This window comes from Ipomoea nil, unplaced genomic scaffold, assembly GCF_001879475.1.
Source record: "Ipomoea nil cultivar Tokyo-kokei standard unplaced genomic scaffold, Asagao_1.1 scaffold2818, whole genome shotgun sequence".
Lineage (NCBI taxonomy): Eukaryota > Viridiplantae > Streptophyta > Magnoliopsida > Solanales > Convolvulaceae > Ipomoea > Ipomoea nil.
Genome location: NW_017619246.1, coordinates 221,082 through 282,029, shown reverse-complemented (window position 1 = coordinate 282,029; position 60,948 = coordinate 221,082). Strand labels below are relative to the sequence as shown.

At 34.7% G+C, this 60,948-nt stretch overlaps 2 protein-coding genes and 2 long non-coding RNA genes across 6 annotated transcripts; 2 read left to right on the top strand and 2 right to left on the bottom strand.

Moving 5' to 3' along the window:
* Positions 1-3,588: 3,588 nt before the first annotated feature.
* LOC109158395 lies at positions 3,589-4,055 on the top strand. The gene is made up of 2 exons (XM_019306304.1): positions 3,589-3,754; positions 3,901-4,055. The coding sequence occupies exons 1-2, from the start codon at positions 3,589-3,591 to the stop codon at positions 4,053-4,055; spliced, it is 321 nt and encodes a 106-aa protein (XP_019161849.1).
* An 8,781-nt stretch (positions 4,056-12,836) lies between these two features.
* LOC109158442 lies at positions 12,837-14,596 on the top strand. The gene is made up of 3 exons (XR_002050387.1): positions 12,837-13,091; positions 14,303-14,350; positions 14,514-14,596. It is a non-coding gene; the product is annotated as an uncharacterized LOC109158442 (long non-coding RNA).
* A 15,846-nt stretch (positions 14,597-30,442) lies between these two features.
* Positions 30,443-33,908, bottom strand: LOC109158377. Its single transcript, XR_002050366.1, has 5 exons — positions 32,686-33,908; positions 32,297-32,482; positions 31,229-32,017; positions 30,992-31,147; positions 30,443-30,815 (listed from the first exon to the last, which is right to left on the bottom strand). It is a non-coding gene; the product is annotated as an uncharacterized LOC109158377 (long non-coding RNA).
* A 5,746-nt stretch (positions 33,909-39,654) lies between these two features.
* On the bottom strand, positions 39,655-41,802 carry LOC109158376 (F-box/FBD/LRR-repeat protein At1g13570-like). 3 transcript variants are annotated; one of them, XM_019306294.1, is made up of 5 exons: positions 41,575-41,802; positions 41,326-41,423; positions 40,479-41,242; positions 40,231-40,386; positions 39,655-40,075 (listed from the first exon to the last, which is right to left on the bottom strand). In XM_019306294.1, the coding sequence occupies exons 3-5, from the start codon at positions 41,229-41,231 to the stop codon at positions 39,740-39,742; spliced, it is 1,245 nt and encodes a 414-aa protein (XP_019161839.1). In that variant the 5' UTR covers positions 41,232-41,242; positions 41,326-41,423; positions 41,575-41,802; the 3' UTR covers positions 39,655-39,739. The 3 variants fall into 3 exon arrangements, with proteins under 3 accessions (XP_019161839.1, XP_019161840.1, XP_019161838.1); XM_019306295.1 differs by lacking the exon at positions 41,326-41,423 and having other exon boundaries at positions 40,479-40,570; positions 41,005-41,242; XM_019306293.1 differs by lacking the exon at positions 41,326-41,423.
* Positions 41,803-60,948: the final 19,146 nt, after the last annotated feature.

Genomic DNA, 60,948 nt, shown 5'->3' with positions numbered 1-60,948 from the left:
ACACATCAACTCTTAACATAATACACAAAAATTTCCTGATTCGGATGTACATAATTGTATAAAAAAGTGTACATAATTGTATAAAAAATATACATAACTGTATGAACAAATATACATAATTGTATGAACAAATATACATAATCACAGCAGTTTCCTACCGCGCCTCCCAAAACACACGTCGTTTTGGGAGGCGCGCGGCGCACAGTGCTACGCGCGCCGTAGTTTAGGGTATAACGATTGTGAGTAGATGGCGAGAGCGTTAGCCGTGGATAGTTTAGATCCCCTGGACAGTATAGTTAGTGTTTTGGCCTGTGTGCCACATATGTTGAACATATTAGATTGATAGTTTTAGTTTTTGCCTGTGCGTTCACGTTGGAGTGGACGTGGCGTAACACTCCTTGGTTTTCCCGGTTTTATGATTAGACTTCCGCTGTGTTTATGTTTTATGCTATCTTTTGGTTAGTTTTCCTTGCAAATTTAAGCTTTAATTTGGCATGAAAATCGGAGGTGTTACAACCCAAGTTGTCATACCAAAGAGTAGGAGGCAACCCCGGACGCAAACCAAGCTCGGTCAACAAAGAGACCAACCAGGTAACCTCTCCAGACATGTCAGTAAGTGCCTTATACACAGCCTCCGTGGACGAACGCGCAACAGTGCGCTGCTTCCAACAAGTCCAAGAAATTATATTACAACCAAGAAAAATCACAAAACCACTCGTAGACTTTCTATCAACCGGATCACCAACCCAATCCGAGTCAGAGAACGCATGAACAACAACTAAAGATGGCTTACGAATACGCAAACCATAATGAAGAGTGCCATTAACGTACCACAAGACACGTTTGAGCGTAGCCCAGTACTCAGTCGTCGGAGAGTGCATGTCCTGACACAAACTGTTCACTGCATAAGACAAGTCCGGGCACGTAACTGTAAGTTACTACAAAGCCCCTGCAAGACTCCGGTACCGCGTCGGATCCTCATAAGGAACGACGGAATCAGTGGACGGCTGAGATAGAGACACCGGAGTCTCCAAAGGTTTGCAATCCACCATACCTGCACGATTCAAGATGTCACGCATATACCTCTGCTGAGAAAGAAGCAATCTGACATGCTAAGGAATCGTCTCAATTCCAAGAAACAAAGACGGATCCCCCATGTCACGGATCTTGAATTCAGTGGCTAAATCCATGAGAAGACTCGCAACACGAGATGAGTCAAATCCGATAACCAAAATGTCATCAACATACACCAATAAGTACAAATGAACAGAATCATAGGGGTGTAAATGAACAAAGAGACATCAGTTTCGGACGGTGTAAAACCAACCGAGACTAAGAAGGAATGAAGGCGATCGAACCAAGCCCGAGGGGCCTGCTTCAGCCCATACAGCGACTCTGCAACAAACACGCATGATCAGGGCTGGACTTGTCCTCATAACCTGGAGGTTGCTTCATATAAATTGTCTCTGCCAGATTACCGTTCAGGAAGGCATTATGCACGTCCAATTGCCTGATGGTCCCACCACGAGAGACAGCTAGAGGCAAAAGCAGCTGAACCGTGGTAGGCTTCACAACCAGACTGAAGGTCTCGAAAAAGTCTTGTCCAGCCACCTGATTAAAGTCCTTAGCAACCAACCGAGCTTTATGCCGCTCGACCGTGCCATCTGCCTTCCGTTTGATCCGGAACACCCACTTGCAACCTACAATATTCATATTCGGAGTGCGGCTAACCAAACGCCAAGTGTCATTCCGAAGTAGCGCATTGAACTCCAAGTCCATGGCCTCTAGCCATTCCAGATACCGAACTGCTTGGGAATAGCATCTTGGTTCAGAAACCGCCACCAAGGCAACATGTTGAGTCGGACCCTGGCTGCGGGTGGCCATCACATGCGTGAACCTAGGCATCAGTGGACCTAGGCATCATACGAACACCGCCAACACCGGAAACAGACGAGTCCTCACACACCGTGGACCTAGGCATCACACGAACACCGCCAACACCGCACGGTGACACAGGAGCTAAATTGGAAGGCTGCACAGGCACATAAGAAGCAAACGGATAAACAGTTTCATCAAACCGCACATGGCGGCAAACGAAAACCTTGTTACTAACAGGATCCAAACAATGATAGCCATGAAAAGAAGGCGGATAGCCAAGAAGCACACAATGAGAAGATTGAAACTGTAATTTATTACGATTGTACGGACGCAATAACGGATAGCACAAACACCCAAAAACACGTAAGAAAGAATAAGAAGGACTAGAATGATGTAGCCGAAAGTGAGGGCTATCATTGTTCAACCCACGAGTGGACATTTTATTAATAAGATATACTGCAGTCTCAAACGCATAATTCCAAAAACGCTGGGGAACAGAGGCATGAGCCAGCAAGGCCAAACCGATTTCAACAACATGACGGTGCCTACATTCTAGCCGACCGTTTTGCTCATGGGTGTAGGCACATGACTGCCTATGATTAATTCCCATGGAGGAGAACGTGTTATGTAAACGTTTGTACTCTCCCCCTAAATCAGATTGTATAGAAATAATATTTTGATTAAACTAGCGCTTTACAAGTGACCGAAACTGATCAAAGATGGCATACACATCGACTTTGGCACGCATAGGATAGAACCATACAAAACGAGTGTAGTTATCGACAAACAAAACAAAGTAACGAAATCCATTTACAGAAAGAAAAGGCGCTGGGCCCCAAATATCAGTATAAACAAGTTCTAAAACACGAGAAGTTCTAGTTTCAAAAGGGGAAAACGAGAAGGTTTCCCCAACATACAAGCACGACAAGAGACTAAATTATCACTTTAACTAGAAACAATAGAACACGAATTTAAGATTTGCCGCAGAACACGAGGATGCGGATGACCCAGCCGACCATGCCAAACAGAAGAAGAGACTCGAGTAGCCACTAGCGCAGCAGGACTCTGACGAGACACAAGCCAAGAATAGAGACCACCCGAAGCTTGTCCTTTATATAGGACCTCCCTGGTTGAAAGATCCTTCATAAAGAAACAGTTAGGGTGAAACTCAAAAAACACACGATTATCCTTAGCAAAATGCTGAACAGACAAAAGAGACGCAGATAACCCTGGAACATAAAGCACATCAGACAAATTAAAACATTTCTTAGAAGAGGCTACCGAAGCGAAACCAGTACTAACAATAGGTAAACGCTTACCATCGCCAACACGAAGAGTGTCAGGCCCAGAATAAGAGGCGGTAGAAGTCATCAAGGACGGGTCCGGCGTGGCGTGATTCGAAGCACCAGTGTTGGGAAACCACTGCTGAGTGTCATGAGAACCCGCACCATCAATCGAATAGGCAACATGAGCTGATACTTGACTACCTCACTGATGGCAAGGGTGGATATAAAGCGTCGAGCTCCTCGCTTCATCTACTATAAAGAGGCGTTGTATCGTCGTTCATTCGAGGGAGTCTTTCTCAGATGTCTAGGGTAAGATGAAGTTTTACAAGCTATGCAAGAAGCTCATTCTGGGGTTTGCGGTGCACATCAATCCGGTCCCAAGTTACATTTCCATATTAAGCGAATGGGCTATTATTGGCCTACAATGGTAAAGGATTGCAGAGACTATGCTCGAAGGTGTCAAGCTTGTCAATATCATGCAAACTTTATCCATCAGCCACCAAAACCTCTATACCCAACAGTTGCATCTTGGCCATTTGATGCATGGGGACTTGATGTAGTTGGCCTAATTACACCAAGTCATCTGCAAGGCATGCATATATACTAGCTGCCACCGACTACTTTTCAAAATGGGCTGAAGCCGTGGCATTGAAGGAGGTGTAGAAAGAAATTGTTGCAGACTTTCTCCGTATCCACATCATCTATCGATTTGGTATCTCGCGATATATCTTAACAGATAACGGGAAGCCCTTTGACAACAAGTTGATGGACAAGATCTGCAAGCTTTTTGACTTTAAGCAGCGAAACTCATCAGCTTACTATGCAGCTGCGAATGGGCTTGTTGAAGCTTTTAACAAGACCCTATGCAATTTGCTGAAGAAAGTTGTGTAACACCCTGTGTTACGAATCCTAAAACCAACTGATTAATTAATTAATTAATAACCCAGGAGAAAGAATAAATTATAATGATTAATTAGGGAAAAAGGCCACCATAGCCCATGGGCCCAAATATATAAACCCAACCCCTAACCCCAATAGGATTAAACTCTAAATAAACCCTTGGATCTATAAATAGGGAACTTAGGGAGCACCTAGAACCCCCACACGCCTAGACGCCCCCACCACACCAGGAGAGCTCCAAGAATTCCCTTAGAAGAAATCAAGAAAGCAAGAAAGCTTAAAGAAAGATCCTTCATAGCCAAGGAATTAATTAAGGCTAAGAGGTAACCCATGTCTCAACAAAACCTATTTTCATAGCTATGATTTCCCCCTTAGGGTTTCCCCCCATATGATTGTAAATGGCGAATTACTATGATTATTATTGATGTTGATTTAATGATTCCATGGGGAATCTTGATAATCTTGATATTTGGAGTTTCTTGATAATTGTGATGTTCTTGTTGATTAATTGGGATTCTTGATGATTACGTGTTGTTCTTGATGATTATGATGTTCTTGATGATTAATTGGTATCCTTGATGATTATGTGTTGTTCCTACCGAATCTTGCAATTAGAAGACGAATCGTATTCTTGTTGATATAAAAGTGATTAGAACCCTAGGTTGTACCGTATGCTTTGATTCTTGGATTATCGGGTGGGAAATCGCATGTTTGGGTGTTGATTATGTTTAGAAAAGCATGATAGGCCATGTGCCGTTCGTTTCCCGTATTTGATCCGTTAATTGTCTACTTGTTGTTGTTAATTGCGTTGTAAAGTGTCTAAGCATGGTTTCGGGTTCCACAACGGTCCCCGGGGCGAAAAGTGATGAAAAGAGTCAGTGGGGGGTAGGTGGGGGTAGGGGACCCGCCACCTACCCGCGGCATTCTCGGGCAGCTCCGGCAGCGGGCAGCCGGCGGGCGGGCACCCGCTGCCCGGAACAGTGGCAGCCGGCGGGTGGACCCCCACCCACTGGCTACCCGCTGGAAATTACACTACCTCGGGCTCTCGGTTTCCCCGATCCCAGTGGTGTCCCAACGGACCCCGTTTGTCGTGCCTATGTCTAGTTTGATGTTTCGGGTACCGTTCGTAGGTTTATGAGTCTGTTATATTGCATGCTAGATGAATTGGTATCCCGTTGACCTAGGTGAAGGAAGTATGAACCCCTTAGGACTATTCTTAGTATGTGATGGATCACGCATAGGTTGTTATACGCTTTATCCCCCTTCCCAATGTGTAACGTGGGTTGCATGTGCTTGCTATGTGTTATGTGTGTGTGCTACCCCAATTCGGTTGCGATCGGATTGGTTATCTTGAGCTGCGGTTCAGAAGCTGGCTGCGGTCAGATTGGTATTCCTGGCTGCGGTCAGATGACATTCTCTTGGGCTGCGGTCCACCGTTAGGTTGCGATCAAACGTTTCTATACGAGCTGCGGTTCGTCCTTTATCCTGGCTGTGGTCAGATGACACTCTCTTGGGCTGCGGTCCACTGTTTGGTTGCGATCAAACATTATGATGAGCTGCGGTTCATCGGTCGGTTGCGATCGACCTCCCCGTGTTGCGATACGGGGCATGGTGCTGCGGGGCTGTGTCAGAGCTATATGCGCTGACCCTCATGTGGGCATGCGATCGGTCCCGTGGCGCCAACAATGTGCGCTATGTGTGTGATATGGACGAATTGTGACTATGAGTGCCTTGGGGGATGTGACTATGGGATTTATATTGGGGATTGTCATGCTGGGTTATGATTACCATTTATGCTTTGCCTTATCTGCCTTATCTGTTGTGAACTGCATATGCTCGTTATAACTGTTGATTGTGTCTGACATTACCTGTCGAGTCATTCCCGGTTTTAAAAGCTAGAATTCGTAGGATATATCTTCATGCTCATAATGGTTTTCGTATATCTATATATATCTCTATATGTATTGTATTTCAACGCGTTGGAGTGGGTTACCAGCATCTCTCGCTGAACAGATATATTTGGCTTTCAGGCACAGAAGAATAAGTCACTGGAGCACGCTAGAACTCGGAACGTAGAAGTAGATAGTTCCCTTCTCGGCCTGCGTGCCATATTATGCATTTACATTATTGAGGATATTAGTTAGTTAGCCTGTGCACCTGGGTTCTCCAGCTCAGGTGTGGCATAGCACCCCGTACACTTGTATTATGTTTTGGGATTTAATGAGATAATACCCTTATTTTATAAGTTTTAAATGTCTTGAAAATCTGGGGTGTTACAAGTTGTCTCAAAATCGAAAAGGGACTGGCATGACAGAATGGAAGAAGCTTTGTGGGCGTATAGAACCACATATAGCACACCTACTCAAAACATTCCATACTCTTTGGTGTATGGTGTAGAAGCGATCCTGCCTTTAGAGCGCCAAATACCTTCCATAAGGTTGGCTATACAAGAGGGCCTTACTGATGAAGAAAATGCTAAGCTACGCTTGGCTAAGTTAGAAGCCTTGGATGAAAAACGTCTACAAGCGCAACAAAGCTTTGAGTGCTATCAAGCTCGTATGTCTAGAGCTTTTAACAAAAGGGTAAGGACCCGTTCCTTTCAAATTGGGGACAAAGTCATAGCTGTTCGTAGGCCCATCATTGTCACAAGAAAAACTGGCCACAAGTTCACTTCAAGGTGGGATGGTCCCTACGTGATTTTAGAAGTTCACACCGGCGGGGCTTATAAGCTAATTAGTGAAGATGGTTTGAAGATCAGTCCGATTAATGGAAGGTTCCTAAAGCTTTACCACCCTTAAACTTGGGGAGTCAGCACAAGTCGCGAAAATATGATGAACGACTCCGGTCCACCAAAATGCAGCACGTGGTTAAACTACTAATGCATCTCGCTTTGTCTATGGGTGGGCCCAAATCATAGACGCTCCTGGCCCGCATGAGTCTAAATGTTGAACGGCTCTACTCAAAAAAAAATTATTTGAACTACGTTTGACTTGATCTCCTTCATAGGAGTACTATACGTAGGCAGCTTAGAATCAAATTATCTAAGTTCAGTCATAACAAAAACAAATCCAATTCATGTTGCAAGAGTGGTTTATCAAGACAATCATTCGACAAGTCAAAGCAAAGATGTACGAGTAATTGCTAAAAGTCAAGCACAAAAATGAGAAGCATTCCGTTATCAAGAGTTGAGAAAAGAAACAAAAGGAGTCTTGCTACCAAAAAGAGAAACTGAAAGAAAAAGAGCATCAGTCAACAAAAAGCCTAAAGCTAAGCATACCGTCTTTGCAGGCTTCTAAGCCTCTCTTCGCCTCCTTTAGTCTCATCACATCCTCTGGCGTTAATACAGGCAGTTCCTTAATGCGGGTGACCTCTGCCTCAGCCCCCGAAATGGTAGTATTAGCGTTGCCCAGGCTGCTTGTAATTTTGGCAATCGCGGTGTCGCAAATCCTCCAAGACTCCTTGACATGAGTCGAAAGTGTCGCAAATCCTACAAGACTCCTTGACATGAGTCAAAACTGTCGCATATCCTCCAAGACTCCTTGACATGAGTCGAAACTGTCGAAACTGACTCATAGTGGCCTCCAAGAGGGCATGAGGCATACTGAGTGCGACCTCAGTCCCTTCGTGGTATCCCTTGATGAAATTGAACTCACTCTTAAGGCAAAGTGTCAATTTCCCTAAAGTCGGGAGCATATCTGAATATTCCAGATGCCGTGACCCAAATTGCAGAGCCCATGTTTTGCCTCAGTCCCTTCGTGGTTTCTGGAAGGGATTCTTGGTGTGACATGTTGTCTTTTCCAGTCTCATTGCTCGACACTATGAGTTTTGTCTTGTCAGATTCCACCACCATTATTGAAAATGAATGGTTCTTGATATATGAAGTCGCATTAACAATCAAGGGGCAAGTCCAAAAATGTCAACAAGGGGAAACGTTTTGAGGATTGGGCTCAAAGAAAATTGCCATGAAGGCGTTAAGAAAATTCTCATGTCACAATATGTGCACAAGGCAACCCATATAATGTACATTATACGTATACACATACCACGTACATATATTACATATTATATGCGTGTGTAGTGTGTACATATATCATATGGTAAAACCAATATACACACAATATATGCAACAAGGATATTATATATATAAATTATGCTACATGGTGTGCGTACATGTTATATATATTTATATGATACGCACAACACAAATAAAAGTGCACTACATATATATATATATATATATATATATATATATATATATATATATATATATACACACACAGCATGCCTACACCACATGCAACCAAATCACACACACACACACACACACACACACACACACACACACACATATATATATATATATATATATATATATATATATATATATATATATATATATATATATATATATATATATGTACATCCATGCAAAAGCAACTGTATTAAAACACATATTATAGAGTAATACTACATGTACTCCCACTTTTTACTCCATTTTGTACTCCATGCTAAAATGTCGTTATTTGGTTGATTTAAATAAAAAAGTGAGCCACTGTTTTTCTTCCTTCACTTGAATTTATTGGTACACGTGACAGGAGTTTATACTCCATAAGAGTACATATATCATTTTCCTTATATATATACACCCACGTGGCAATGGGGAAGTAAGAAAACAAAAAAGACTACACATGTTGCATATATACTGACACACGCATAGCACACATGGGAAAGTGAGACGGCACCTGGCTCTATGTAGTCTCTCCTTGATTTCATTTCAATTCTGATTAGAGCAGAAACAACGCAGCATTTCTTTCCGATGTTTTGGTGTTTCCACTGACGGACTCCCATAGCGGTCTTCTTCTCCATCGATGAACATAGCTACGATGCGCTGGAGCATGTGTCCGGCAACGTGTCAGCAGCTCTCTGTCCCCAGTGGTGGTGGCCGGCGGCGTGAACCCAGGAAATCAGTTCTTAGAAAGCTCCGATCCAATGTTTGTGACAATAGCAACGCCTGGAGTGATTCCATCTTCCCCGTCGATGAACCGACGGTAACTCGCCGGAGCTCGTCGATGACAGCAATGTGCCGGAGCACGCGCTCGGTGACATCCAACCTTGTGACAGCAGACGTCCAATGCGATACGAGATCACCAGCGTGATTCCGTTTCCTTCATTGCCGAGTGCAATAAGAATGGAGGGGCGCCGGAGCAACACCCTGCGGCGACCATAAGGCGATGGCGGCAACGCGCCGGAGTGCATGCCCAATGACATGAAGCTAAAACATGGTGGAAAGCATTTTGAAAAATCAATTCTTGAATAGTTCCGACCCATGTTTGTGAAGATGGCGAGTCTAAGCAGCGATACGATGAGAAACAGTCGGGGCTTTGTGTCATTTTTCCTGCAAAACTAAAAGGCAAATACGTATGCATGAATATGGCGTAAGTTAAAGTGGAAAATTACCTGTAGCTTGCTCTCCTCTCGGCTGGTCGAGTATTCAGAAGAATGAATACAGGCTATTTATAGAGGTACACATACAGTGTCTGAGTTTGAGTGAGAGATTACCCTTGAAACATTCGCATTCAGTTTAGGGTAGTAATCTGATCATATTTGGAAGAGATATTTTTTTCGCATGTTAAGGATATCTTCACGAACGACCCTGGTGGCATGGGAACAGATTATACAGTGGAAGGCTGTAGTTTTATTGGATTAAGAAATGGAAAAAGAATGGTGATTTGGATCATTGATGAAATGGTAGAAAAATTGGGCCTTTGATGTGGCACTATGGACTCCGAATGTTGGATTGTCAAATATGGACTTTTGTACTTAAAATGACATTTATTGGATTGCTATCTATAAATATGACCACTCTTGGACTACTACGGTTAATCTCGAGACTACCTTCTCTCTGCATTTAGGGCACGTCAAGCAAGTCTCGAAGGGGCAATTTGTAAGCATTGAAAAATTTAAATGATATTGTCGGACCGTGGTGGATAATTGATTGCTAAATTAATTACTTTAATTAGGCTAATTGGACTAATATTTATTTAATTGGGTTAATTAAATGGCACATTGAATAATTAATTAGTTTAATTACTTAATTAAATGTAATTGAATATTAGATTGTTCGGCCCAAGTTGGTGGAATATTTAATTGAGACGGACCAGGCTGCAAGGGTGAATTGGGTTGCCTAATTAGCGGGTTTGACTTGGTCTTGGCCCATCAAAATTATATGTGGATTACATAATTTTGAGGAAATTGGATTATTTGATATTATTTGAAATTTAATGAAACGATGAACCTGGACGCAATGGTGTCCCGATACGTTCCTTAATTTAATTAAAATAATTAAATTAAATTAGGAATTAAGAGTTGGTTGGAGATTTTTCCTCACCCTCACCACTATAAATAGTGGTTTCATTTTCAAAGATTGAGCTCTGGAAATCTGGATAACGAAGCTCTGTCGAAATCTCGCCAGGATATCATCTGGACACCGGAAGCCCTTCTTTGAAGATCAAGCTGCATATTAGCCCTTCATTGAGGAACAAGCTACTAACTCCGGAGGCCCTTCAGCAAGGAGCTACTTCCCGTTCAGCATACTCCCGAACTCGGCATAGTTCCAGTTCGGTATACTCTCGAACTCGGCATACTTCCAGTTCGGTATACTCCCGAACTCGGCATACTTCCAGTTCAGCATACTCTGAACTCGGCACACTTCCAATTCAGCATATTTCGAATTCGGCACAGTTCTAATAGGCATACTTCTAGTAGAGAATCAGAGGACTTCTCATATACAGAGATTGTACCCCTTCTTGATTGATACATACTACTTGTAACCGATATACTTTGAATTCTAAATATATATATACAATTCGAGTTTTTCGCGTTTACAAACTTAAACCTTAATGTACATAAATAGCTAAACTGAATGTATATCATATTTATTTTCATTTACTCTATAGTAGGTTCGTAATGTTTCTTCTATATGTTTATAAGAACAAGACCTAATTTAATGTACATAAATAGTATACTACAAATGCTTCATGTTTAATAGCATTTGTTTTGTAATATGTTCATAATATTTGTTCTATATGTACATAAACTTAAATCTTAATGTACATAAACGCTAAACGAAATGTATATTATATGTGTTTCTGTTCACTCTATAGTAGGTTCATAATATTCCATTTATTTGTTCATAAAAACAAAGCTTACTGTACATAAACATTACTCTAAAATAATGACTTTACGTACCTATAGATTTCTACTTTTCAAAAAATTTAAAATATAAATCAATATATGTGTCATTTAAAATATCTCAATTCGAACTTTGTTAATGATATATTGTTTATGCATTAAGATGAGAGAAGGGAATTCAAAATCAATTCAGTTAACCAAGAGATTACAAGATAGAGCCCTATATAAAAGCTACCACTAATCTCTCCTATACTATAGACTAGAATTAACAAACTAATCTAAAGCCACAGGAATATAAACCAATAATAATATAATGACTAACACTCCCCCACAAGCACAAGGTAGGAGAGAGACAACATTGAGCTTGCCTCGAAGATTTTGAAAATGCGCCGTAGGAAGAGGTTTGGGGAAGATATCCGCAAGCTGCTCCTTCGTAGAGACAAAATTGACAATGAAGTCCCCGGATGCAACCTTGTCCCGGACAAAGTGGTATTCGATTTCCACATGTTTCGTGCGAGCATGAAAAACAGGATTCGCCGCTAGGTAGGTGGCCCCGAGATTGTCACACCAGAGAGTAGCCGGCTTACCAGAGTGCAACCCTAATTCTTGAAGCAACGAGACAATCCAAGTGACCTCTGCGTAGACATCAGCAAGCCCTTTGTACTCGGCCTCTGTGGATGACCTAGCGACCGTGCGCTGCTTGCGAGATAACCACGATACTAAGTTTCCTCCGAGGAATACTGCATAACCGCTAGTGGATTTCCGATCAATCGGACAGCCGGCCCAGTCAGAATCAGAAAAAGCATGTAGCTCAATGGATGACGAAGGCGTGATCCGTAGCCCGTAGTCCTGAGTGCCCTTGACATACCGGAGAACCCGCTTCACTGAGGCCCAATTATCCTCGGTAGGTGAGTGCATGAATTGGCACAACTTGTTGACGGAGTAAGATAGATATGGCCTAGTGATAGTTAAATACTAAAGAGCGCCGGCTATGCGACGGTACTGTGTGGGGTTCTCAAATGGCTCGAGTGTCAGTGTAACCACACTACAAGAAAAATCGCGAATTGCGACGGAAAATCGCGACGGATATTAATCCGTTGCAAAAACGCGACGGATATTGCGACCGAATTGCTTCCGTTGCAAATTTGCGACGGAAAGGGCGACGGAATTTAATTACGTCGTGAATCTTGGCGCAAAGGAAACATAAAACCCGCGAAATATTGGCGGTAAAATATTCAAGACCGAATTTGCAACGAAATTTAGTTACGTCGTTTATTTTGCGACGGAAAAGGCGACCAATTTGCTTTCCGTCGCGAAATAGCGACCGAAAGTGCGACGGACTTTCGCGCGTTGTGAAAAGAAATAGTTGTTGGTGTATTGAATAAATATTGCGACGGAATTAGCGACCGAATTTATTCCGTCGCAATATTTCTGTTGTAATTTTATTTCTTCTACGTATAAACGGTGTCGTTTTTAAAATCAAATTAAAATTAAAATTAAAATTATAATCAAATCAAATACAATAAAATTTAAAACCCAAACCCTAAGAGAATGCTAGCCTAAGTTTCACATCGATGCAGCCTAAAGAGAATGCTGCTCTAAGTTTCAAGTCGACTCGCCCTCGCCCTCGCCCTTGCAGAACGCAATAGAGCGTCGTCGCTGTCGCAGCAGACGCCATCGCCGTCGCAGCAGACGCCGTCGCTATCACAGTAGAACTCCGTCACCGTTTCAAGTCGACGCAACCATCGCCCTCGCCCTCGCAGAACGCAACAGAGCGCCGCCACACCAGACACCGTCGCCGTCGCCGTCTATGACTGCCTCCTCCATCTGTGACAGGTATTTATATCTCTGTTTAATTACTACACAGAAGTAATTCCTCCTCCGTCTGTGACTGTTCTCTCGCCCACGGTTTAATTACTACACAGAAGTAAAATATAATTAGACAGAGAGTAATAAATTCAGTATAATTAGAGCCGAGGCTATCCTAAACAAAGACTCCATTTTCAGTCACCTCTAATTATTTTAGCTTTGAGGACTTTAGATTTGGCTTAGCTTTTTGTCTAGACAATAGGGGATCGATCAGTATTTTATAGCAGTTTCTATGGGATGCCTTTGTTTTTCTCTAGTGAATGGACTTTGGTCTATTTAAATGCATGATATTATTGAAGATGTTATGGATTTGGATGACAATAGAGTAGGGAATGTAATGCACAAGACATTTTGAGTGGTGATATGATTGAAGAATACACATCTTGATTGAAGTTCTAATCATTTAACTGATTCTTTTGGCTCTCTTTAGGTGAAAATCTTATAACCTTTTTGAATTCTGAAGTTACCAGCTTTAAACTATTCACAGAAACCATTTATCTTGGTGTTGATTAAATTTAGCAAACCATTTACATTATTAGAAATAGCTATAAGTGACTGTAAGTTTTAAAGCTGGATGTATGATTACAAGTATTTCTTTTTCAGATTTTCTTTTGTCATGCTTTAGGTGTTTAAGTTGTGTTCATTTATCTGTGATAACTAAGAAACATAGCACATGGAATTAGTCTCACATAGATCACAAATTCACAACCAAACTAATAATTATATTATTGCCTCCTCCCTCTTAAACAATTTCAGTTCCCAGATTTTTAGCAGTAACTATAATACCTGTATGTATGTATGTACTATATATGTGTTTGTCGAAAATTGAAGTTGTGAATAGTGGCAGCTTTAGTTAGACTTGACCCACTGTCTGTTTTATCAAATCATCTTTTAGTCTTTTACTAAATGCCCCTATTAAGGTATTAGATTTGAAGTACTTCTAAAAGATTCTGTGTAGTAATTAAAAGTGTAAATGGATGAAAATAAAAACTCACTTTATGTAGATAGGCCAGCATTGAAGATTTCACAAAATAAATAGAGATAATATGGACATGACATTAGGAGGAGTTGCAACTAGGGGATTGATGAGTAAAATAGGGAGCTTTCTTGATTCCATTTTCCTTATATTATATATTACTTTGAAAATCATGATAATATATGTGAATGTAAATATATAGGAAATGAGTATTTGGATGTCTGCTGTGAAAAGGAAGGGATCAATGAAGGTAAGCTGTCTGCAATTTCTTTTATTTAATTTGTTTTCTGATTGTATCTATAGTGTTTCTTTAATAGTTTATCATAGAGATGGAATGTAGTAACTGTACTGGATTCTTAGGTTTCTTTAGTGCTTGTTTTGATAATTTTCTGCATCTTTGTTCTACATTGCAGAGAGCCAGAGAATATGTAGTTGAAAGCATTCATTTTTGTGGTCCCTATTTGTTTATTGGTATTTTTTTAAAGATAATAGCAATGCAATGACAACTTCTTAAGTGTGATGATGCTTCTTCTGTAGTATAATTTTCAGAATTGGATCGATGGAAATGTGAGTATGGAGTAAAATAATGGAGAAAGAAAGGAGGGAAAAGGAAAGGAAAGAAAACAACAAAGGCATGTGGAGTTGTGGGGGTGAATAAGAGTTTAGTACTTACTGTGAATTTTTATAATAACATTTACAGGGCGTTTGGTTGGAGGGATTTTAAATTCCCTTCCCACTTAATTCCCATCTAATTTCCAAGACCATTAAATTCCGTAGTTTGGTTAGAGGGAATTGCAATTTCATGGAATTGCAATTCCCCCATTTTCATGGAATTAAAATTCCATGTCCCCCTGGTATTTTAATTCCTGGGAAAAAAAGATAGTGATGAGTCAAAATTACCCCTTCCTTTTTTAACCTAAAATTAATGTCTAACAACAATAATGAACATTTTTGACTTTATACTACTTATTCCCTTTCATTTCCCATGTATACCAAACATTGGAATTGAAATTCCTAGTAATTCTATTCCTGTCAACCAAACACTGGAATTTAAATTCTCACTTTATCCCCAGTAATTCAATTCCCATGGAATTACAATTCCTTTCCCACATAATTCCCTCCCTCCAACCAAACGCCCTGTTAGTTCTATCCATGATAAGCACAGGCTGGTGTGGAAATTAAAGAAGATGGTGAAGATGAATGTAGTTTGGAAATTAAAGAATATGGTGAATGATGGATAATACACTAGGCCTGGGCCACATGGACTGGCCCAAGAAAGCAACTGGATTAAGGAAGCCCAAGAAGGATACCCAGTACGGAACAACTCGGGAGTTCGCTAAGGATTGAGCTTATTATTTCCAATATAATCAGAATTGGACTCATTATTTCTTATATATTAGAATTAGGTTTTATTATTCACAATGTAACTAAAACTCCCAATATGAGGCAGTCTAGAATTCATATTCCTTATAGGGCTCTAGGCCCAAAATATGTATAAATAGACCCCTCACATAGAGGAGAAGGGGACAACTTTCATGTTTTAACCTATACAATGCCTTCTTTAATTTGTAGACTTGATCACCAACGTCTTTTACCTCAAAACTGGGTGGTTGTTCGACGTAAACTTCTTCTTCAAGTAAGCCATTAAGAAATGCGCTCTTTACGTCCATTTGATATACGATGAAATTCTTGTGCGCTGCGTATGCTAGGAATATCCGGATTGCTTCAAGTCGTGCGACAGGGGCGAATGTCTCATCAAAATCAATGCCTTCTTCTTGTGAATACCCCTTCGCAACTAATCTTGCTTTATTCCTAACAATGATGCCGTCTTCGTTTGCTTTGTTCCTAAAGACTCATTTAGTGCCAATTACATTTTGGTGCGTTGGTCTTGGAACAAGTTTCCATACGTCGTTGCGCTTGAATTGATCTAATTCCTGTTGCATGGCATCTATCCAACTTGGATCGGCTAATGCTTCGTCAATTTCCTTTGGCTCCAGTTGTGATAGGAAGCATGAGAACATTGCATCTTGTTGTTGGTTCCTAGTAGATGATCGCGTCTTTACTCCGTCACTTGGATTTCCAATGACTAAGTCATGTGTGTGACTTCTTAGCCATTTTCGATTTGGTTGGAAACTTGTTGGATTCTCAGTGTTTCCTTCTTGTTGGAATACTTGTGATTCCACTTGTTGTGAATTGTTGACGGGTGCATCTTCGGGTTCATCTACTGGAGTTCCTTCTTCTTGAATTCTAGGTGCAATTTCGGTTGTAGGTGTGCGTGATATTTCGGGTGTCACATTGGATATTGCCTCAATTTGGTGAGTACCCATATCACTTGATTCTTCTACTTCCTGCAACACATTATCTTCCAACATATCGTTAGAAATAATTAAATCACGATTACCTTCACTATCTTTGCCATTTTTGTCGTGATTTTCATCGAACACAACGTGAATCGATTCTTCTACCACCATGGTTGATTTGTTGAATATTCTATACGCCTTGCTGGTGGATGAATATCCTAAGAATATTCTTTCGTTCGCACGTTCGTCAAAAGTCTTTAAATAGGACTTTCCATTAACAAGTACAAAACATTTACACCCAAATGTATGAAAATACGTGAGGTTGGGTTTCCTCCATTTTCATAATTTGTATGGTGTTTTGTTATATGACTTGTGGATTAGACTTCGATTTTGAGTATAGCACGCCGTATTGATAGCTTCTGCCCAAAATCTCTTTGGTAGTTCGGCGGCTGATATCATGACACGTCCAGTTTCTTTGAGTGTCCTGTTTCTTCTTTCAGCTACTCCATTTTGTTGCGGCGTTCGTGCGGCAGATAGTTGGTGTAGAATCCCTTGTGAATTGCAATAGGATTGAATCACGCCATTCACAAATTCGGTTCCTCGATCGGTTCGAATTGTTGCAATGTTCATATCTTTTTGGACTTGTAATTGCTTTAGCAGCTCCGGCAACTTTGATTCAACTTCACTCTTTTTCTTTATGAATATTGTCCATGTGTACCTAGAAAAATCGTCAACAACAACCAAAGTATATTTCTTACCACTTATACTTACTGGGTCTACTGGACCAAATAAATCCATGTGCAGTAGACTTAAGGGTCTTGATGTTGACTCTTGAGCTTTGGCTTTGAATGATGTTTTGATTTGTTTTTCTTTCTGGCATGCGTCACATACTTGATCTTTCTTGAACACAATATTGGGTAGTCCTTCCACTAACTTCTTTTTGGCAAGCTTGTTGATGGTTTTGAAATTCAAATGATTTAGCCTTCTGTGCCATTCCCAACTAGCTTCATTCGAATTATTTGCCATCAAGCATACAAAATCTTTTGTTGTACTCCAATCTACAACATACATGTTTTTCTTTCTTGATCCGGCGAGTACAACTTCTCTCGTGGATTCGTCTTTGACTTGGCACTTGCCTTTGTAGAATTCTACGAGATATCCTTTGTTGTAAAATTGACTTGTACTAAACAAGTTAAATTTTAATCCTTCGACATAAGATACGTCATCAATTCGTAAACCATTTTTCACAATTGCGCCGGTTCCTTTTGTCATTCCATATCGATCGTTTCCACCGAAAACTACTTTTGGTCCTTCGATACTTTTGAACTCAACTAGACTAGCTTTATTGCCGGTCATATGTCGAGAGCAACCGCTATCGAAATACCAAACTTCCTCTTCGTCGGTTTCGCGCGCCATATAGCATTCCTCATGTTCGGATGTTTTGCCCACTAGACATAATAGCGCCGTATCTTCTTGTGATGAATCACTCTCGTCACTAGATGATTCTTCAGATTCACTTGCTTCTAACGGATCGCTTATTAGTGCCTTCCGTTTGTCCTTTTTGAATTTCTTCTCTTTCGACTTGTACTCAACCTATGGAGAGTTAGAAGTACTCGAATTTTTGTTCACCTTGGGATGTGGACATTCGGCCATAAAATGTCCAGGCTTTCTACAATTGTAACACACATTTGTGTTATCTTCGACTGGTTCCCTTCTTGATCTTCTATTCTCCCGAAAAGAATTTCGTTGTGGTGATCCTTTATTCTTTCGCATGAACTTCCAGAATTTTCTAACAAATAGAGAAAATTGTTCGTCAGATAAAAAATCATTATTTACGACTGACCTTGATGTAGACGGTTGATCGGCCATTAGTGCGGATGTTCGTTCATCGCGTTCTTCTTCAACTCGTGTCTTCATTTCGAACTCATACGCCTTAAGATCACTAAAGAGTTTATCCGTAGATAATGTCCTTAGATCTCTATGATCGCGCATTGCGGTCACCTTCATATCCCAATTTGTAGGTAGTCCACGTAACACTTTGAGCGATATTTCTTTCTGGGTAATGGTCTTTCCCAGATCCGTGATTTCTCCAAGTATTTTGATCAATCGAGCTTCCATGTCGGTGATGCTTTCGTTCGGTAGCATTTTGAAATCTTCGAACCTCTTAATGGCAATGGTTAGTTTGTTATCTTTTTCTTGCTCATCGTCTTCACCGATACCGATAAGTGTATCCCATATTTCTTTTGTTGTGGTGCACTTTCGAATTTTTGGAAAGATGGTGTCATTGACCGCTTTGAACAAAATGTCCTTGGCAATATTGTCCAAGTTATTTCGCCCTCTATCTTCGCTTGTCCACTCCATTTTTGGCTTTGGAACATATTGTGGAGCATTTGGATCTCGTGGAGTAGCGGTGTTAACTTCCATAATTTGGATAGGACCATTTGTGATGACTTCCCACATTTCGTCATTTAAATCAAATTTGTTAAGTGAGAAAAGCAAATTTTGAGCGAGAATCAAATCTCTCTTCATCTTGAAGATTTTGAGATCTGTCTAGCAGTCAAAATTGACTCAAATAGACAACCGCTCTGATACAACTTGTTGGTCCCGAAAGGGTGGCGAGAAGTCTAGAGGGGGGGTGAATAGACTTCTCTAACTTTTCAAACTTCTTTTGCAAACAACACTTTGGTAACTTCAACTCTAAGTAACAAGCATAAACAAGTATAACAACTTAGAGTGTGCACAGCGGAAATGTAACGGCAAAGTGTTATGCTTTAATTGTGTCGTGCTCAAAGAGAGATTTTATACATGCATCACGTTAGAAACACTTGATATAGATGTAGGATGATGTATATAAAATTTCACATGCATGCAAACGAGGGAACTATCAAACCCAGACAGATAAAGATACGCAATAAACCGTAACGAGTTAGTTCACAGATAATATAAGCATGCACGAAATATATATGAGCAGTAAGTAAATAGAGAGAGAGATTTATAGTGGTTCAGAGGTGGCGTAATCACTATTCTACGATCACCCAGATACAATAGTGAATAAGTGCCCAACGACACTTCTTCGAGTGCTTCGCACAAAGCTACACTCCACCAAGGTTTTTCGCAAGCTCCTCTTGTTACTCCGCCTTCCCGAGTACTTCGCACCAAGTTGTACTCCTACACCACGAGAACTACGCACAAAGTTACGCTCTCACCGGGTTTCACAAGCTCCCCTTGTTACTCTACCCTTTACAACCGAGTGCTACGCACAAAGCTACACTCCAACTGGGTTTTTCACTCTCTCCAGTTACTCTACCCCTTTTCTACACTCAGTAGAAGATTTACAATGAAATACAAAGATTTTTTTTTTCTCAGACTTGAATTCTATCGTTTATAGCTCAATATACCACTTGATGATTGTAGAATTTGTTTTTTTAAATCCGTTCTTGCCTTCAAGTCTGCTTGGGCATTTTATAGCCAATGAAAGCTATTTGCGCGTTGATCAACTTTCGATCTTGATCGTCCATTTTGAATTGTAGTTGATCAAATAATTTTGTCAACTTGGTCTGCAAAGTCATTTCGCCGTCTGTTAGAAGATTTGAATAAATTTGCCGTTGCTCCTCTTTAATCTGACAAAGCTTTTCCTTAGAATGGGTAGCCTGCAAATTTGAATTTCTCTGGCATGACTTTTGTTGAATTATTGATATGATGTGCCAAGTTGGTCAAATAATTTATCTGCTGATTCTTGCTTGAGTATTAAAAAGATTTCCTTCGTATATCAGCTTCTTCTTCTCCTTCGACTTCTTCTGCAGAAACAGAGCTTCAAAAGAATGTTTTTGTCTAATTCTATCATGATGTCATGTCCCAATAGTGTATCATGTTTCACCTTGCATCATGACTATATATCATGTTCCACCTTGTATCATGGACTATATATATCATGTTCCATTTCATATCATGAGCTAGCTACCATGTTCCACCTTGTATAATGGACCAGATATCACGTTCCATTTTATATCATGAGCTAGCTATTTTGTTTTTATAAAATTGCTTCGAGTGAGAGTTGAACTATAGACCATTTGGTTTGCTTGGCAAGGTTTCTTCCATCTCAACTGGGTAACCAATTGATATAATTCAAGACTTAAATTCTTTTGTCTTGTCTCTTCCACGTGTTCTCCACTGGCTATACCACATTGTGACGTCATCACCCGATAGTAGTGACATCATCATCCGATAATTTTAACTATCATGATATAAAATTGTTCTTTCATGATAGTATTATTGCTACTTCACGATAGCAATTCATCTTTACACCAAAATTGGTTCCAATAGGAATCGAACTGTGGATCATCTCCCATTAAGCACGCTTCAACAAGTCTTTTACCATCTCGTCCATCTCAACCTTTGGTGACTTGATGCTTCACAAATGTGTTAAGCTATGATCCCGCTTTCATTTATTCTTCCTTCAAACTGCTTTCACGTAGACTTCATGTAGGCTTCATGGCAGTGGTGCACTATACTTTGTGAACCAGAACTGACTCAAATAAAATAAAATTGGGGTCTACAAAATACATTTGGCTCATCAAAACTTATACAATATATTCCTAACATAAATAAATCATAACCCCTAACAAAACAAAAGTGAAAAATCACGCCCCCCCCCCCCCCCCTAAGGGCCGGAAAACCAGCTAACCCCCGTGCCAAAACCAAACAACTACCCCGCCGGAAAACCATACCACACCAAATAAAAAAGATAATAATAAAATAATAATAAAATGGATAAAAAAAATTTACCTCGCACCCCATCAGAGGACGAAGACTCTCATCGGAGGAGTGAGAGACGTATCGGAGAAGAGGGATTCGAGAATCAAAAATCAGAGGACAAAGGCTCTCATCGGAGGAGTGAGAGATGTAGACGCGACTGGAGAATAGGAATTCGAGAATCAAAAAGACTCTACACCTTCCAATAAAAAGTAGGAAATAAATAAGGTAACATAATAAATATAATGTCAAAGGACTAGAACACACCTGCCTATTTTCAAACTCAGCTCACACGCATTAAAAATGCAAAGCAATCTGAAACGTTGAAATTTCAAAATAAAGGACCGGAATCTAATCTCACGATATCACCTGAATGGAGTGGTTTCATTGGATCCAATATATATATATATATATATATATATATATATATATATATATAGGGTTGCATTCACATGTAAACACCCTTAAAATACAAACATGTGGACATATACCGTGCACACACCTAAATGCGGGTGTGCACATATCTGTGGACGACAGTGCACAAATCCGTGGACGACAGTGCACACATCCAATATAGTATGCATGTGTGAATCCACAATATTGGGGCCAGCGTGCACACACAGTGCACATAGGCGGGCAGCACACAAAATCATAAAAACTAATCACAACCTTAGATACCCAAAATCCAACGATCTAGAAATGTCCACACGTTTGTATTTTAAGCCCTGTTTTTACATTAATGTAATTCTATATATATATATATATATATATATATATATATATATATATATATATATATTGAATTCTTCTCAACCACTCATTTGTTGAGATAACCAAGACTTTCTTGTCAGAGAAGAAGGGCGTCTTCGTCTGGACCGTTGTTGTTTTTTTTTAAATATAATTTTGTTATTTAAAATTATTTAGTAAAATAAAAAATTATTATTTTAATATGATAACTAACGTGAAGGTTATCATATTAAAATAATAATTTTTTATTTTACTAAATAATTTTAAATAACAAAATTATATTTAAAAAAAAAAAAAACAACAACGGTCCAGACGAAGACGCCCTTCTTCTCTGACAAGAAAGTCTTGGTTATCTCAACAAATGAGTGGTTGAGAAGAATTCAATATATATATATATATATATATATATATATATATATATATATATATATATATATATATATATATATATATATCAGAGAAGAAGGGCGTCTTCGTCTGGGCCGTTGTTGTTGTTTTTTTTTAATATAATTTTGTTATTTAAAATTATTTAGTAAAATAAAAAATTATTATTTTAATATGATAACCTTCACGTTAGCAAATTAAAAGGTAAACAGGTCACTTTTGATTAAATTGCATCATTTTGCATTGTTCAGGGACCCAATTGCATATTTTTTAAATTCAATGGTCTAATCGCGTTTTCGTATGTAATTCGATGGTGTAAGTGTACAAATTTAGTACACATTAAAGTCTTTGTTGGCTAATTTATTTAGTTTTAATTTAATTAGATTTAAGTTAGGTAAAAACTCTTTGGACCACTTCTTATCATATATAGTATGTTTTTGAATGGATATCATTTATTGCATGTTTAAAGAAAGGGAAGTCAACAGTGCACATAATGTGTGGCTTTCAAATAAAATGTGTGACTGAGGTTCGTTGAAGACTTTGGGATGCTAACTATGTGGATCAAGGTGATGGGTTATTTATTACTATAAAAGGAAGTCATCTTATTGTGAAAAGTTACTGAATTCGGAAGTGCTATATTGAGAGAAAGGGCATTCTACACAAAGCTTTTATATTAATCTCTTTTATTATATTATTTCTTGAGGATTTAAATCTGAGCTGCACAGTCAGTACCTGAGACAGCTGAAACTTCGCTTGAAGATTGTTATGGCATGCACAGTTCAGTCCTGAGTAGGTGTTAAGAAGGGTTGTGGTAGTAACGGTTGATAGCAATTTGTACTTACCTATTATATAACTCCTTGGTGAACATCTATAGTGGATTGTGCAGACGTGGGTTGCCCAACAGACGTATGAGAAGCGCTCTGAACTGCGTAACAATTTCCTTGTGTTCTTGTTTTATTTTATGCTTTCAATTTTAGTTATTTACATTTGTTAAATAACCTAATTAATGAACATGATTGTTGCATAACATAAAATCAAGTAGAATTCTAAGTTACATCTTGCATTCCAGATTCACGGTGCAATTTCAATTGGTATCAGAGCCTTTAGACTTAATCTATTAGTCTATCGATCTGGCTATTCCGTGCTTCTTGAACTCAAGCTTTCAGCGGCTTTTATTGCTATTATTTGTTTTATTATTGTGTTCAACCTCACAGTTTATTGAGTGTTTCAGAACTCAAGCTTTCAGTGGCTTGTGCTGATGGTACACAAGTATCAAAACTTGAAACTGAATGGACCCAAACCGAAATAACTAATGCCGGAAACAATGATAAAGCATTAGATACTATTTACTCTCTTATGCATGAAAGTTAGTTTTCTATAGTTGCAGGTTATGATTCAGCTAAAGGTATGTGGGAGGCTCTCGAGTCAACCTACGAAGGCACGACTTCGGTGAAACAATCGAAGCTGCAACTGGTACAGTCTGACTTTGAAGAATTGCGGATGAGTGAAGATGAAACCATCACGAACTTTCATACTCGTGTGCAAGAACTAGCGAATCGTGCGATGGTCCTTGGTGAACCTTTCCCCCAAGAAAAACTTGTTAAAAAAATTCTGAGATCTTTACCACCAAGGTTCAGAATGAAAGTCACGACCATACAGGAGCATGATGACTAGGAGAACAAAACGGTTACTCAGTTAATGGGAAACCTTCGAACCTACGAAATGGAAATTTTAACTAATCACACGAAAAAAACAAAAAAAAAATGTAGCTTTTGCCGCTGAAGAAAATAATGTTGTATCTGACTCAGGCGAACCAGGTGATGATACAGTTGTTTTTTTGACTAAACAATTCTCTAAAATTTTGAAACATGTATCAAAAAATTCACACAACAGAAATCCACAAAGAGGAGCAACATCGTCCAAAGCTGGTTCTAGGACAGACTCGTCAAACTTCAAGAAGTATGTTTCACGTCCAGGGTAGTCCAAAGAAAAATCTAACAATAAAGGAATCAAATGCTATGAGTGTGAAGTCTTTGGACATGTACAAGCGGAGTGTCCCAGCTATCTTAGACGCAAAAAATCTATATCAGCCATTACCTGGAGTGACGACGAACCTGAAGCTGAAACAACTGGATCTGATGTAGAAGAAATTTCGGGTAACTTTGTTGTGTTTACTGCACGTGTTGCAGCATGCTCTAAACTTGAAGACGTAGCTGACTAGGAGGGAGGAGAATATGTCTCCACGGAAGATTTAGAGTTACATACCTTATCTTATGAAGTTGAATTTAATAAGTTGTATCCCAAATGGGAAGCCCTACGAAAAGCAAATCGTAAATTGACTAGTGAGATAGGAATTGTAGCCAATGCTAGTAAAGTGTATCAAAATCAAGTAGCTGACAGGGATTTCCTTCTTAAAGAGGCAGCTGATCGAGAAGAGAGACTGAAACAGGAGGTACAAACCCTGAAGCAGGAGCTACGCACCTATAAAAGGCAAATCCAAATGATGGACACAACTTCAAGACTTGACCAAATACTTGATTCAGGAAGAAAATCTTCTACAAAATTTGGTCTGGGTTTCACCGGGGGTACATCAAAATTAGGACCTGATCTAGTAGATACGTCAAAAGGTAAAACGGTATTCGTCAAAGCATCAGGACCTGAACCAGTGGGCGTCCCTGAATCCAGCTCAGCGAGACAAAACAATGGTATAGTGCGATCAAACAAGCAATTTTATAAACTCTATAACCCCGTGTATCATTATTGCAGGTTGTGCAGTCATACCAGGTTCGAATGTTACTACTTTTACAAGGACCAAAGAATTGAGAAATTCAAGCACAAGAACATCCGGCCTTTTACAAAATAAATTTGGGTTAAGAAAACTGACTATATTTCTTTTGTCTCGTTCCATTCTAAAAGTGCAGGAAGAGATGAGAAGTGGTATTTCGACAGCGGATGTTCCCGACACATGACCGGAAATGCAAAATTTCTAAGTAACGTAAATATTAGCAAAGGTGAAGTCATCTTTGGTGATGGTATAAAAGGTCAAGTCAGTGGCGTAGGCACTCTAAACGTTGTTGGCCTACCCAAGCTAGAAAAAGTATTGCTTGTCAATGGTCTTCATGCGAATCTCATAAGTATAAGCCAACTCTGCGACCAAAACTGGAACGTGTGCTTCACTAAAATAGCTGCAGTGATCTGGATAAATTGAATCAATGCGTTATGCAAGGTAAGAGGTCAACAGACAATTGCTAGCCCAGATCATCCCATCCAGCACAACAGACTATAAACACGAGTCACTGCCTAGAACTGATCCACATGGATCTCATTGGTCCAACCCAAACAGAAAGTTTTGGAGGTAAGAAATACATTATGGTATCTGTTGATGATTATTCACGCTTTTCGTGGGTTATTTTTCTCAGGGAAAAATCTGAAGCTTTTGAAGCTTTCAAAACGCTTGACTAAAACTGCAGAAAGAAAGAAACGAAGATATTATCCGAATTCGAACTGATCACGGGCGGGAATTCGACAGCAACTTGTTCGATGTCTTCTGCAATCAAACAGGAATTACCCATGAATACTCAGCTCCAAAGACACCTCAACAAAACGGAGTAGTTGAAAGGAAAAATCGCATTATCCAAGAAATGGGTAGGGTGCTGCTCAACGCTAAGGAATTACCTCAAAGATTCTGGGCAAAAGCTGTGAACACTGCGTGTCACATCATCAATCGAGTATATCTTCTACCTGGCACAAATCAAACTCCATATGAATTATGGAAAGGTAAGAAGCCAAACATTAAATATTTTCACATTTTTGGCTCACGTTGCTTTATTTTGAAGGATAGAAATCCTGTCGCAAAATTCGAGCCGAAAAGCGACGAAGGGATCTTCCTCGGATATTCAACAAACAGCCGGGCATACCAAGTATACAATAAAGTAACCAAGACCATCATGGAGTCCACAAATGTAGTAGTTGATGATCAACCAAAGGAGGTTATTGAGGTCTCACAACTTGAGCCAGTAACATAACCTGATCCAGAGCGTCCAGAATCGCCTGAGTCCGGTTTAGGATCATCTACGTCATCTCCCACAACTGCACAACCTGACCCAGAACCAGAATCAGAATCTGATCAGGAACAAGACGAAATTGACATACCAACTCGTATCCATAAAGACCATCCTATACAAAATATCATTGGGGATCTTAGTTCAGGTGTTAAAACTAGAGGAAAACCGAAACATGATTATCTTCAAATGGCTGGATATTCCTGCTACACATAAAAAATTGAACCAAAAAATGTCAAAGAAGCACTGACAAACGAACATTGGATCAAGGTCATGCAAGAAGAACTAGGGCAATTCGAAAGAAACAAGGTATGGGTTCTAGTTCCTAAACCTAACAATGTAAATGTTGTCAGTACCAAGTGGATATTTCGAAACAAAACTGACGCAGCTGGTAACATCGCTCGAAATAAAGCACGTCTTGTAGCCCAAGGTTACTCTCAAATCGAAGGGATCGACTACGACGAAACCTTTGCCCCTGTCGCTCGCCTAGAATCAATTCGTCTACTTCTTGCTATTGCTTGTGCTTTAAACATTAAACTCTTTCATGTGGACGTTAAGACGGCCGTTTTAAATGGTTATCTCTCTGAAGATATCTACGTAGCTCAACCAAAAGGGTTTGAAGACCCACATCACCCTAACTATGTGTACAAGCTAGAAAAAGCTCTATACGGCCTCAAATAGGCCCCGAGAGCCTGGTATGAAAGGTTTGCTCAATATCTTCTTCAATACGGCTATAAACAAGGAGGATATGACAAAACTCTATTCATCAAACGGTCAGGTAAACACATAACTATTGCACGGGTTTATGTTGATGACATTTGGATCCACACAGACAGGTGCAACGGATCAACTAGTCAAATTCATGCAACAAGAATTTGAAATGAGCATGATCAGAGAGCTGACTTATTTTCTTGGGTTGCAAGTCAATCAGTCAACAGAAGGCATTTTTATATCACAAGAAAATACGCAAAAAAAAAAAAAAAAAGAAAAAAAAAAACCTTCTATCAAAATTTGGTCTTGAATCGACGAAGGACGCTCGAACACCTATTTCACCGATAACAAAACTATTCAAAGATGAAAACGGAGCCTCAGTCAACCCTACCTTGTACAGAAGCATGATAGGCAGTCTATTATACTTAACAGCTGGTACACCGGACATCATGTTCAGTGTCGGTATGTGTGCACGATACCAAGTGAACCCAAAAGAGTCACACTTGAAGGCGTTAAAACGTATTATAAAATACGTTAAAGGTTTGCTCAATTACGGTATTTGGTATTCAAAAGACACTAATCTAAGTCTTGCAGGATTTAGCGATGTTGATTGGGCCGGAAACGCTGATGACAGAAAAAGTACGTATGGCGGATGTTTCTTTATTGGAAAGAACCTTGTAGCCTGGCTCAGTAAAAAGCAGAATTCAATCTCGCTCAGTACTGTAGAAGCTTAGTACATAGTTTTGGGTAGTTGTTGCACACAACTACTTTGGATGCGTCAAATGTTATCGGACTATGGTTTAGATCAAACAAATATGATACTTTTCTGTGACAACACCAGCGCAATCAACATCTCCAAAAACCCGGTTCAACATTCCCGAACAAAGCACATGGACATTCGCCATCACTTTATTCGTGAACTAGTCGAAGAAAAAGAAATAATTTTAAATTATGTTTCCTCAGAAAAAAAATCTAGCAAACTTATTTACAAAACCGTTGGACAAATCAAGATTTGAATTACTTCGAGCTGCTCTTGGAGTCTGCAATCCCATGGCTTAAATCCTTCATACAGCCTAGGTATCACCAATAAATTCACTTACTTTATTTTCATACATGTGTTATTTCTTTTTGCAGAATTAAACCAAGAATCTTGCGTAATAATCGGCCGTATACTGCTCCAAAAGTCCATCTTACCTTAACAATTTTAATTCCACTCAAACCTTCCCTTTAATTCCAAACAAATCCATCATCTTCTCCTAATTTAACTCTACAACCTAGACTTAAAGTGCTTGTCATCTCATCCATCACATCCCATCCTACACGCCTTTTGAGAAACCTCTTAAACCCCAACATCATAATTTAATTTTTTTGTCTCCTCTTGCTTCATCTCTACGCCGAGACCAGACACACCCATTCATCTTCTTCCTTACACACTTCCACCATTACCAAACCTTCAAAGCTTCAACAATGGAGAATCCCTTCATCACTTATACATCCTCCACTAAAAGACTTGACCTCTTTCGAAAAATAATTTATGCCGATTCCCCTCTCTCATCTGAAGCTACGGATCGTGTACAGTAAGGGAGAGTAGTAGTTATGGTATGTTTTGTCTTGACTCTGATGGCTGCATATGGTATGACTTTTGGTTCTACTACTCTTATGGAAATAGCATGTGGTAAACCTCTGACTATATCACTCCCTGATTATGCAATTAATGGTTTATATCTCTTCAAAATGAAGCTTTTATTTAGCTTATATTATATCTGTTGTGTGGTATTCTGGGAAAATTCCTTTATTCTGAATTGTGACATCTCATGGATTAGTCGAAAGTACAGGTTCAGTGAATTATAATGGTTACACGGATGGAACATGGTCCAAAAGAGTTTTTGTTTAAATTGAATATTTTCTCATTAAGGTATTGTTTAGTACATATACTAAGGGACTTAAATAAAATTACTTTGTTTCTATTAGTTTGCCCAAAGTATAAGATACTATAGTTTTACCAAACAAATTGCCAAAGGGGGGATTGTAAGTGTACAAATTTAGTACACATTAAAATCTTTGTTGGCTAATTTAATTAGTTTTAATTTAATTAAATTTAAGTTAGGTTAAAACTCTTTGAACCACTTCCTATCATATAGTATGTTTTTGAATGGATATCATTTATTGCTTGTTTAAAGAAAGGGAAGTCAGCCAAGCGCATAATGTGTGGCTTTCAAATAAAATGTGTGGCTGAGGTTCGTTGAAGACTATAGGATGTTGGCTATGTGGATCAAGGTGATGGGTTATTTATTACTATAAAAAGAAGTCATCTTATTTTAGAAAGTTACTGAATTCAGAAGTGCTATATTGAGAGAAATTAAGGCATTCTACACAAAGCTTTTATATTAATCTCTTTTATTATATTATTTCTTGAGAATTTAAATCTGAACTGCATAGTCAATACCTGAGACAACTGAAGCTTCGCTTGAAGATTGTTATGGCATGCACGGTTCTGTACTGAGTAGGTGTTAGGAAGGATTGTGGTAGTAACGGTTGATAGCCATTTGTACTTACCTATTGTATAACTCCTTAGTGAACATCTATAGTGTGTAACTCAAAACTGCGTAACAATTTCCTTGTGTTCTTGTTTTATTTTATGCTTTCAATTTCAGTTATTTATATTTGATTAAATAACCTAATTAATGAACGTGATTGTTACATAACATAAAATCAAGTAGAATTCTAAGTTACATCTTGCATTCAAGATTCAAGGTGCAATTTCATATGGCCAATTTGACCCTTATTCTAAAATATTATTTCAATCTCTCTATCACTTAGCTCCCTCTTTACTGCTTGATTGAACTCTAACACACTATTTTCTTACATTTGCAAATTAAATCATCTAATAAAACATGATACAAACAAATTTGTCTAGTACGATCCTTCCACGGTAAATACTTTGATAAAATCATTGGTTTGATTAGTTTTGCATAGTAATTTCAAATGAAGTTTTACATATTTATCAAATACCATATATCATTTGATGACATGAAAGATGTTAAAGCCCCCTTAATCCATTAGTTTCAGTATTGCATTTGGTGTTCCCTCCATATATAGGATGAACGAAATGGAAGCTTGACCAATTTCAAAAACACTAATTTGTAAAGAAAGAACTCTGTAGTTATAATCATTTACAAATAACCAACTTGGCTATAACCTAAATACAAGTAAAAAAAGAAAAAAAAAAAAAAAAAAAACTGACAATTATAATTATCTAAACAATAATTATCAAGAACATTAAACTAGACATTGTCACATGTAGAAATGGTTATATTGCAAAAGAAACCTTCCATTTGGCACAAGCAGATATTTTTATATTGTCAAATTGTCATTTGGCACCTCACTCAAACCAAAGCGCGTAAGTTCAACAGAAACATACCCATTAAATAACAACAGTTTCTACTTTTGTGGAGGCACGAGAAAAATGCAAAACAACAATTTCTGCTTTTGTGGAGGCACAAGGAAAATGCAAAAGTTGTTGCTTAATTCCAAACATGAACTCCTTTGTTTGGTTATTAAGTGCGGCAAAAATAATGAAAACCTTTTCAAGCGCTGAAAAACAGGCAAGTACCTCCTTAATGAAAAGAATTTCAGACTGCAACCCCATAAATGAGGTAAACTTCAAAGCACGAAGCATTTTATTTGTTTGTGCCACGCCTTAAAGTTTTGACAAGAGCTCCAAAAAGACACCATTATATCTAGTTGACATCTCCTCAAGCTATAGAAAACCATCATACAAAGGAAAAAAAAAAAAAAAAAAAAATAACTCAATCGAATTAGCAATTACACAACACAATTAAATTTAGGAATGCATAACAATACATTAAAAAAAAAAAAAAAACACTAAAATATCAGTGAACAGATGGGCAATTTGTCCATGAAAATAAAGATTACCCCATATACATCCATGTCAAGTCTGCATAACTTGGGGCATGATTGCAGCAAATGAACAAGTGCAGGAATTATTGTATTACTTTGGCAATAAAATGATAGCTTAAGGCTTTCCACATTTAGTTGAAATCCCATCCTACTAATTTCTTCAACAAATTCCTTGGATTAGTTCCCTAAAAAAATAATACTCCATATATAAATAATAGCCTGATATAAGGGGAAAAAAATATGGCTAAATACCTGGATATTTGAATATTGCAAATTCAGAGTAGAAATAGATCTCAAGTCCAAATTAACCGGAAGAAATTTGTCCAAACAATAAGAGTAGCAAGCTTCGATTGTTAAATCACATAGCTTTGGAGCAGTCATGTTAAAATTAAAAGTGTTTTCACACCAACAAATTAACAGACTCTCAAGTACAGGAACATCAATGGCACAAGGTGAAGGGTTTATAGGATCAAATTTAACATGATCAAAACTAAGCAAAGTAACATTTGGTAGTATGTTGGGAGAATTCATTGGTTGAACAACGACATAAGCAAGATGCAAGGACATAAGCAAGATGCAACCTCTTGAGTGTTGAACAAGAAAATATATAATTCGGCAGCTTGTATATATTATACCCAAGACTAATCTTCATTTCCTCAACACCTTTCCGTGTAACTAAAAGTAACCATTGGTCGAAGTCATAAGACCAAGACTTAACTATGAATATCCCAACATCAAGAATTTTGAGAACAAATTTCTGAATTGCTCCATTGTGCTGGGGGAGAACTTTGTTGATCACATAAAAACCCGCGGCAGATTCTGTGACATAATTGCTAGCACGATAATGTTTCTCATCCATATAAGAAAAGAAGTGATGATCAAAGTTAAGTTGTGTGAGATTGGACCAAACATCTCTCCAAACGGAAGACAGAACAGCGGTTTTAGCAGCATCTTTAATAGGCAAAAATTCCAAGATGTGATCAAGTATTTCTACAGGAAGTTGACTGATTCTATCTCTCCCCGGTTCCATTATCCAATAACCTTAACATATATGCAAATTAAATAACAAATGAATCAAAAACTAAAAACACAGTCAAAAACTAAATTGCAAGTCTTAAACACAGACAGACGTGATTATGCCAATTAAGAAAACGAATATAATACATGGAGTATGAGAGGTAGAAATAAGAAACAAAACAATCCAATTCAGAAGAAAAAAATTGCTTGCATTCAAGTTTAGTAAACACAGATTAAACATTTGATCCAAAATTTTTTAAAAACCATAATTTAATTCACAAAATATATATATATCAGCCATACCTATCAAGTAAACACCTGGTAGAGTAGCTAGTAGCTAGAATGAATCTAATAGGATGTTATTCACGGTGAAGTTGTATGCCGGAGATTGTTTGTCGGACAAGGCGGCGAGAAACGAAGAGGATAATCGAACTATGGGAGACTGGGGGTTTGCTAATTTGCTTCACCTTTCGCTTCTAGGCTTCAGCCCTACAGAAATCGCATATTTAATTTAGAGTAAAAGACATTTTTAGTCCTAGATTTATAGTGGCACGGACAATTGTAGTCCTCTTCAAAAAAATTAGATAATTTATGGACACTCTTATTGTGATGAGGACAATTTTGGTCCTCCATCAATATTTTCGTTAAATGCCTGTTTGAGCGGGGGTAATTTTGTCTTTTCAACAACATACCTCCTTCTTCTTCACTTTGCAGCCCATTTCATTGTCGTTCTCAGCCAACCATCAGACCCAAAGAGAGATGAAGTTCCAGTGGTCTAAACAATTTCCTTTGGGTTTAATTCAACAATTTCCTTATGCTCTAAGGTGCAGAATTGTGAAGCAGAGAGGTGCAGAATCGCGAAATAGAGCCGATGAAAAGTCAGAATCGTGAAGCAGGATCGGAACAGCGATTGCCTGCGAATGGAAATCAAGGTACAATTTCTGATAATCTAGGTTCAGCTACGCAAAGGAAACACGAAGGCAAGCCTATTGTCTCAATTAAGGAATCAGATTGGGAAAATCTAGCAGAAAAAAAAAGAGAGGAAACTAACCTTGATTGGCAAGTTTTTGAAGGAGAAGCCCACAATTGAAGCAATTAGGGCTCAATTTCTGAAAATCCTTCCAATTACAGGCAAGGCGCACATCGGATCTCTTGATTCGAGAAATGTTCTCATTAAATTTACAGAGGAAGCAGATTGTGTGAAGGTATTAGCAAAAAATAGAGTGGAAATTGAAGAAAAATGGATATCCTTTTAACAAATTCTTTCACGATTACGATTACCTTTCGTCACAATGTCGTCGTTGTTCGGAGGTCCGCTGACTACTTTCGAAGATTCCGAAAAGGAAAGCGAGTACGGATACGTCCGCAAGGTTCTCCTCCTCGTTTCGATCCGTACCTCTACTCTTATTTCATTTTTTTATATATCCATTTAAATTTTAATGCTCATAATAAGTGTTTGAATTGCGGATTCCATATCCATGTCTAATCTGAATGGCTATCTTTTTTATCTTATTACTCACTGTATTTTGTGTAGTTGCTTATGCAATTTGCATTTGAAGTTTTTATTTTACTAGGTGGATGCTCTGTTGTTTGTAGTTGAGATGAGCATTTGAAGATTTGAATTTACTAAGTGGCTGCTCTGTTGTTTGTAGTTGAGATGAGCATTAGTTACTTCATTCTGCTACTGTTGATGATTTGTTCGATTGTGATTTTAATATTGATGTTTGGACTATGACCTTGTTTCCATCCTTCGACGACCAACACTGTAAGTAAAGAAGTAGAGTGAATGATGATGAAGAATGAGGTAGGATGAAAAGACGCAATTACCCCTTCTCAAATGAGGCATTTAACAGGAAGAGTGAGGAAGGACTAAAATTGTCCTCGTCACAATAAGAGTGTCCACAAATTGTCTGATTTTTTTATTGAGGATCAAAATTGTCCGTGCCACTATAAGTCTAGGACCAAAAATGTCTTTTACTCTTTAATTTATTCAAAAAAATTTGCTATCAGGTGTTAATATATTATCAGTTTTTAACTAGCTATTGGCGTGAACGTTCGTGCATTTTATCACTTGATAGACAATTGTTATGCCGTGGAATCGTATCCACGGACCACGGTTTTATGTTCATAATTACTGAACTCTACGTTCATAATTATAAAATTCTATGTTCATAATTTTGAATTTCATATTCACAATTATTGAACTCTATATTTACAATTACAGAACTCTATATTCATAATTACTGAACTCTATGTTCATAATTATAAAACTCTATGTTCATAATTATAAAATTCTATATTCACAATTATGACAATTTTAAAATCGTGTCCACCTTGCAACGTGGACACGATTCTACAGCATAATTTGTCCTTACCGAGATCGGGAGTTTGAAAAAATAAAAAAATAAAAAAAAATAACCAATTTGGTTATGTGTTCATTGGCCCAATTGTTCCATTTGTTTTATAGTAATGCAAAATTGCAAATATTCCTTTTTTTTTTCATGGATTCCACAAAAAGATTCAACTTCCTGTAAAAAATTTTCGAGTAATGCTAAAGACCCTCCAATTCATCCCTCATGATGTAACAACATCTCATTGGTAGCTAAATTCTATTTTGAATTAGTAGTGTAGTAAATTAATTCATGACACCCAATGAATGAATACCACATCGGGAGAAAAATATTTGAGATAAAATTTATGAGGGAAATAAAACATTTTCCTTTATTTTATTCTCTCTAGTAACATTCTCTCCAAATCTCCAATCCACCTCACACTCTCTCCCTCCCTATAACCAAAAACCCCAAGAAAAAACTTATGATGTGAATCAATCGTTATACCGTGCACCAGGGCGCACATAGGCTCCACACCTCCCAAAACAACGTTGTTTTGTTAATTTCAGATATAAAATTCTGTGCATTCTATTATATAATTCTATACATTCGAAACATGAAAATTTTCAGTTATAAAATTCTGTGTTTCCAGGTATAAAATTCTGTATTTTCAGGTATATAATTTTGTACATTCAAAATATGGATTTAAAAAAAAAAAAAAGATTTTTTTAAACAAATGAAAAGGATCAAGAGAAGAACAAAGGGATAGTGAAGATTATATAGGTCAAAAACCCTAGAAAGCTTGTCAATGATTGGTGGAGGACAAAATAGTCTTTTTTTCTATAGGAACAAGGGAGTAAAGGCATATGGTCCACCTTGCTACATGGACCATAGTCTTAGAAAGGTAATTTTAAATAGTTTGGGGGTCAACAATAGATTTTCTAAAAATAGTTTTATTTGAAACACTTGGTTCAGGTTTCACAGTTTCTTTCGGTTTCACTCAGATTGACTTTTGGGTCAAAACTTGGTACATAATGTACTCGAGAATTTAGGATTTTCAAAATAGAATAATCTCGGTGTTGAATTTATTTAAAACATAGCTCAAATTATTTAATTCAAACACCGTTTTCTTCGTAAAAACAATTTTGGAAGAGTGAAAAATGGCTATTTTAGAATTTCTTAAAACAGAATTTAGAAAATTAAATTTTGGGTTGTCACAACGGCGGTCTGGATGCGGTTGAGAAGGACGTTTTTCGGAACGTTCATGAACCGGTTCACGGTCAGTACGATTTTTCCGACAACCACAATCTCATTAGGTTTATTAAAACTGTAGGCGATGCCGGAATGTACGTTGTTCTCCGTAGGGGCCCGTATGTTTGCGCTGAGTGGAATTATGGAGGAATTTCGGTATGGTTGCACAAGTTGCCCGGCATTAATGAGCTCCTTACTGCCAACGTAGTGTATGGACCTTGTGGAGCTACTGGAGAAGCTTACATATCTAAATTTGTGGAAAAGGGCTTATACATACAAAGATGGAGCGCTATACTGTTGAAGATGCGTACGACATTGTCAACTTTGCAAAAATGAGAGGCATCAATATTATGGCAGAGGTAGATGTTCCTGGTCACGTAGAATCATGGGGAATCCTTGCAAACATGAGGAAGAATTTTCCATTTGAGCTCTTTCACTTAGGTGGTGATTAGGTCAATGCAAATTGTTGGACCTCTACTTCGCATGTGGAGCAGTGGCTTGAAGATCATAATATGAATGCTAAGGATGCATATCAATGTTTTGTGCTCAGAGGACAAGAAATAGCAATATCACAAAATTTGACACCATTTAACTGGGAGGATGTAACACCCCACTTTTTCTAAATATTAATTATAAATCTAAACCACGATTAACATAAACTAAGTAACGAAGAAACAACTTAATAAGTAAACTAGTGGGAATGTTACCGCCACTCCGTGGTGATTGCACAGGCTAAGGATAGAACTAGAAATAAAACTAAAATAACTAACATTCATAAAACTAAATCGAAAATCATAAGGGGGAAACACACCCCGATGTCTACATCATCAAACATCATCAAACAACATCAGTCTATAAATTCGACAAATTAACATCATGATAAAATTACTATGAGTTCAGACTACTAGAACTACTAGACTAGTCTAACTCGATCACCTCTCAACGTTGGGCCCACCTGAAAGGGGTTTTACAAACAACACATAGACAAATAGGAAAACACATGTTAGCACAAAGCTAAGTATAACCACACTCAACCATGTAAAGTACTATAGAATATACTTTGGAAAACGTTTGATAACATTCATAAACAACAATCTCATCTCATAGGCAACTACAAACACACCACATACTTTCTATATACTTGCAACCACTGTTGCAAAAATCGCGCCTAGGCGCTCTAGGCGCCCTAGGCGGTCCCCAGGCGCCTAGAGGGCGCCTAGCGATTTTTTCAACATTGCTTGCAACCTATAATATCAAAATGCATGCTTCAATACAAATGACTTAACAACATAAAGATATTTCAACACATAAACATCACTACAACATTATCAAATCGAATTTATGCTTACAAGTAATTTCATACTAATACACCATACGAAAGTTATCTTCATGCTTTCAAGTTCTCATCATGTAAACGGGATATACAAGACTTCAAAATGTAACAAAACAATCATGCTCGATATACAATTTTAAATCAACATTCTCATTATGCAATCTCATGCGATACTCTACTCAAATGCAATCTCGTGCAATACTATACTCATATGCAATCTCGTGTAATGCTATAAATATACTCATATGCAATCTCGTGCAATACTATAAATATACTCATACACTCGTTGTAAAATAGAATACTTTCTGTGGAAGTCTCATTGAATCATAAATGACTTGCTTTCTTTCTTTCTTTCTTTCTTTCCTTAGAGTCGCAATGACTCACTTCTTTCTTTCTTAGAGTCGCAATGACTCATTCTTTATCTCTTAGAGTCGCAATGACTCATTCTTTCTCTTTAAATGGACAAGGTAGGAACTTCATCATAGTGTGAATGAACCTATCCGGGCACGGCATCTAGCCGACCTAATACTCTACTCGTCCACCGAACCACTCTCTTGGTTCTATGCTCAAACTCTGTGAAATCAGATATTGAACTATCAACGTGCACACCCCCTGACCAGGATTCCAAGCCTGGCGGACAGTTTCCAACCTCGAAACGTGAGAATACACCGCGTTACATATACTGGGACCGCAATGTCCATAAAATTATCCGAGAGGACATAGTCCAAACAGGGCCCTCCAAAACCTCACTGATATAGATAATACATAAATATATCTCTCATGCATGCAACATCTCAACAACTTCTCAATGCATCAAATAATGATATACCACATGCTTATGGATTTTGAAAGTAATACTTTGGCTCACGTTGGCCACTTATGCACTTTTTAAAACATGATATACTTGAGATGCAACAATATTCTACAACATGCTCCAATTATCATGTTCAATTGTTCTTTTGACCTTCATAGATGGTGGAAGGTGAATTCTGATTGGTTCCCAGTGTTGTTTAAAATGGCAAGGGATATACTTGCTATTCCAATCTCTAATGTTGCATCACAATCATCATTCAGTACCAGTGGCAGGTAGTAGATGTCTTTAGGAGTTCCCTAACTCCTAAAATTGTTAAGGCACTAGTGTGTGTACAGAATTAGCTGAGTTAGTCAATCAACCTATATCTATTAAGAAAAAAAAATCAACCTATCTCTGTTGAGAAAAAAATTGATGATGTTGAAAGTATTAAAAAAGGTAAATACTTTAACTTACCTATTTTATTTTAACTTAGAAACTAATAAGTATTACCTATTTTATTTTAACTTACAATTTTTTTTATTTTTATTTTTTTTTTTTTTGCAGAGTTGTGCAGCACATCCAGCAATGGAGTTGGATCTTCACTACCTACAATAATACGTGTATGGCTATATATTTATTCTGAATTTCTAATTAAAGCATAAAGCATTTGATTATTTATTCTGAATTTATAATTAAAACATAAAGCATTTGATTACTTATTTTGATATTTGATGAATATGTTTGTATCGATGTATGTGTATTTGATTACTTATTTTGATATTTGATGAATATGTTTGTATCGATGTATGTGTATCAATGTCCCTCAGTCCATGATTCATGGGCAGGGAACCGTCCCTCAGTCCATGATTCATAGGCAGGGAACTCGAAAGTGTTCATGGCTTTGTAACATTTTAAATGATGCTATCATTGAGCTCTTATCTCTCTTATTCAATTACTAATTTATTCTTGTGCAATGCTTCCACCATATTGTCTGAATACATAGAATTGGGTTTGGTACGTTGCATGTGTAGTGTGGTGTTTATGCTATACTCATTGAGCAATTTGTCCTCAATCCTAAATTGATATGGAAAAATAGCAATCTGAGCACTCTATCAATTATCATGTTCAATTGTTCAAACGTTTCAATGGTTTGAAGTTTGAAGTGTAAATTCTAAGTCCTAAGTCTGTAAATTTGTATGTTTTGAATTTGAAGTGTAAATTCTAAATTGTAAGTTTCTTAATTCTAACTGTTGAACAGCTGAATTGTATACTGCGTAAGTTCTAAGTCTAACTACTTAAGTAGTCTAACTACTTAAGTAGTTAAGTGTTTGTAATAGACTGTCTTGTAAAAAATGAAAAACAAGTTATTTTAATTAAATAGATTTATTAATTTTTTCAAGTTACAATTTTTTATTACAAATATCTGTTTAATTCGGCCATATATCCTACAGTTTTGAGTGTATATAATAAATAAATAAACGAATAAAACCTCCAATATTCAAACCGAAATCCGCTCGAGGTGACCATATGTGAACCTGAACCCCGTCTGTTGCACAACCCTACTTATTGTTTGTAATTCAAATGAGAAACTGCAATTTTATATATTCATCTCATAATTTACCAGTTCAGTACTCTCTTAATTGATCTAGGACTTGTATTCCCCATTTTTACAATCGAGTACATCCATCACAAATAAACCACCATAGTGAATTAGTGAACGATTACGGGTACTATTGCAACTCCATATTAATTAAGAATGAAAACTACACTTGCCTTATAACTCAAGGACTAAAAAGTACAATTTTTCCTATAACCTAAATACAAGTAAAAAAACCCCAAAAAAAAAAAGAAAAAAAAAACTGACAATTATAATTATGTAAACAATAATTATTAAGAACATTAAACTAGACATTGTCTCATGTAGAAATTGTTATATTGCAAAAGAAACCTTCCATTGGCACAAGTAGAAATTTTTATATTGTCAAATTGTCATTTGGCACACTCAAACCAAAAAGCATAGTTCAACAGAAACATACCCATTAAATAACATCAATTTCTGCTTTTGTGGGGTAGGCATGAGGAAAATGCAAAACAACAATTTCTGCTTTTGTGGAGGCACGAGGAAAATGCAAAAGTTGTTGCATAACTCCAAACTTGAACTCCTCTGTTTGGTTATAAGAGGCAAAAATAATGAAAAGCTTTTCAAGTGCTGAAAAATAGGCAAGTACCTCCTTAATGAAAAGAATTTCAGACTGCCACCCGCTAAATGAGTCAAGCTTCAAAGTACGAAGCATTTTATTTGTTTGTGCCACGCCTTGAAGTTTTGACAAGAGTTTCGAAAAGGCGCGATTATATCTAATTTCCATCTCCTCAAGCTATAGAAAACCATCATACAAAGGGAAAAAAAAAAAAAAACTCAATCGAATTAGTAATTACACAACACAATTGAACTTAGGAATGCATAACAATACATAAACAAGTAAAATATCAGTGAACAGATGGACAATTTGTCCATGAAAATAAAGATTACCGCAGATACATTCAAGTCAAGTCTGCATAACTTGGGGCATGATTGCAGCAAATGAACAAGTGCAGGAGTTATTGTATCAGTTTGGTAAGTAAATGATAGCTTAAGCCTTTCCACATTTAGTTGAAATCCCATCCTACTAATTTCTTCAACAAATTTCTTGGAAATCAAATAGAAAGGAAGTAGGATTAGTTCCCTAAAAAAATAATACTCCACATATAAATAATAGGGAAAAAAATATGACTAAATACCTCGATATTTGAATATTGCAAATTCAGAGTAGAAATAGATCTCAAGTCCAAATTAACCGGAAGAAATTTGTCCAAACAATCAGAGTAGCAACCTGTGATTGTTAAATCACACAGCTTTGGAGCAGTCATGTTAAAATTAAAAATGTCTCCACAGCAATAAAATAATAGACTCTCGAGTACAGGAACATCAATGGCACAATGTGAAGGCTCTATAGGATCAAAGTTAACATACTCAAAACTAAGCAAATCAACATTTGGTAGTATGCAGGGGGATTTCATTGGTTGAACAACGACATAAGAAAGATGCAACCTCTTGAGCGTTGAACAAGAAAATATGTAATTCGGCAGCTTGTATATATTATACTGAAGACGAATGTTCATTTCCTCAACACCTTTCTGTGTAACTAAAAGTAACCACTGGTCGAGGGACTTTATTGTAAGTATCCCAACACCAACATCAACAAAATAGATAACAAATTTCTGAATAGTTCCATTGTGTTGGAGGAGAACTTTGTTGATCACATACCCCGGGGCATATTCCCTGAAATAATTGCTAGGATGACGTTGTGTCTTTTCCATATAAGAAAAGAAGTGACGATCAAAGTTAAGTTGTGTGAGATTGGACCAAACATCTCTCCAAATGGAAGACAGAACAGCGGTTTTAGCAGCATCTTTAATCGGCAAAAATCCCAAGATGTGGTCAAGTATTTCTACCGGAAGTTTACTGATTCTATCTCTTCTCCTCGGTGCCATAATCCAATAACCTTAACATATATGCAAATTAAATAACAAATGAATCAAAAACTAAATTGCAAGTCTTAAACAAGTATGAACACGAATATAATACCTGGGGTATGAAAGGTAGAAATAAGAAACGAAACAATTGAATTCAGAACAAACAAATTGCCTGCATTCAAATTTTGTATATGAACACGAATATAATACCTGGAGTATGAAAGGTAGAAATAAGAAACGAATCAATCAAATTCAAAACAAACAAATTGCTTGCATTCAAATTTTGTAAACACAGATTAAACTTTTGATCCAAAATTTTTTAAAACCATAATTTAATTCACAAAATATATATCAGCCATACCTATCAAGTAAACATCGGGTATAGTAGCTACTAGCTAGAATGAATCTTATTCACGGTGAAGTTGTATGGCGGAGATTGTTTGGCCTGCTATTTATGAGAGCATTTCCAAAGTGGAGGACAAGGCGGCGAGAAACGAAGAGGCCCATGAGGATAATCCAACTATGGGAGACGGGTTTGCTTCACCTTTCGCTTCTAGGCTTCAGCCCTAGTCAAATACTCAAATCGCATATTTAAATTTATTCAAAAAATTCGCTTTCAAGTGTAAATATTTTGTCAGTTTTTAACTAAGTAGTAATTGTCCCATTATTAATTTAACGAATTTACCAATTAAATTTTTGAGATCCTTAAAATTAACAAAGAAAGTAATAATTATGAAAACAGAAACACGTACATGAGTTCTTAAGCTTAGAATTAGTTTAATTAAAAATATAAGTATACTATACAATGTAATATTTAATATTTTTAAAAGTTTAATGATTCTATTATTATGCTGATTTTAAAGTTTATTGTTACTTGTATTATTATTTGAATTTGAATTTTTTTTAAAGTAATTTGAATTTGAAATAACTACTTTAATTATATAAGTAACGTATTTAAATAAAACTTGTAAATAAAATAATAGACGATATTTGTAAAAAATCTCCACCAAAAACTTATTCATTTGAAAAAGATTATTTATGTAAGAACTATATTTATTTTATATCTAATTTCTCCTCTTTATATATGTGAAGTCAAATTAATTATAATTGAGGTTTAAATGAATATATACACAAATTATATTAAATATAAATCTTTACCAATAAATGTTAACACAATAAACTTTTTTTCATACTTCATTATGCTTTAATATATATAGAGATAGAGATAAAGCTATAATAATAAAACATAAATATACACACAATGAATGCATTCATACTTGCTAAACTCAAGTGGACATGAACCAAGTGAGGAACCCCCCCTCACTTTGAGAGGTTTCTCTCACACTATCGTTGGTGAGACTCGATCTCTAGTCATTCTTCCAAAGTTTCACCTCTGTAACCAGTTGAGCTGCCCATGCGGGTATACTTGTTAATCTTGTTTCTATCAAAATGCATTCACACTTTGGAGAGAAAATTTTGTGGCTAGATTCTGCTTTATTATTATATATAAATATAAAGATAAAGATAAAGATAAAGAAGATAAAGATAAAGATTTGATTGGCGCGTGAGTGATTGTGCATCTTCATCTGAGTAAAATCCACTTTTGGTCCTACATTTATTGCGTAATGAACACATTTTGCCCGGTTTTATTACTTTCGCCACATTTTGCCCAACCTTTTTAAAAGGTGGACACTTTTAGTCCACCATTACATTTGTTGTTGATGAACCGTGAAGTGGGAGGACAATTGTGTCCTTTCACGTGCTATTCTTCACCAGCTTCTTGGTTTCATCATCGATCAAACCCAGAAGCAGAAGGGGAGGAAGATCCGTCGCTGTGAGAGTGGTGGTGGGAGGGGCGGAGTGCCTGTATACTTCATGGTAGCTAAATCAGGGTCGATTTTAGATCCAAAAGGGCGAACAAATGAGCCATTGAAGCGGTCGATTTCGGGTCCCACGAAACGGGTATGGCTGGGGAACTCACCATCAAAGTTTCTTTATGGTTAAACGACAGCTTGTTCGGAGCCTTTAAGGCGGCTGAAGAAGACGAAATAGACGACAATTCCTTAGCTTCCAAACTCAGCAACATTACGAGATTCTGCTTTAAAGAAACACAACAACAGAGATTGTTTATTGCCATGAAAGTGTAGAGCATCATCAAGAATTGAATCCTTGTAAACTACATGGCATAGCTTCAAAGCTTTAAATCTTTTTATTTGTTTTCCCCTTTTTCTAGGATTTTGGTTTCAAGGGTGGTTGGGTGGAAGACATATTTCTGAGCAGTTTTTAGAATTTAATTCTGCCTTTTGTTGGCCAGTCTAGCATTGTTGTTTATGTGAAGGTCTTCTACTTGAGGGACTTTGGGGTTGGAAGGAATTGCTCAGATTTTAGAAGGTCAAATTGGAATGGATCTATTTGCTGCGTCACAGACTCACAGTTTAAAGGGCCAATTTGATTGTCAAGTAGGGATAGCTAGGTGGCTTATGGCAAGAATCGGAAGAGAACAAAAAAATCTTTATCTTTATTTATGTAATAACTAGCCACAAAATTTTTCTTTCAAAGTGTGAATGCATTTTGATAAAAATAAGAATAGCAAGTATGAATTGCATTAATTGTGTGGGTAGATGTATTTATACATATCTTTTTTAAAGTTATTATGTGTATTTATATTTTATTATTATAGATCTATCTCTATCTCTATATATATTAAAGCATAATGGAGTATTGAAAAAAGTTTATTGTGTTCAAATTTATTGGTAAAGTTTTATATTTAGTATAATTTGTGTATATATTCATTTAAACCTCAATTATAATTAATTTGACTCCACATATATAAAGAGGATAAATTAGATATAAAATAAATATATACTTCTTACATAAATAATCTTTTTCAAATGAATAAATTTTTGGTGAAGATTTTCGATAAATATCGCCTGTTATTTTATTTACAAGTTTTTATTTAAATACGTTAGTTATATAATTAAAGTTGTTATTTCAAATAAAAAAATAATTCAAATTCAAATAATAATACAAGTAAGAATAAACTTTAAAATTAATATAATAATAGTATAATTAAAATTTTAAAAATATTAAATATTACATTGTATAGTTATACTTACATTTTAAATCAAACTAATTCTGAGCTCAAGAACTCAAGTACGTTTTTCTGTTTCCACAACCATTACTTTCTTTACTAATTTAGAGAATATCAAAAATTTAATTGGTAAATTTGTTAAATTAATAATAGTTCGTGCATCGCACGGGACAATTACTAGTAAATAAAAAGTCAAACAAAAAAAATAATGGGAATATCGTTGGCTTTCTCGTTGTAGCATCTTCATTGCAGTTTGGGCTATTTGTTCTTTACTATTTACTCACAAATTGAAGGCTGATGAAGAATAGCACGTGAAAGGACACAATTGTCCTCTCACTTCATGGCTCATTAACAGCAAATGTAATTGTAGACCAAACATGTTCACTTTTTAAAAATGTTGGGTAAAATGTGACTAAATTAATAAAACCGGACAAAATGTGTCTATTGCGCAATAAATGTACGACCAAAAGTGAATTTTACTCTCTTCATCTACTATGATTATTATTATTATTATTATTATTATTATTATTATTATTATTACTAGTATTTGCGCCCGTGCGATGCACGGAATGAATTTGTTGTAATATATTAAGAATATTTTGATTGATATATAATTATTTAAATTAGAACATCAAATATTATATAGTGCAATTGAAGGTATTGTTTGGATCGTTTATGTGTTTTTATGTTATTAATTGCTCAAATTAATAGCTAATATGTAGATGTACGCATGCGGCGCTATAACTTTGGAGATTTTATTTATCATTATTTAGTATTTTTATAAATTAGGCAAATTTGCTCGTTCTCTAGCAATTCAGTTATAAAAATTAATTGATATCCTAATTTATTTGTATGGAAAATATATTTCTTGTCTAGATATATAGCAATTTTGCCATTTAAAAAAAAAACATAATATCACAGATTATATTTTACAAACTATTGAAACCTCTTTGTAGACAAATTGGTAGTAACAACACAATCTTGTTCATCTTCGTCTAGAGCTAACACCTTTAGTCCAAAAGGATGGGTGACTCGGGTGAAAATATATAATGGTAGAATTTCAGTCAATTAGTGCTCCTTTTTATTTTCAGTCAATTAGTAATATCAGATTCATTATCAGTCAATTATTTTTTTTTATTTCCAGTCAATTAGTCAATTAGAATATTAGATGCATTGATATTTTTTCATAATATTCGTTCCATTTTTAATTGATGATTATAATATTTTTATTGTAATATTTTCGTTCTATTTTTAATTTACCTTTACTATCGTTTAAAATATGCATTTACTATTGATGATGTAGAATATTATTATTGAAATATTTTCGTCTAATTTTTAAGTTTCGTCCTATTTTTTAATTAAAATGCAATGATCTGTCAATTTCTTTTTTCATTTTAGTCATTTTTTATTTGCAGTCAATTATTAATATTCATTTCCTTTTATAATTTCAGTCAATTAGTAATATCAGATTCATTTTTAGACAATTATTCTTTTTAATTTTCAGTCAATTAAAATATCAGATACAGTGATATTTTTACCTATTTGAACCATTTTTAATTGATGATGTAGAATATTATTATTGAAATATTTCCGTTCCATTTTTAATTTCTATTCCATTGTTTAAAATTTTGAAAGATTTATGATATAATTGTGATTTGATTTATTCTACTGTGTAATATTATTGTGAAAAATTAAAATGCAATAATCACAATTTTCTTTTCCATTTTAGTCAATTATGGATAATTTTTTATTTTCAGTGAATTATTAATATTCATTTCCTTTTCCAATTAACGTAATTTCTGTTTCTTTTTTCATTTTTAATTTTCAGTCAGTTATTAATATTCATTTATTTTCCAATTTACCTAATTTTTGTTTCATTTTTTAATTGATGATGATGTAGAGAATTATTGCGATATATTTCTTTTTATTTTTTAATTTACCTTTACTATTTACTATTGTTTGGGCGGAAAATCAAGTAAATAAAATTTTGTTTTTAATTATACTATAGATTTACCAACAATCCAAACACTCCCTTAGTATTCCATCAAAAAACGAATAAAGAAAAGTCACTTCATTAAGAAAATTAAAACTAAGTAAAGTAAATCGTCTAATCATGTTATATTTATTTGAAACTGTATATTAATCTCATTTTGAAATCATTGGTTCACATATTTATTTTTTCTTTAATTATTATAAACAGAAATGATATTGTACACATAATTAAGATGATTTATTCCTAATTGTATTTCATATATATTATAATTCTAAATATATGAATACTAACTAAGAGAATTGTACTTATAAATCAATAAAAAAAACATGTGTATATATATATATATATATATATATATATATATATATATATATATCGAACGCATTTTCTTATATGATTGTATAATACATTGTATATATACATAATGTTTATTAATATGTATATAGAAAAATTCTATAATATAATTTCATTAATTATAATTTATATTGATATAATTATAATTAAAAAATTACATTTAGGAATTTAAAAAGTTGCATTTAAATATTATATGATTATTATAGTGCGTAAGTGTATGTATATTTTTAGAAAAAATTATAAATATTCATGTTTCGTTAATTTTATACTTTCATTTCTTTAATTATATTTCATATTTTAGTAATTATAATTTAATAAAATTGTCACAAATTTTTCTAGGGAAGAAATCTTCTATTTCTCAGTTTCAATAATTATATTAATTATAATTACCAAATATTGTGGCAATTACCATAATAATTTTATTAATTATATTAATTATAGTATTTGTTCTCTTCTAATATTTAAATACATTACCATAATAATTACACGAAAGAATGAAAGAAAAATTATTAAATAATTACCATTAATAAAAATTAGAAAATCATATTAAAAATTAATTATATATTAAGTTAAATATAATTTATTTTATGCCAATAATATTATACATTAAGTATAAAAATATATATGTATATAAATTACCATAATAATTACACTGAAAATGTGACAATACATAATTATTAGGCAATAATATTAATAATTAATTATTAAGAAAAGTATAATTTATTTTGTACTAATACTATTATACATTAAGTGTGTGTGTGTGTGTGTGTGTGTGTGTGTGTGTGTGTATATATATATATATATATATATATATATATATATATATATATATATATATATATACTTTTAATTCTATATTGATAAGAATAATATGTGTATATACTTTAAGAAAATATTCATTATTGAAAAAAAGATATAATTTTACTGATTATTATTAGTATGAATTAATTAGTGAATTTCGTTTCCTTTTCTATTTTTCGCAAATTAAGGATTTTTTTATTTTTAAAATTTTTTGGTAAGTATTTTTTGTACTGTTATTCTTATTATGATATTTTTTTAACAACTTTTCGTTTCCTTTTTCATTTTCATTGAATTAAAAATCTTTTTTTTTTTCAAATCTTACTGATTATTATTAGTATTAATCAGTAAATTCCATTTATTTTTCAATTTTTAGTGAATTAATGATCTTTTTTTATTTTCATATTTTACTGCTAACTTTTTTACTGATTATTATTAGTATTAATTAATCAGTGAATTGACTGAATTCCGTTTCATCTTTTTTTAGTGAATTCTAATTTTTGGCAGGATTTTCTTCTTCTTTTTTTTATTTTGACTGTTATCCTTATTATGACTCCTTTTTTTTTTTCACAACCTTCCGTGTTTTACTCTTTCATTTTCATTCAATCAAGACTCCTTTTCTTATTTTCCTATTTTACTGATTATTATTAGTAATAATTAGTAAATTCTATTTATATTTCCATTTTTAGTGAATTAAGAATCCTTTTTTATTTTTTTAGTTTACTACAATTTTTTTTACTGATTATTGTTAGTATTAATTAATTAGTGAATTTCGTTTCCTTTTCAATTTTTTGTGAATTAAGGTTTTTTTATTCTATTTTACTACGAATTTTTTTACTAATTATTATTAATATTATTAATTGGTAATTTTTCCCCTTTTTTATTGTTTGGGCGGGAAAGTAAGAAATGATGATTTTATATATTTTTAATAATAGTATAGAGTATAGATTTTTAGTGAATTAAGGATTTTTTTTATTTTTCTATTTTATTGCTAACCTTTTTACTGATTATTATTAGTATTAATTAATTAGTAAATTCTGTTTCCTTTTCTATTTTTGATGAATTAAGATTTTATTTTTTAATTTTTGGTAGGATTTTTTTTACTGTTATCTTTTTTTTTTCCAATCTTCTGTTTTTTTTTTTCATTTTCATTGAATTAAGACTCCTTTTTTATTTTCTTATTTTACTGATTATTATTATTAGTAATAATCAATAAATTCCGTTTATATTTCTTATTGTACTAATACTATTATACATTAAGTGTGTGTGTGTGTGTGTGTATATATATATATATATATATATATATATATATATATATATATATATATATATATATATATATATATATATATATATATATATACTTTTAATTCTATATTGATAAGAATAATATGTGTATATACTTTAAGAAAATATTCATTATTGAAAAAAGGATATAATTTTACTGATTATTATTAGTATGAATTAATTAGTGAATTTCGTTTCCTTTTCTATTTTTCGCAAATTAAGGATTTTTTTATTTTTAAAATTTTCTGGTAAGTATTTTTTGTACTGTTATTCTTATTATGATATTTTTTTAACAACTTTTCGTTTCCTTTTTCATTTTCATTGAATTAAAAATCTTTTTTTTTTCAAATTTTACTGATTATTATTAGTATTAATCAGTAAATTTCATTTATTTTCAATTTTTAGTAAATTAATGATCTTTTTTTATTTTCATATTTTACTGCTAACTTTTTTACTGATTATTATTAGTATTAATTAATCTGTGAATTGACTGAATTCCGTTTCATCTTTTTTTAGTGAATTCTAATTTTTGGCAGGATTTTCTTCTTCTTTTTTTTATTTTGACTGTTATCCTTATTATGACTCCTTTTTTTTTTCACAACCTTCCGTGTTTTTTTTCTTTCATTTTCATTCAATCAAGACTCCTTTTCTTATTTTTCTATTTTACTGATTATTATTAGTAATAATTAGTAAATTCTATTTATATTTTCATTTTTAGTGAATTAAGAATCCTTTTTTATTTTTTTAGTTTACTACAATTTTTTTTACTGATTATTGTTAGTATTAATTAATTAGTGAATTTCGTTTCTTTTTCAATTTTTTGTGAATTAAGGTTTTTTTATTCTATTTTACTACGAACTTTTTTACTAATTATTATTAATATTATTAATTGGTAATTTTTCCCCTTTTTTATTGTTTGGGCGGGAAAGTAAGAAATGATGATTTTATATATTTTTAATAATAGTATAGAGTATAGATTTTTAGTGAATTAAGGATTTTTTTTATTTTTCTATTTTATTGCTAACCTTTTTACTGATTATTATTAGTATTAATTAATTAGTAAATTCTGTTTCCTTTTCTATTTTTGATGAATTAAGATTTTTTTTTATTTTTCTAATTTTTGGTAGAATTTTTTTTACTGTTATCCTTTTTTTTTCCAATCTTCTGTTTTTTTTTTTCATTTTCATTGAATTAAGACTCCTTTTTTATTTTCTTATTTTACTGATTATTATTATTAGTAATAATCAGTAAATTCCGTTTATATTTTCAATTTTTAGTGAATTAAGATTTTTTTTTATTTTCCTATTTTACTACAAATCTTTTTTTACTGATTATTGTTAGTATTAATTAATCAGTGAATTTCGTTTCCTTTAATATATAGATATAGATTACACTAAAAATTATTCAATTTATTATACAGTTATTATTATTCATATGGTAATTAGTAGGTTGTTTTTATATTTGGTAATTAAGTCAATAATTAGACAAATTACTATATATATATATATATATATATATATATATATATATTACTTTTTTGAAGCTAGTATACGTCTATACATATGCATATAATACTAATTAAACCATTTTATAACCTTTTATTAGGCCGTCCACAAAAAATAAATAAATAAAATTACGTATTATTAAAATTATTGTGCTATAATAATATTAAGAAATAAGATATTAAAGAATTAATTGTAATTAATCAAATAATGATCCAGATTAGTGTATACATAAAATAGTATTAGCCATTTCACATCTTTTAATAGACTGTTTTTATATATGGTAATTAAGCCAATAATTAGACAAATTAAACTACTATAAATATATTACTAATTAAGTCATTTTATTACCTTTTATTAGGTTATCCACAAAATCCAAAAATCTACATATCAATATACGAAATTATTGTAATATAATAATTTTAAGAAATAAGATATTAAAGAATTAAATGTAATTAATCAAATAATTATCCAGACTTCATATTAGTGTATGAAGAAAATATTAATACACCATTTCACACCTTTTAATAAGCTGGTTTTATATATAATAGTTAAGTCAATAATTAGACGGCAAATTACTATACATATATTACTAATTAAGTCATTTTCTCACCTTTTATTAAGTTGTCCACGAAATCAAAAATCTATATATTAATATCCGAAATGATTGTACTATAATAATATTAAGAAATAAGGTATTAAAGAATAAATTTTAATTAATCAAATAATATAATTATCTAGACTTTATATTAGTGTATACAAAAAATATTATTACGTCATTAGGCTCTGCAATTACCTTGTTTTGTTTTCCTGTTTTTGCACTACTTTTGCAACAAAATAGTAAGCAGCCTTCCTTCGAATTACATGCTAAAGCTTAAGCTACACAAAATACGCCTAGTAATGTTATTTTATCACAGTTAGGAACTTATAATGCATGTTGTGAAATTGATTAGAACAAAGACATGAATTGATCTACGTGCGTACATTTAACATTTCTCATGAATATTGAATGTTATTTCCTACATACAAAAAATCATCTTAAATTGAGAAATTGAAAATTAAACTTCTACAACTTTAATATATCGTCATTAATCTCCCGTCCAAGGCTAGATTCTGGTGCCTTCTTAGGGCTCTCATAGCGTCTGAGTGACTATAAAAAATCACTTCTGCAATGCCCTGCCACAATCACACGTACATATTCATCACAAACCAATTGAACAACTTAGCTTCAAATAATTGTTGGTTTGCAAACCGTGTCATACTTGAGTGTGGACGAATTCAAAGAACAAATATATGTAAACACAACCAAATTATCTATGTGTATGAATAAATTTGAAATAAGAATTGAAAAAATACACGAGAGAGAACTTACGAAGATATTGTTGTTCGAAACTCCATCCCCCAAGTTGAATACATTACGCTTTGTCCAACGTTATTGCACAGTTTCTCTCTTGTGTGCAGATTGGGAACAATGACGGTGATCCGTCATTCTTGAAAAAAAACTTAGAGAGAGATTCTTAAATCTGTGACGAGTAGTGCACTGGGAGGAAGCAAGTCCTATCATCATTTTATAGCAATAAAAAGTGACCATACATAAAATTAAAATACTCAGTATAAATTGATTATTATTGGAAAGAATATTTTTATTATTACATTACTATAAATTGATTACCAATTAGTACATTTACAATATCATACATAATATTCATTCGCAATCCGTGTTGTTACCATACATAATATTCACGGTTAAAATCATTATTATTATTATATGTATTAAATTCAATATTAAATACTAATTGTATATAATAGATGATATTACAAAAATGTCCCTAAGTTTTGGGGGGAAAACTTGGCTAGGAGGATTTTAGTTATATATATATATATATATATATATATATATATATATATAGATATAGATATATAGATTACTAGCCTTTTCTATGCGCAATGCGCAAAACTAAGTGCCTAACATTAGTATTCAATGTTAAAATTATAGTTATAATTTTTTTTTAAATAATTCATAAAATTTATAGTTGTAGAATTTATATTATATATTAAAAGGAGAAGTGTCAAATAGGCCCATCTACTATTACCAAGTGCTTAATTCTCACCACGAACTAAATTAAAGGCTAATTAAACACACTTACCTGCTAAATGTGTTTAATTGACTTTTTTTTTGCAGGTTGTTAACAGGTTACCAATTCAATTATTAAAAAATAATTTAAAAAATTAAAAAATATATAAACTATATAAACTCTTCCATTTTCCACATAAACTTGAACTATGTGCGATGGGAGAAAATAGCAATGAAATTGTAACTAAATGTGCTAAAATTAAAGCCAACGATGAACAAAATCAATTCTTTCGCTATTAGACGGCAAAATCACCTATACTAGTGGTGTTTCGCCGGGAGGAGACAGAACCAAAGGCTCATAAGGCTCGATGTGATCAAGAACAAAAGACTCCAACTTTGACCGCTCAAACGTAAGGGGCTTCTCTTCTTCTTCTACTACTGCTTCTTCCTCTTCTTTCTCATATTTGACTGCAATGCTGGAATGGGTCTGCTTTTGGGGTCTCTGTGATTGGGTCCAGAATGAAGAGGTGAAGGAATCTTCAAGGAGAAGAAGCTGCCGTGAAAGAGAAGATTTGGAGGGCTTTTATTTAAATTTTTTAATTATTTTTTTAATAATTGAATTGGTAACCTGTTACGAACTTGCAAACAAGTTAATTACCTGCAAAAAAAACTAATTGAACAAATTTAGGATGTAAATGCAGTTAATTAGCCTTTAATTTAGTTTGTGGTGGGAATTAAGCACTTGGCAGTAGAAGATGGGCCTATTTGACACTTCTCCCTATATTAAAAAGTATATTAATAATTATGGTATGATTAATAATTTCTTTATTACATATTCTAATATAATATCTACATATATTATTACAATTAAAATAATTAAATATAATAATGTAAGAAAATATATGGTGGATGCAAGTGCATAGTAACAGTAATGGAAATAGATAACGGAACTTATAATGGTAGAGGTATTGTTGTCCAAAAAATTATACAATACAACATTTATAGCTTAATGTATCAAAAAAGATAATCTCCCTGCTGATGCCGATCGACCTGAGACCCCGGACGAAGGCTTGCGCGACGGAGACGAACCTGAGCGCCGGAATTCCGTCCGCTGGCGACGGGAAAAATAGCCGAAGTTTTTTTTGTGTTTAAAAAAAAACGCCAATTTTCTCCGCGTTGGCTTCGTCTCCTCTTTGCTTTCAATTCCTGTCGGAGGTGCATGTGGAGGCTGTGTTGTCTGTTCCTGACCATTTTATTCGCACTGCTCGGTTTTTTTTTTTGGAATTGTCACCACTGGTGTGGGAGGACGGCTAGGCCGAGATTCACTGTTCTTCGATTGTGAAAAATTTTGATCGCTTAGACTTCATGACAGTTGCGTGCTGTGGCAACATAACGGTGCAATTGCAAACCAGGTTCCTTCTCTTTAATTCCACCAACTCTTGATGCTAGCCATAATTGTCCTGATCCAGTGATGAATAATTGAATCTATGCATATCGTTAATGATTTGAATGTTATAGTTTTCTGGTGCAATTTTTTGTCTATGCTTGATACTGCTTGTTGCTTGGGAATGGTGCAACCGAATGTTATAATTTTGAACAATTAAAATAATATAGTTATTGTGCATTATGTTATTTAATTGGTGGTTCAAAATATGATGTGATTTCTTAATGATATTTTTTTTTTCAAAATACTTTGAAAGAGATTTGTTGCTCCTAATGCCTAAGTGAATGCATTTACATACAAAGTAGACAGTTAATGTATAGAATTGCCAAACTGATGTAGTTATGTGTAGCATAATGCAGTGAATGTGCTGCACCATGGCATGTGAATATGTTAGTTGGTCATGATAATATATTGAGATATGTATCAAAAGGTGCAACTCATCCATAAATCATGTATATCTTGCTGCTATGTTTATATGTATGCTTGAAGTGGGCACACTATCCTCTACTCTTCCTAAACATATGACTTGTCAATAGCCTTGTATATATGCATTTATGAATTTATTTGTCACCATTGTGTCAAACTGATTGGAATACATTTATATGAATATCAAGGATGTTGTCACAATCCATTGATTAGTCTTGTATGCATGCGTGTTTACACTATTTTTAGTAACGACGCCAACCTCCCCGGCCTTGTTGGACTTCTGCGGGGGAAATTAAGCTTTGGCTTGTAAGCCCAAGATTATAGATATTTGATCTAAAATGATCTATAGACCCTAAGTTAATCCCTGAAGGATATTTGATGTATACGGGTCTCATTGTCATCTATGATGATCATATTGTACTCCAGAAATAGTACATAGAAAAATTATACTAAGTATTTTTAGTTTTTTTTTTTTTTTTTTTTTGCGAAAATATATTATCTGAGTTTAATTGACTCGCATCATGTTGGTTTGCCTGAAGCAAAACAAATTGTGAATATTTTTTTTCACAGTAATCACTGCCTGAAAATTCTGACCGCAGTTTGGTTAATAAGAATATCTCTTGTCATGTCTTGAATTTTTTTTAGACATAGTTTTGCCCAGAAGGTAAACCAAAAACACTAATTTATCTGTCACTCGTTATCTTGCCCGTCAGTTATGATTGTCACATTGTACTCCAGTAGTAGTACATGACAAAATTATGCTAAGTGTTTGGTCATTGGGCTATTTTTTTTAATAAGGTCTGAAAGACCCTGAATGGGATTGATCTTTAAGGTGCCTAATGGCTCATGAATGAAGTTTTCATTTTCTATTTCTAATGCTATGCTACTCTCTAAAAGTCAAAATTGACTCACATCATGTTGGTTTGCCTGAAGCAAACAAATTGTGGTTTTTTTACACAGTAATCACTGCTTGAAAATTCGGACCGGCGCAGTTTGAAAATTAAATTCGTGAAAAATACTTCTTGAACTCCTTTTGGCATGAAATTTTTTCTGGAGAACCTAGACTCAGTGATATTTGATGTCTGTAAAAATATTTTGTTAAAAATATGCTTTGGTTATTCCAGAAAAATTTGTAAAGTTTTGGCAGTGTGCTGCCAATTATTTTTCTGCCTGGAGCAATATTGTGAAAAATTTCAGAAAAAATACTTCCACACCTTGGATTGACATGAAAATTTTTATGTACGTTCTAGACTTACTGAACTACATATCTGCCAAATTTTGTGTCAAAATGTGTTACCGTTTCCCCCCATAAAATTCTGCAATCCAGGTCAAAATTCTGAAAATTTTCTGCCGTTTTCAGCTTGTATATCTTGCTATTTTGTGATGTTTTCATGCTGATATGAAACTATGAAATAAAATGAGAGCTTGCTTGGAAAAGTGCTATTTTGACTCCCCGAAATAGGAATGAATGAGCCCGGCAGCGAACATGTGCTCATTATTCTTCGGCGAACGGTACTTCTCTCATTTTTCTAATTTATGAATTAAGAAACAATATCTCTTGTCATGTCATGCCTTGTGTGTACCAAACATGATACTCTTTATTTAATGGATGTGCATGACTCAATTAAGAGTTTGGTGTCCAAGACATAAGGGACAATTATATCACATGTTGCATGTGCTTCTCTTTAATTGACAACATTTAGCATATAATCTCTTGATTATGTTCACATAAGAGATTTTGTTATTTATCTTGTTGGCAATTTATGATTTGCTATAGGCCATAGCTGTTGAAATTCATCACACAACTTATAAATGAGGCATAAGTATGATATTAATGATGTAAATGGGAAAATATTGCAAAATAAGTGCTTAAATGGACAAACCCCAGAATCCTGAAGATTATGCAGTTTGCGCCCTGAAGGCTTATGGTTGTACTCTTTTTCCCTTAACTAAGTTTTTCCCACAGGGTTTTCTTAAGTTAAGGTTTTTAATGAGGCGACCAAATACAATATATATTTTATTGTACTCTTTTCTTGTCTAGGTTTTTCCCACAGAGTTTTCCTAGCAAGTTTTTAACGAGGCAAGATCATGGTCAAATAATGTCCAAGGGGGGGTGTTATAAATATATTCAATGGACATTTATTTGTAACGGACATAACAGATGATTTTATGGCTCATTATGTTTATTTATGTCCTTTTGTATTAGTTATATATGGAAGTGTATTTCATGTATCATATAGCATATGATGAACACACAGATGAATACAAGAGATGATTCTCCCTTTCTCTCTTTCTCCCTTATCTCTCTATTATGATTTTACTTTTAACACCCCTTTCATTCATTGGTAGCTAAATTCTATTTTGAATTAGTGGTGAAATTAATTAATTCATAACACCAAATGAATCAATACCACATCAAGAGAAAAAATATTGGAAATGAAATTTATGAGAGAAAGAAAACATTTTTCTTTATTTTATTCTCTCTAATATTCTCTCAAAATCTCCAATCCACCTCATACTCTCTCCCTCCCTATAACCAAAAACCCCAAGAAAAAACTTATGATGTGGATGATCTTAGAGTGACCCCATCAGTTTTGGGTTTTTTGTCAAAAAAAAAAAGGTAAAAAAGAAAAAGAAAAAAAAAAGTGGTCGACAGTTGACAATAACCCTCAACGCACCCAACAGGTGCTATTGGTGTGCGTTTGATTTTTTCTTTTCTCTACTGAGATCCACTGTTGTTAGAAAAAACTCTTCCCTCGACAAGATACACTATCTCTTATTTCATCTCTCCTATATCTCTTCCACTTCACTCCAAACCCAAAAATTCTTATGTTGATATTACTCTTACAGCACGTTTGGTTCCCGGAATGAATTTTGAGGTAATATGAATGCTATTTCATAAAGAATGGAATAAGCAAGTAATATAATAGGAATTGTATTCTATTGTTTGGTTATCAAACAGAGAAATATGCCTATTACTGAGAATGTTATGCCATTACAGGCCTATTCCGTGAACCAAACAGCCCATCAGGGATGGCAATGCATGAATGAAGAATGACTATGTTTGCTACTACACTCACCTTATGATTTTTCCACTAACCCTCCGCAAATTATGCTGTGCAACCGAATACACCTTGCAAGGTGCATACGGTTGCAAAACGGCGCCGTTTTGGTTAAAAAAACGCGCGTCCCACTTAAAGAAGAAATCAGGTTCGATTCCTGGCAATAGCATTTTTATATATCCAGAAATTCATAACTATATAACCACAATTTCATAACTATATATCCACAATTTCATAACTATATATCCACAGTGAATGAATGAAGTAAAAATCCACAATGAATGAATGAATGAAGTAAAAATCCACAATGAATAAATGAATGAAGTAAAAATCCACAATGAATGAACTAAATATCCACAATATATGATTGAACTAAATATCCACAATGAATGAACTAAATATCCATAAATTCATAACTATATAACCACAATTTCATAACTATATATCCACAATTTCATAACTATATATCCACAATAATGCTATTGCTGAGAGTCGAACCTGATTTTTTTTTTTAAAGTGGGACGCGCGTTTTTAATCAAAACGACGTCGTTTTGAACCGTATGCACCATGCGCATGGTACATTCGGTTGCACAGCATAACTATTGCTAACCCTCACTCTTGACCTTAGTAGGTGAACTTTTTAAAAATTAATCTCAACCCACCAAATGCGGGTAATTACTACGGAAATAATACTTATTATCTTATTAAACAAATTTTTTTTAAAATAATAATAAAGTTACTAATTATATTAAAACATAAAATAATAAAATTAGTTTTATATAATAATTAAATTGTAAATTTATTTTGAAATAAATTTATTAATTTATTTAGTACTATTAACTTTATTACAATTCAGTATCTGTCCAACATTCGACCTCCCATTTGAAAGAGCCACAGAGGTGCTATTGAGTTACAAGCTACTAACAAATAAATTTATTAGGCAGAAGTGTCAAATATGTCAATCTACTACTGCGAAATGCTCAATTCCCACCCTGAACTAAATTAAGTGTCAAATATACCCATCCACCAACTAAATTTGTTTGATTGATTTTTTTGGTAGGTTACTAACAGATTGCCTATTCAATTATATAATTATAATTATATATAAGAATTTCAGCCACCGACTGTCCGCGCCTGACAGCCGATGGCTGCGTATTTCACATTGTAGAACTCGTGGAGGACAACAATGTAATATTCATGTTTTTGGTTTTATTTATTTCTCACTTATTTGTTGGTCTTCAAGTTCTGATCTTCTGGTGTACTTGTGATTGTTTTTAATCTTTGCAGGATGTTGAGGAGCTTTTGGGATTAGCCCCAGAAAAGGTTTTACTGAAAAGGAGGCTATAAAAAGACGGTATCAAATTTTTCGTCAGATTTGAAGGTAAAACCCTTACATTTAAGCTACTCAATGGAAGTAGTTCCTTCCTCGTCTAGCTAGTAATAGAACCACGTAGAGACTTAGTCTATCTTTGTCATTTGTGATGCATACTTCATCATTTGTAAGTGCAAAATAGGAAGCCACATGGATTTTAAATTGATGAATTCATCATCAGGAAATGATGAAATTTGGATTGTCTTTCTCAGTTTCCTGGACAAGTATGTATGTAGTCAAAACCAAAATGTGGATTTGTACTTGAGGATTATTCTGAAAAAATGAGGGGATTGTGTTTTTGTGGCCATGTTTAAAGTGCTCACTTTTTTTTTTTGGGTACTCAGCATTCTTGTGGCAGTTAATGAGGTTTAACATGCTCCAACTCTTGAAGAACTTCAGATCCCGCTTTCAAGGTAAGGAGATTAGTGATGTTGATATCCTGGGCAAACAAAAAAGTGAAAAGCACAGGAAGAACATCTCGAGTGGAGAGCTTCAAGGTCAAATCTTAAGAAATGCCCTTTTTAAAAATTGAATAGGCAACCTGTTAGCAACCTGTAAAAAAGTTAATTGAACAAATTTAGCTAGTAGATGGACTTATTTGACAATTAATTTAGTTCGAATTGAGTACTTCGCATAGTAGATGGGCCTATTTGACACTTCTGCCAATTTATTAATTTAGAACTAAAAATAGTATAAAGTTACCAAAAATTATAAAAACTTTTAGAATTAACTACATACTAATACTTATTGAGTTAATACCCAAAATCGTCCTCGACTATAGTGGTTTTTCTCAATTTCGTCCTAAACGACTTTGGTGACCTAATATCGTCCCAGACTTTTGTGTTTCGCTCAATTTAGTCCTCCATTTGTTATTCCGTCAAATTGGTGTTAAATAAAGGGACAATTCAGTAATGTCAATATTGATCTCTCTTTACTTTCAACTTGTGAAGTGCGAAATTCCTCTTTCTTGTACGAATTACACCCAGAATTACTCCCGGACCTGCAAATCAAATTTTATATTCGCAGTTTTAGGAGTAATTCTGAGAGTAATTCGTAAAAAAAAGGGATTTCGCAGTTCACATGTCTATGAGTAAAGAGATGCCAATATTAAAATTACTGAATTGTCTATTTATTTAACACCAAATAGACAGAATAACAAATGAGGGACTAAATTGAGAAAAACACAAAAGTCTGGGACTAAATTGAGCGAAACACAAAAGTCTGGGACGATATTAGGTCACTAAAGTCGTTTAGGACGAAATTGAGAAAAACCACTATAGTCGAGGACGATTTTGGGTATTAACTATTTTACTATTATATATATATATATATATATATATATATATATATATATTAACATGGTGGGTCGGTGTGGTTCTATGCAGGTTTTGTATATAAAATCTGCATTTAACTCGACTTATTGTGTGTTTAGTTTTTTAAGATTCATCCCTAACCCATCACCCCTATCGCCCAAAAATTAAATCAAGTTTATGCAAGGTGAATTCGGGTTAATATTCATGAGATGAATCCACAGAGTGAATTGAAATTGTCATTATATTCTTACTTTTAGTTCTTCAATTATGGTAAAATAGTTTATTTAGTTTTCCTATTATGGGAGAGGTTTGCATTACCTTTTGCTTCTTGCCTCCAACCCTAATAAAATCACATATTTAATTTATTGAAAAAATTGCGCTTTTAGGTGTAAAAGTTTTGTCAGATTTTTTTCATCTACTAGGAGGGGGGGAAATGGGGGGGGGGGGAGGGGGGAATAGAGGAAATATAACAATAAACAAATTTTGTTACACATGTCCAAGGGCGCGTGCAGTGTGCATGCTCGTCGGGTGTTGCAGGTGCGGTGTTTATGTTCCTTTTTATTTTATTCTTAATCTTACGGGTTCCAAAAAACACACACACACACACACACACATTCCCTGCAAATTTATTTTCTTCTCTCCAATTCACCTCTCTCCCTAGCCTCCATACAACCAAAAACCCGAAGAGAAACTTCTCAGGGTTAGATGATATTAGAGTAACCTCAACAATTTTGGATATTTTTTCCAAAAAAGCAAAAATAAAAAAAAAAATAAAAAAAGGATATGGGAAATAAAAAACAAACAAATTTCGTTGCACTCGCCCAACGGGCGGTGAAGTGTGCGCGCTCACTAGGTGTTGCATGTGTGCCCAATATGCACCTACAATGTTCCTTTTTATTTTGTTTTCTCCTATAAGTCTTACAAAAAACTCATATCCTGAAAATTTGTTTTCTTCTCCCTCCAACCTTTTTTTGTTTTTTCTAATAATCCACCCCACACTCTCTCCTTCCACATAACTA

Bases quoted from the DNA above. Each gene is read 5' to 3' on its own strand.
- LOC109158395 (XM_019306304.1), top strand. From the start codon at position 3,589: ATGGTAAAGGATTGCAGAGACTATGCTCGAAGGTGTCAAGCTTGTCAA. The intron at 3,755-3,900 runs GCATGCATATAT...ATATCTTAACAG, and splicing joins TACACCAAGTCATCTGCAAG to ATAACGGGAAGCCCTTTGAC.
- LOC109158376 (XM_019306294.1), bottom strand. From the start codon at position 41,231: ATGGCACCGAGGAGAAGAGATAGAATCAGTAAACTTCCGGTAGAAATA. The intron at 40,387-40,478 runs GTATTTAGTCAT...TTGATTTCCAAG, and splicing joins TGCAATATTCAAATATCGAG to AAATTTGTTGAAGAAATTAG. The intron at 40,076-40,230 runs GTAATCTTTATT...GGTTTTCTATAG, and splicing joins TTGACTTGAATGTATCTGCG to CTTGAGGAGATGGAAATTAG.